Genomic DNA, 60,948 nt, shown 5'->3' with positions numbered 1-60,948 from the left:
AGGCAGCTAGTTTGGGTTTTATTTGCTCAGCCTCTGAGATCTAAGCTCCATAGCTCCACCCCAACACAGTGAAGTTGAATGGAATCAATAACTCCATGTAGCCTACAGTGTATGTGGGTAATCCACAGACCTCTTTGTGAACAGTGTTCATTAGAACTGGTCCAGAGAATAGCATTAGTGTTGACTTTGTATCATTGCATCATGTGTTTGTGTGGAGGTCGTCGGGGAGCAGCAGTACATGTCGCAGGCAGAGGCTGCAGGGAGGCGGGGAGTCGTGACTCACTGCCCGGTGCCGTGGTCCCTTTAAGGGCAGGGCGGAGAGCCGATTTCCGATGGTCCATGAAGCGGATTAGGACTTCAGTCCTGAGTCTGCTGCTACATCCTCTCAGCTGATCCGGAGAAGTTCCTGCAGGGAAACAAACAGGCCCAGCCTGTAAGCTCAGCTCAACGCGGCACCATGGATTTCAACGTGAAAAAACTGGCTTCAGGCGCGGGGGTCTTCTTCACCCGAGCAGTACAGGTAAACCGCGAATCATATCGGCGCAACGGACCGAGCAGCCTCGGGGAACATGAGGAATAATCCACCGTCATTCGTGGATGAAAAGGACCGTTATCTGTGGGTCATTGCGTGTGATTCAATCAGGACACACACGTTAGATCACGGTGTTTTAAATCACAATTATATGAATGAACTCTGTACGGTATCGTGTGTTTGGATGAGAACGGCCAGCGCTGTAAGCCGATAAAGGCTGTCCAGCCTCAATCCATTATTGATGGCTGTGATCGAGTGTAGCGGACACGTGACAGCGGCAGCCTCCCTGCTCCTCTCATCAACAGGCAGGGACGAGGAGCTCTGTTTGTACAAGATGTGTGATGTTATTCAGAAATATCTAACTCTTCCATGTAAAGGATCAAACCTGACACCAACCCCCCCTCAGAAATTATTATAATGATGCATTTTGTGTTACGACCTGCGCACAGTAGAGCCAAACCGACGTCCACCAGCTGGCTTTTCTGGAAATTTGGTTTCACATACGTGAAGTTACCAAAATAACTAATTGAGATTTTTGTCTACTTCGGTTCAAAAACTCCTTTTTAAAACTCACCGGGGGTGTATTCACATGTAGGTGCTTAATGATCCCTACATTAATTTATCTAAGTCAACCATTGGTAGGTCGAATGCATCTACACTTCCTGTGGAAAAGTGAACGCTCTGAGTCACTCTATCATTACTGTATTTCGGACGATTGTCAAGAAAGCAAGAAAGGTTTAGATTTTACAGAGAATGCTGTTTGTAGGGCTTTGTGGCACATTCCCATCACCACTTCCAGCACATAGTGTATCTGAGCCTTTATTAAATACATGTGGTGCTATTCTGACAGCTGTACTACATTGGTATAAGATTTGATAACACACCTGTACAGGTGTGCTCATATATTAAATCATTAATAACAACAGTGATTAACTTATTCCAAGAGGGGTGTGTTTAATTGGGAAAACGTTTGCTCTCAAATGAATCTCTGAGGTTTTTGTGCCAAAACCTCATACAGCACCCAAGTCAGGTCTGTAGTTTTTTTATGGGTATGTAAGGCATTAACCTTTTAGTTATTCATTTGGATCCAGAACAACCAGAAGACGTGTACGTCGAGTTTCAGTGCTGTGACCAACGGACCTGCCCCAGTGTTAACAAGTGTCTTAGCTGTTATCTGAGGTTGTCCAAGAGCTTCGTGTTAAACACAGGAAACTTCTGACTGCAGAGCGAGTTGGAGAGAAGCTGTGGGACAAAACGTTTGCATTTTTTAATGCTAGATCAGTCTGCTGAAAACAGGTCTGTTTAGAACAAGCTGAATGTTTGAACTGTGGTGTTGTTGCTTGCAGCTTTCAGGAGAATCTCTCATACGAACAAGTTTACACTTCACACTGATCTTCCTCTGGTCCTCAGCTACACACATGACATCACATGTTGAGTCACACACTCCAGTCCCGGCTCCTTACGCTCACAAACGCCAGAGAAATACACTGTGGTTCAGGAGGAAACACGAGGGACAGACTTTACTGGTAGACACGATATACAATCCGGACCTGGGTCCAGGACTAAAAGGGCCCCAAACAGCTTTAGATTTTTTACGATGTTTAGATATGACTAATATGGGATTATGTTACTATTCTAACTCATTGTTCACTGAAATAACTTACAAAAGGCTCTTAGAAATATGCAACTCAGCTGTATACTAGTTTCTGTGTGCTTCTACTGCAGAGGAAAACATTGTAGTACTATATGTACCTGACAGAGAAATGTGACTGGTTATGTTGGAGATTTGACTCACAATATATAACAATTAAAATATGATGCAATATTATTCACAAAACTATCCAGTCATATTAGCATTGAAAGCTCCACCTTGATGAGATGTTAATTTTTTTTAACCAATGTTTGGTATTGTCCATTTGAAAGGCTGTAATCTGCATCAATATTTCATCACATCAATAAAGCATGCAAACTCTCTATGCTACATGTTGTCATAGATATATGCATGTCTACAAACATTTACACTTAAAAGCTTGAAGCTGTTTTTTGTTTATTTACTCATAGATGTGTTAGCTGTGTTAGCTGTGATAGAGCACAAAATAGAGTTTTGTGCCTGCGGTGCACACTCAGGATCCTGACTTTGTCTCCTAGTTCACAGAGGAGAAACTGGGCCAAGCTGAGAAGACAGAGCTGGATCCCCACTTAGAGAACCTGATCACTCGGGCAGACTGCACCAAGAACTGGACTGAAAAAATCTTAAAACAGACCGAGGTGCTCCTGCAGCCCAACCCAAGTAAGAGATAACTTGAAAAGACATGTGACCTCCCAACTAATATTTTCATCTCCTCATATGGAGTCCCTGAAGAAACAAACGCCAAGTATGGCTGTCTTTATTAGTCAAATGAGTAATTAAATTAGCGAGAAAAAAATAAGTAATGCATTTTCCATTTTCATTCCTTAGGGACTCCATATATTGTTTGAAACATGATTCAAACAAGCCAGAGGCAAACACTTAAAATTGTATTCAATTTAAATTAGTTGAGGAAATATCTGTAGAGCTTGTTTTAAAGGTTGCTTTCTCTGCAGCACTTTAAATGACCTTAAAGCCAGGGTTGGTAATCTCTAGAAACTAGCAAGAATACTCAATAACTAGATTAAAAAATGGCCGCACCTCAAAACCAAGCCCAGTGTTAACAACTCTTTTCCTATGAAAGCAGCTTGCAGCAAAAGTTGCCTTCAGACTTCCCTTCTAAGCCCCACCCCCAAAATGTCCATTATAAACGTAAACAACCAACACAGCTACTTTTGGTACTCACTGCTGCTAAACTAGCAGCTCGTAGAGCAACGAGTGAACGGGCAGAATACCAAAGGTCTATTTCAACAAAAACACCAAAACTATTTTTGAAGAAGATTACTAACCCTACCTTTAAACTTAAATGTCAAATTGTAATTGTGTGTTTGTGTGTGTTTGTGTGTGTTTAGCTCTTTTAGTATCACATTTAGAGATTCTCATATTCCTACATTATTCTGTAATAGACTTAAAATGGACAGAATAGTAGAATGGACCTTGATATGAATGTCTAACTCTCGCTCTGTGTATTTTCTAATCCTCCATGCTCCAGTCGACCACACTGGTAAGTCATTTTCCAGGCTGCTGTTTAAGAGAGGACTGAAGAACTCATTGTACATAATGAGTACACATGATGTACAGTGTAGCACAAAGACCCACAGTATGGCTCCATGCTTTCATTCACAGTTTGATCAGGGTAGACTGTATTGTATCCCATGGTGAAACTGAATCCAGAGTGAATCTGCACTACTCAGAGACCGTCTGCTGTACAGTGCATGGACCCAATATAAACACTCTACCCTTTTCCCCAGTTGTTTTTAAGATGCCCTCCGTGAAACATTCCTACATAGTTTTCACATGAAAAGCCTTCGATACACAGGAGGGATTATAACAGTTGAGCCAATGGAAGGTTTTTATGACAAACATAATTTCAGGAAGTGAAGCTTAACAGCAATCCAAAAACAACTAAATAGAACTAATTAGTCAAAAGTCCTGCCCCTCTATTTAAGCCTGTTCCAAATAAAGGCCTGTCCCTGAGGTAAATACACAAGATTTATTAGTAAATCAATAATTCACTTTTTAGTAAGATGAGTAAATGAATTAAACCATTCCCATATCTGTCTGATGAAAATGAAGCTACAACCATCAGTCATTTAGATGATCTTAACTTAGCTTAGCATAAAGACTGGAAACGGCTAGCTCTGTCCAAAGTTAATGCTGCTGACTCTAACCTCTCCTCAGCCGCTGAAACACTCATCCTCGCCTTCATCAACTCACGGCATCATTGTGGGTTTCTTCATACATGTAAATATATCAAAACATTTAAAAAGTGCTTAGTCCATCTGGATTCCATGCTGGCCTGCAGTGACACAGAGCTGCACAGAAACCGGCACCACTCACTCTCTTCATTCACACTCTACTGCACCCCTAACCCTCTCTCTCTCTCTCTCTCTCTCTCTCTCTCTCTCTCTCTGTCTCTCTCTCACGCTGTCTCTCGCTGTCTTTCTCGCTGTATCTCTCTGTCTCTCTCTCTATCTGTCTCTCTGTCTCTACTTTAAATGAATATTTTTGTTACTCCAGCTTCTCTCCTGTTTACACATAAGGGGTAGATAAATTAACAGTACTGTCTTTACAGTGTGTTAGTTGACCAAGCAGTCATTAGGAATGCTCCTAATGTTCTGTGATAACGCACTTGTCCTCTGTTACTAATGGAATAATAATTCAGAAATCCACTCCTGTAGATCCCGCACAAGTGAGTCATATTAGAGCCACTTTAGTCTTTTTTAGGCAGGACATGGGATCTTTAGGGGGAGATGCCAGGTCATCAGTATAAGTGGTGTACATATCTGAAAAATGGGAACCTGAAGATCAGAACTGCTCAGAACTATGTGTGTCATGTGTTTCTAGTCATAAATCTGAAATAAACATTAAAAAATATATAGTGAAACTGTATAAGAGCTTAGAACATAATTATATAATTTATGATGACCTTTTCCCATGTTCTAGTATGTCTTATAAGTTTTTACAGAAATATTTAGGTTGATACTAAGACCCTAAGGAACACCAACGTGATGTTGAAATTTTAGATATTTCTGCAATAATTGCGTTTTTGCCAATAAGATGGCGAGCACTTGTGTTCTGGAGTCTGCTCTGTAGTTTGTGGTTGTACAGTTTCATTATTTCATTCATATACTGGAGGTCACCACACTCACTTAATCACTTTATACATTGATGTTTCAAAAAATGGCCTCGCTGCAAATATTTGGCTGCTATGGGGACTAACCTCATCAGACATGAATCCAATAGGGCTTATTGGATCCACAAGTTATATAATAAGTAAGAGATATTCACATATGACCTTTTTCAGAATATGGGAACCATAGAACCATTTTCATTCACGTATCTTGCCATGCCAGTCCTCCCTCGCCAGAATTTGGCCGCACTTTGGAAGGTTATACAGCCCCCTTCCCGAGATATCATGACATGATGGTTGTTACAAATGGATTCATTAGTTCATTAGGTTTTATATGGTCCTAGTATCTTCACTCTGGCTTTAAGACAGAGCCCACTACATCTTCTTAGAGACAGTAATGTTGGCTTGCAATCCTGCGGGTCTCTGAAGGAATATACATCCTATATTCAGTACTTGGTTGAATAAAATGAATTTGAGATAGCTTGTTTCAGGAAAAAAGATGGTGTGTATATATACGTTTATTTTATGATTATTACATGATTTGAATGAGGCTTCACCTTGTGTCTACAGTTTCCCTGAGATCTCATTTTATCCTGCTATCCAGGTGCTCGGATAGAGGAGTTCATCTATGACAAGCTGGATAAGAAGCTCCCCTCCAGGCTGACGAACCCAGAGCTGCTGGGCCAGTACATGCTGGAAGCTGCCAATGAATTTGGTCCAGGAACACCTTACGGTCAGTGGTGCTGTTAATGAATCCGTTGTTGGTTCAAATGAAACTGTAAACATGTTGTCTGCTTTGTACCCATGAGGTATGCTCTTTTGAAGCACCATCCTGTACATTCAGAATAATAATCAAATAATTCATATTAATAAATCAGCCATGTTTGGTGAAACAGTCTGTGAGCAAAAGAGGCCGAACTCATCGGCCGAAATGTCATTTTTTTATCAGTCTGATGGTGATAGACGGTTTTCAATAGCTAAATAATAAACCATGATGTCTAAGGAGGAAAAAAAAATCCATTTGCTTTTCAGGTTATACAGAAAAACGTACTGATTTTCTAAACTACACAACATTAGCATTGCGGACCGTTTACAACAGGGCCACCCATGGAAGAAGGACTGTCCAGAATCAACTGGCTATTCATTGGCAATATAAGAAGAAACTCCACATTAATAAATCCCTTATTAATATTTGTGAATACATGTTTTGCTTTTTGAATAAAAAATATTGCTGGTTTCAGTTAGCTTTCAAAATACATTGTAATGATTTTTGCAAGTGACAAAATACTTTAAAAAAGATTTTCAAAGATCCCACAAAATGTTGCGGTTGAAGCTTTCAGGGGATCCCAGGTGTCAATCAAGAGGACTTGAACCCCCTGAGACTAGAGGGCTAAATTGTCGTCAGACTGAAAGCTGATGGGTTTAACATAATGTGTATCACGTGTGTATTTGTAGGCAGTACCCTGATCACTGTGGGTGAGTACCAGAAGAGACTGGGCGGAGCCGAGCGCGAGCTCCTCCAAACCTCAGCCGCCGGCTTCCTCACTCCTCTACGCAACTTCCTGGAAGGAGACTGGAGGACTATATCAGTAAGACTGACTGACCGACTCATTTACTTTCTTACTCACTACTTTACTATAAGACCTTGGTGCTTTAAGACATTGTGTTCCATTTTAACTCATGCTGAGGGAGGAGAAATATTTTGCTATGGAGACTTGAACAACTGATTTTGTGCTGTTTCTGATTGGATCCCTCCTGTCCTCTGCAGAAAGAGAGGCGACTTCTAGAGAATCGGCGGCTGGATCTTGACATCTGCAAAGCACGTCTGAAAAAAGCCAAACTGGCAGAAGCCAAAGCAGCGGTGAGATGAAATTTCAAGTAGATTTGTTGCTCCTGCAGTTCTTCTTCCTCCTCCTGTCCTCTATCATGCTTTTTAAATTGCAGTAAGCATGAGACCCACAGTGGCTAGACTGTGCAGATAGACAGAACAGCTTTACTGTTCAACCTATAACCTCTCAAAGTAATATTCATTTTGAACACAATACACTGTCACATTATCACCATATAAAGTCCAGCAAACACAGAACAACATTATCATTCATTTGGAGTCATGTTAGTGTCTACCTGATGATTGTAAGTCCAATAGTCACTCTCTTTTGGCTCTCTACTAATCTGTAGGGAAATGTCTGTTTTTTAAGCTGCCAAATGTTTCACTATATAAACCAGTGTCAAACACTCTGCAGAGCTGCAGATATTTATCTTCAATAACAATGACCATCTCTCTCTTACATGTAGCCATTTAATTCTATTGTTAACTTAAAATACTTGTGTACTGCAGCTTTAGCAGCAGTCACATAAACAAAATGATCTTTTCCCAAATTTCTCTCAAGTGAATTTGTTGCTGAATTCAACTTTCAGTTGCATGTATGTTAGACTTTAGGCCATTTCAAATTTCTAAAATGAATTTGTATTAGACTGTTGATCTAGTCATCCCCAAACTGGTAGTGGTATCAAGCATTTTTTTCAATCTTTATTCAAGAGGGGAAACTTTCCTTTTGAGAGCATGTAATGCTCAAACTGAAATAGCTCTGCTTGCCCTTGGATTTGCTCTGCTTAACCGAAATCAACTTTTTGCATGTCTATGCATTCTACACTAATCAGCATCTCCCCTATATTCTTTCTGGAGCCTCAGTATAATTCAATTCAATTGAATTTATTTTGTATAGCCCAAAATCACGAATCAATTTACAATCTGTACACATCCCTATGGGAGAGCGACAGAGGAGGGATCCTTCTCCAAGGATGGACAGAAATGTGATGTTATGTGTACAGAATAAACATAGCAGAGTTACAAAATATTCAATGCATATGACATAAATTATTCATATAATAAGAGTAGTAAGCGGAGTAACAAAGGAAAAAATGAAGACTACTAATAATAACAGCAGCAATGAATGTAGTAGAATAATAATGATGATACAAGCAGTAATGGCATGGGGAATAATAATAGTAATGTGACACATATAACGCAACACAGAGCAGAGGGGAGGCCAAGTAAAGATAAGTTGTTGGTACGGGTTACAAAAAGGCTCTGTAGTAAATATTTAAGCCTAAATTCCAGTGAGAGTTTTATAGGATTGTTACAGACTTGTGTGATCCAAACATTTCAAATAACTCCAGCATTGCAAAGTCCAAAAGTTAAAATGTATTGAAAAACGATTTTTATCTTACTAAATTATTCTGCTTTAATCTATATTCGTTGTTAAGCCTTTGAAATACAACATTTTCACTGCAGTTTGTTCACCCGCTTGCCTGTCTGGCACGCTAATTGAGGCACGCACTGATGATTCATAGTTAAGCTTTACATTCATAAAAATGTAATTTATAGATGGATATGTCGAAATGAAATTTCAGCCTATTTTATACAATTCAAATTGTGGACATAAAGCGGTGTGTGTCTGCTCATCTCTCGGGGGAGGAAAATCTAAATATTTGGCTATGGCTCAGAGGTGGTTCAAACCCAGACTCCTCTAGTCTGTGTTGATGAATTCTTGGGCCCCTCCCTTAGGCTTTTCCTGCAGTGTATGAATGGGTGTGAAGGATTAGTTAGTCCTGATGGGCAGATGTCACCTTGCATGGTAGCTCCTGTCATCAGTGTATGAATGGATGTGAATGGGTGAATGATGAAATGTAGTATTAAAGTGCTTTGAGTGGTCGGAAGACTAGAAAAGCACTTTAAAAGTGAGATGAAAAGAACTTGCCAAAAACTTCCAAACACGGGAAATCTGGATGGGACCGAAATCAGCCTGAAATACCAAGGTTCAATTTTATAACAAAAGATGTTATAAAAGATGATTATTAAACATGATTATTAAACATAATAAGCCCGGTAAATGATGGAGGCTGTACATCTGCCAACTAAGTTAGTGCTGCCCTGGAGTGGCATAAAATGTATGAATAAAGTGAGAAACACTGCCTCATAGCTCTTATGTTTTATGTAAATAATCAACACTGTTGGTGACCTGCATCTTGTGCCAGCTGTTTTCTACCACATCCGTACAATATAAGACTGAAAAAGCACAAAGATGGGAAGTACAGCAATATTCATATGGTAGGTGGAATAGCAAGAAGCACACAGCTCTGATGTAGCAACTAACATTATGCATTGTTGTGTCAGTTATAAGTTGTTGATATCCTCATTTTGTTCCTCTTGTGTTGCACTGAGCTGGTTGCTTCTTCAGATGGCATGGCTGCACTAATCAAACTACCCCTTTAAAACAGAATGAAAAAGCTTCTCAGATGCTCGTCAGTGGTTCTACCTGCAGTGCCTGCTGCATGTCTGTCAACCTCAGTGAGATAAGCTTCCTAATGCTGACTATGAGATGCTTTGAAGCCAGCCCAGCTCGTTGCCAGAACAGCGGGCTCACAGGGAGATGATGGAGTAGCACAATACAAGATGCAGTAGTACAAAGTACCATTAACACTGAGGTACAGTAGAGGACTGTGACAAACATGCTAGCAGTTTGTCACAGTCCTCTATGTTAACCCTGGGGTTACAAGCCAGACTGTGTAACAGGCAGAGTTGATATATCATCAGAATCATGAGTGGAGCTGAAACGGGGATATTGACAGGGAAATTAGGTGTATATTTACCAGCACAAAATAATATGCAGTAAAGTAAAAGTTAATACAATTTAATAAGAATAAGAAGCGGTAGAAATATTAGGAATATTATCCACACAACAAAAGTAAAGCTTAAGGCTATAGGAACTTTTAAATAGCGTCAGCATTTTTCAAGGTGTTGAGTAGTCCAAAATCTATATGTAGAAAAGTCAGCATATTCATGGCAAAACACCACCAAAATTAAACAAACACCTTTAAGTAGTATTAACTAAGAAATAAGAGTTTGACACTAAGGATAGTTGTGAAAAGTAATTTTACTATCATCTTTTGTTATAAAAATTTCATCTCATCTTTCTCTCTTACTTCAGTGGTGTCAGAGCAGTTAAGGCACTCTGTGGATATCATCTCATGAGTTTAAAATGAATTAAATATGATAAAAACAATAAAGGTCTCTGCTCCATACATGGATGTGACGTTCAGAAACAGCAGGTGGCGCCCTTCAGATGGACAGAACAGAGATGGTGCATATCGACCAAATGAGCCTTTGAGCAGAGCTTAGGAAAAAAACCAAGGAAAACATGTTAAACCATGCTAAGCTTATCAAAAAGCTTCTCTTAATGGTAGCAACATCACAACAAGAGGGAGTAAATCCATCAACATAAGAATGTTATTTGTCCCCAACTATTTATTAATCTAATCAATAAATGGTTCACAGTCATGGGTCATTTCAACCACTTTGATACCACACACAACCACCAACGGCTATCTACACTTCCTTCTGCACCTTGCTGCTTCTGATCAGTTTTCTTTCTGCTGGTATGCTTTTTGTTTCTCTGCTTAATGATTGTAACTGCATGACTGTGCCAACATGTGTTTCCTCCTCCCTGCTCTTGTTTCTAGGCTGCACCTGATTTTCAGGAGACAAGGCCTCGAAATTATGTTCTCTCTGCCAGTGCATCAGCGGTAAGAGTCCCAAGTGAAACGAGTGGCACACATGCAGGGTCTATGTCACTGAGCAGGAGCTATGCTAACATGCTAAAAGGCATTGAGCTCTTGAACACCAAGTGGACTGGCTCTTATGTGCCATTCAGCCACAATGAGGATGCAAATAGACCAAAGAAATGTTAAAGCAAGACTATGTAGCTTTTGAAAAGCAAAATTACACAAAAATGAAAAGTAAAATTTGTGAGCAAAACAACTCAATGTTGCCAAATTCAGTACACTTTGCTGCTTCAACCTCACTTGATCTGGTATGAGCAGTAGCTTATTGTGGCTAATGTTAGCGAATGTTTCTTACATAGTTGTATAACTGACATTACTACTAAATACTGTTTGCAGACTTTACGACTCCTCTCTCTTGTGCTACTATTATGCTATGCCTATGCATTTGCCATTATCTTGTCGCTACAGTAACAGCTGTTCAGAGAAATTTAGATAGACATGCGGCTCTCTTCTTTGGCTTTCTCAATGGCAACAAAGTTTGATATTTTACAGGTATGGAGATTTGCTTTACAGTCAAATAAATTTGAAAATATATTGTTAGATTTTAAGAAGCCCTCTCACTCAAACCTTTGAAATAAAATTAAAGTAAGCCAACCTGGAATCTGTTTGAAACAGCAGTACTGTGGTGTGTGTTTATTTAAGCTGCATGGGATGACAGCTAATAAATAACACAACAAGATGCACGTGTTGTTCATGATGAATGATTTATTGAAAGTAAATGACATAGGGGCTGCATTTCTAATGCTTGAGCAAGCAACTGTTTATGTTTGCAACATCAATATAAGACATGAGCATGTTTATGCATGTTTTTTTTTGTTAGAAACATTAATATCCAACAGCTCCACATTGGTTTGATCTGAAATGATAAGGTGTCTCTGGAAAGACTACATTGAGTTTTCTAGTCGCACTGGTCATAAGAGAGCAAATCACAGTATATAAGATGTATAATAGAGAGCGATGGCCTTAATGAGCCAAACTGTTGACTCAAAACAAAACATTTAACACAACTAAAGACACTCCAGTGCTTTTGCTGGGTTGCTTAGCATCTGACCATCTTGGCTCTGGTTACCTGGTGGTGACTTGGGGTCTTGGAAACGGCTGTATTCATTTGTACATGAATCAGGATAGTGTCAAAATGAGAACTTGTTCAGATGGACCACTACTAAACGCACACACACAATATTTAGAAGAGAGTGCAGATTTTCCATTTCAGTCCCTGTATTTCCAACTGCTGAGGATAGAATAAAAATAAAAGAAACACTGGAACAAATTCTATAGTGTGTTTTAGTGGTCATCATCAATCAAAAGTTATCAGTCTATACTTTTAATACAAATATAATCATGTTGTAGAACGTGTTGTCCCCACATCGTTTCCATATCTACTGTAATATTAAAAACCTGTTGGATATAGTAGCTCACATTAAAACACAGTTGGTCACATTTTTTTTTTCTTTCACTGTGACTTGTAGCTCTAGGTGTTGTATAAAAAAACTTAGTCAAAAACTTACTTGAGTAAAACTACATATCCTGATAATGATAATAAGTTTTCATAAGTAAAAGTACTCATTATTCCTGTGAGTGTAATTATTGTACAATATATGAATATTATCGTGTCATCATTACTAATTAATTATTTACCTGCTGTAGCTGATGAAGGTGGACTATAACATCGTATCATATTTAACAAGTTGATGATATTTTAAAATGTAAAATCAATCTCTTCACAGTTACAAGTGATTAATAGCTGTAAAAGTAACAGAGTACAACTACTAAGTAGCAAAACTCCTCAAAATTTTTATTTTTAGGAATTATAAAATTGATTTGGTTCCAGACAACACAAGTTAAGCTAAGCTTTAGCAGGACAGAGCAACAGGCATTTCTACCTGGTCTATCAGAGAGAGAGAGACATCCAGACAGTACAATATGTTAGGTATAATAAGCTCTGTAGAGTTAGAACGTTTGAGGCTTGTTGACTTTCAGCTGGTGTTTCTTGGTGTTGACTCTCTTACTGAACCAGCTGCAGAGTGGCTGGGAGAGCTGGGATGTGGAGACGGATCCCAGTGTATCAGAGCAGAGGAAGGTTGTACACATAAATGTTTGTCAGCAACCGATAAATTAGTTGTGGTAGTCTGGGGTCAGTCTCCAGTGACCTATTGTGTGTGTTTGTTGTGTGCTAGAATTTTTTTATCGACCCCTTGCCCTACCTGTGGAAACACAGGGGTACAAATTCAATAATAACCTTGTGGTTAGGGTTAGGGCGACCCGCTCTACCCAAGATTAATTCAGGTTCCATGCCATTTCTAAAACAATACAGTAATGTTCTTGAACAAAATGTTATACAATGAGAAAGATGCTTTCTCATAATAGAACACATGTATAACACAGGAGGGCGCTATACAGCAAGCATTCATCAGTGTGCAGCTGCAGAATGTAGAGTAAAGGTCAAGTTCAGTTTAGGCTGTAGGCCAACAGCAGCCCAGGCAGACCCTGAAGTATTTCTGCTTCATTCCAGGTCACATCTGGTTCTTTCTTTATTTTTCATTTCTAATCACACACATTCTTATTTGTTAAAGACACAATATCATTTTACCAATATTACCATTTTCCAGATACCATCACATGGCAAATTATCAGTGACGGTGGACCTGGCTTTAACATTCAATGCATCCCCAACCACAGATCATATCATTTTAAAAAGAAGACAGAGAAGTAGAGATAGAGCTGTAACTGTCACGGCCACAGCAGCACCAACAAAACCTAAAGGAATGATAGGTGTATGTTGTGGGTCAGTTCTCAATAAATGGAACAGGTATGTGGCTCACTCACTTCTCTTACTTTTTCGCAGTCCAACACTGCTTTTCAGCTTTGTATTTGGTTTATTTTTGGTTCTTTTCTATAAGACATCAAAACCGAACTACAGGTCTAGAAATCACTTGTTCGATCCATTTTAACTTCTTTTTCCGATGTCCAGTGCTGCATTTCATTGTCTAACAAACCCACTGCTCATGCTGCAGCTGCACACCTGATGCTGAGAGGACATCATTAATTGAAACTGCTGTCTGAAGTTATTTCTACGACACTCGATTGCATCTGGAAGGACAGTTGTGAAACACTCTTGACTGCTGTGATATGATTGTGTGATGAGAGCAGAGCCACTGCTGTTACTTGAAAAGCTCAGTATTTAGTTAATGCTAATGCATCAGAGATTTATTATGCAAAATCCAAAATGACATAGTAACCAAGTGAAGTGAATGATATCTTAATTACTTAAATAAGCAAAAGTCATCACAATACAAGCCCGGATAATGTTATAAATTCAATGTTTGACTGTTTGATTCAAAGTTGGTGCCTGCAAACTGGCCAGATATATATTTGGTTTAGATCCCGTTCATCTGCCATCCATCTGGTGAGATTCAGGGTAGAAATTGACGAAGTAACATAAACGGACTAACTAAAGCCAGTTTCTGCAGGTTTAGATTCAGCTCCTCTCACAGTTTCAGATTGAAGCACAGACAAAGCTTATAGATCTTTATAGTGTCTACATAATTTTTTGTGTTTGAGCCTGAGAATGGTTCATGATTGCTTCTTTCTGTTCTTGTGCTGATCTCTCAGCTGCTGAGTGAGGAAGTGGACAAAGTAAGTACCTTCACTAGTGGGCATGCAGTGTCTGGCAATCTGTGTGTGTCTAAATGCAAGGCCATTAATGATTCCTTCCTGTCCCGTCATTTCCTCCTGCAGGCAGAGCACGAGCTCCGTGTAGCTCAGACAGAGTTTGACCGACAAGCTGAGGTTACCCGGCTGCTGCTGGAGGGCATCGGCAGCACGCATGTGAGTGACTGACTCAGACTCTGTTAGTTTCCAGAACATCCTGTAAACAGCAGTTATAAAGAGGAAATGAGCACCATGAACTGTTTTGTGTTGGTCTGACGTATTGCACAGATTAACTGAACACATGTGTGCTCCAAAGGATGAATGAGCTTCTCACTGGGGGAAATAAAATATGCAAATTTATTGCAAAAAGGTCAACTTGAGTAAACTATAACACACACAAAGATGTACCATTAGCTTGTTGACATCGCTGACCTTTAAGGAAAAGGAGAGAAAAAGAGCTTTCGTATTTTTAACCTCCTCTGGAGTCAAACCAGTTTGTAGTCGATGGGACAAATACATCTTTGAGTTAACTGTGTGAACTAAGTGTCCCACTGGGGACTAGCAAGCTTTAGCCAGTAAGACATTGACTGTCTGTTAGCAGGCTCTTTAGCTAGCTTAGCTATGATTGAAATGGTCTACTATGCTAGGAACAAAGTGCTTGGTGAGGCTTACAGAACAGTACAGGGGAAGTAGAAAGATGTTTGTGGAGCTGCTGAGGCTGAGTAGCGCCAGCATGATCCTTTCACCAGCCATGACAACGAAAACCACATATTTCACAAATGCATGACTACTACTAGGAAGCTACAATTTACAAAACAAGAAAAGTAACATATGCTAGGTATATTATAGGCTATTCCAGTATTTTTAGACCAGTTATTTATTTTATTTTGAACTTTTAAAAAGTAGTCCTTGACCCATTTTAAGTGGAAAGTCAATGATCTTAAATGCGGTCTTTTTATAGATTACGTTTTCTAATTAATGAGCTTTATAAGTGATGGTAGGTAGATTTTGTTACTTTTAGACAGAACCATACTAGCTGTTTCCCCTGTTTCCAGTCTTTCTGCTAGGCTAAGCTAACCAGCTTTGGCCTCATATTTAAAGGGCAGGTGTGAGAATGATAGAAATCTTCTCAGCTAGCTCTTCACCAGAAAGCGAATAGGCTTGCATTGTTTTGTGCACTCGCCTGTCAGCCACAAATAAAGTGACACATGAGAACTGGCGTGTAAAAATGAGAGAACTGGAGCTTTAAAGGACCATTTTCAATAAGTCCTTAATATGTAAGGAAGCACTCCAAGTTGTGCTGGATAATATGTGAGTTTGCAAGGATGTCACACCACCATTAAACACATTGTGAACGAAGGAGAGTCTTAGTTGCATTTATGATGAGCTTTTGACTGAAATAAGGAAAGCATTATATCTGATTATGAGCTTCATGGTGGGGTAGTAGTTAGCACTGTTGCGTTACAGCAAGAGGGGCCGGGCCCTTCCATGTGGAGTTTGTATGTTCAGCGTGGATTCTCTCCAGCTTCCTCACACAGTCCAAAGACATGCAGTTTAGGTTCATTGATGGTTATTTGATAACTCTAAATTGCTCCTAGGTGTGAATGTGAGTGTGAATGGATGTAAGCCCTGTGATAGTCTGGAGACCTGTCCAGGGTGTACGCTGCTTTTGGCCGATGTCGGCTCCAGCCCCCCCGCGACCCTGACCAGGATAAGCGGTTACAGATAATGGAATGTATTTGATTATTATCTTTAATGCATATATGTATGTACCATGTTCTGCCAGGATTCCACTCACACTGACTTCCTCTTTTTCTCTCTCCCCTCAGCTCAACCACCTGCGATGTCTGCAGGATTTTGCAGAGGCTCAGGCCACTTACTACGCCCAGTGTCATCATTACATGCAGGACCTTCAGAGGGAGCTCAACAAGTGAGATAAGGATAGCTCAGTCAATCCAATTATCCATGATCTTTTATTTCCAGACAGCAGACACTAGAGATATTCTCACAAATCATCCTAGTTCGACCACTGCTTTGAGTTACAGTGGCTGTGATGTAACACAGGAATTGTACGCCACACTGGTTCCACTGAGTTTATATAGCCCCGTCTTCATTTCTTTACTATTTTCAGTTGCTCAATGAGGTTTTCGATTTATTTCGCAAGAACAGATCTGCTCTTAGTCAAGAGGTGTCAACAAGGCTCATTCTTTGAGAGGGACACGTCCGAAAAATGCCAACATACAGTCCTAACCCATGAATGGCCACTTATCCTTATACCGAGGTATCCCACATGGGACCATGGTGAACTCACCATGGTCTTCTGTGTTACACCAGTCCAGCTGTTGGTGCATCGATTAGCCGGTGTCAGGACCTACCATGATCAAGAGATGGAAGAAGTTGAAGTCAGTGCCATGTTGGCTCAGGGCTGGCCCTGACCTCTTTGGGGCCCTAACCTAAAATACTGCTAAGAGGCACAATTATGGTATAAATGTGTTGTGTCTTTTCTGAGATGTGTGTGAAATGATGTTGACATTGATGGCATTGTGTCATTGTGACTTTGTTCAGTATAGAAGTTCTAGTTCTTATCACTGACAGACACAGATCAAATCCAGGTCTCTGTATGTAGACGATAAGATTAGAGAAGTGGACAAATCCGACTATTATCCTCTGGAAAATGTCTCACGTCAGACGACTCATTCAGGCTAATTTAGAGATAAAGCTCATTTCAGACCAGATGTTCATTGTTGCAAAAGTCCATGATGACGACGGCCAAAATTTCAAACTTGAGGCTGCAAAACTGCAGTCCACTTTTTATGTACATTCTATGCCTTTAACAGAGAGTCATGTGGAGGATAACAGAGCACCTGGGACCAGCTAGTCTCACAAAGACAGACCACAGCGCTGAGCTGACCACCTGCCTCTAAACGGATCATATATATACATATATAAATACATGCATAAAATACAAGATGAATGTATCCAAATGTAACATTAAAGGTTTTTATCTAAAAATCTACTCAAGTAAGAGTAAAAAAGTAAGCTGCATTAAAACTACTCTGTCAAGTGAAAGTTACTCCAAATAGGTACTTGTGTACATGTCACAGAGTAAATGTAACTCATCACTGCCCACCTCTGATTCATAATATACTGGATGTGTGGTGTTGTCAAACAGGTCGGGGAAGTGCTTCTCTATTTTGTGTCACTTAATAGAAAATTAAAGGGAAAGAGAGTTGGGAAAACAGTGTTGACCAGAACTGCATAAAAGCTTCCAAATCTGTTTTAAATTGACCAGGAGGAAGCACCAACAGCCAAATCAACAAACACAAACAAATTCGAATTGTATTGCCATGGAATACCATTAGTCGTCTGGATATGACCACTGTCTCGTTTTTTTATATGATTACCGTAACAGCCTATCAACTTAACTCAACTCCTTCATTTTTCTTCCAATGTTCACGCAGATGTGCTACTGTCGTCAGCACCCCCCACACTGCTGCTGCCTGCCCGGACCCTGTCTCCTCTGCTTTCCTGTCTGGACCTTCATCCCCCGGGACCACAGTCTCCTCTCTGTCTAGCCAAATGCCCAGCACACTGGCTATGGAGCAGACACAGCTCCCTGTTACAGGCACGAGAAAAGCCAAGGTCCTGTATGACTATGATGCCCATGATGTCAGCGAGCTGTCCCTCTTGGCTGATGAGGTATAGTAGGATATCTGAGTCAGCCCCCATTTAAACAGCTCTGATACACAAGGAGCAATGCTGGACCTATTCATGAACAGAAAGCAGTTAGAGGACTTTAGCTGGGAGACTGGTACAAGCATATCTAATTCCATATCTAAATCTATATACACTTTGAGCATTTCAGCTTCTCATTGCCTTTAGGTTTTAAAAGCTCCTCAGATTATCACCTGTGGATCTATCAACCCATTTACCAGACGCATCCTTAAAATGAAAAGTTTAAAGCCGCCATCAACTTATTCATTGCAAGGACGGTGGCCTTTCCCTGCATACACTCATTAAAAGATAGGTTCACATTTTTCAAGTGTGTCTCAAAACAATATTCACATGCCCATATGTATGTTTAAAGAAATATTATATGCCTGGGATGAACCTATGTGTTCCGTTGTGTGTGTATGCATGTGACTGAGTGTGCCCCCCTCTGCAGCATACTGCATCATATTCTGGGTGTCCAGTTATGGCTGCATGATCAAGGACCTCCAGTGGTTTTTACACTTTCTCAGAACTATTACCATTTTTTTACTGCCACTGACTGCCTGCTGACCCCTCACTCACTACTCTTAACGGCCCCAGGGTCAGCAGGGGCCACTAGTGAAAACACAGCTGAGTGCATCTCTGACCCCATCTGCTACTCTGTGACCAGAGACACAGGGGGAAACTTGGTGAGTTTAATTTTGTGTTTTGGCTCAACTGTACGAAGTGTATTATAGGCTGATAGTCTTTTGCTTGTATTAAGTTACATCAATACTTATTTTTGAGTTTGAATGAAGTCTGTTTGATGACACTTTACAGCACTGGTTGTATTTATTCAATCACACAAAACAGCAGTGGTCGTTTCTAGTTCCTTTCTAGTTGGTAGCTGGGATTCTTCCACCTGTCTATACCAGCCCTGAAGTGATCTCTTTTGAACTTCAATGTAAGAGATGAAAAAACTAATTCCACAGTCTTTATTCCAAGCAAAAGTGCATGCATTTCAAAGTACAGCTAAAGCTAATATCTTTAATCAAATCAATAGGAGATCTTCCAAAGTTGGAAAAGTTTGTCTAACATGAAATGATTCAGTTACAGAGGAAGAGCTGTATGAAGTTGATGTAGAGACGTATAGGATGTATGAAACTTCCTTTTGATAGTGTTGGCAGACACAGCCATGTCAAGCTATGGGAAATCTGTGTCTGTGAGTCGCTGTTTCACCAGTCTGTGGGTACTCCTGGTATTTTCCTTATTGATGGATGGTGGTGTTTGTTTATGATTCATAATTGAGTTATTATTATTGATATTAATTAATTGTTATTTATTAAAACTGCTAAAAGCAATACAATTACAATGGCCAGGGGTAGCATATGACTGATCTTCAGTCTAATGAAGAGTAGGTCAGCCAATGCCTGTAGCAACCTGAGGCTACGTGCTCCTCGCTGTGAGACAACACATGGCTGAAACCTAAACTCTTTTGAATTCAATTCAATAAAATGTATTTTATATAGCCCAAAATCACAAATGATAAATTTGCCTCAGAGAGCTTTACAATCTGTACACATACAACATCCTCTGTCCCGGAACCCTCACAGTTAGGTCACTTGTAATTTTCACCAGTGCTGTCTCTGTGCTATGATGCACTCTAAATCCTGACTGAAAATCCTCAAATAAACTATTGTTATGCAGAAAGTCACACAGCTGATTAGCGACTGCTTTCTTGAGGATCTTGGAAGGGAAGGGAAGGTTAGATATAGGTCTATAGTTAGCCACCACCTCTGGATGGATAGATAGATAGATAGATAGATAGATAGATAGATAGATAGATAGATAGATAGATAGATAGATAGATAGATAGATAGATAGATATTCCTTTATTGATCCCCATGGGGGAAATTCGGGTGTTGCAGCAGCTCAACTAGAGAGAAACAGATTAAGATAATAAATAAAACATATTATACAATACAATTAAATAAAAATGTACAGTATATCCACATGGGAGGGGGGCTGGTCAGCATAATGACAGACTGTGGTCTCCGCTGTTGTTGTACAGTCTGATGGCAGTGGGCACAAATGAGCGTCTGAAGCGCTCCGTCCTGCTCTTTGGTGGAATGAGCCGATGACTGAATGAGCTGCCCAGCTGCCACAGTTCCTCATGGAGAGGGTGAGAGGGATTGTCCAGGATGGCTCTGAGTTTGACCTTCATCCTCCTCTCACCCACTGACTCCAGACTGTCCAGCTCCAGACCCACCACAGAGCTGGCTTTCCTCACCAGCTTATTTAGTTTGTTGGCATCTCCAGTCCTGATGCCACCACCCCAGCACACCACAGCAAAGAAGAGGACGCTGGCTACCACAGACTGGTAGAATGCCTTGAGCGGTTTATTGCACACACTGAACGACCTCAGCCTCCTCAGGAAGAACAGCCTGCTCTGTCCTTTCCTGTAGAGGGCGTCAGTGTTGTGTGTCCAGTCCAGTTTATTATTGATCTGCACCCCAAGGTACTTGTAGGACTCAACCCTCTCTACTTCCCCTCCCTGAATGAAAACAGGGACAGGGGGGCTTCTGTTCCTCTGGTAGTCCACCACAAGCTCCTTGGTCTTGCTGATGTTGAGCTTCAGGTGGTTGTTGCTGCAATTCAATTCAATTCAATTCAGTTTATTTTGTATAGCCCAGAATCACAAATTACAAATTTGCCTCAGAGGGCTTTACAAACTGTACACATGCGACATCCTCTGTCCCGGAACCCTCACATCGGCACAGGAAAAACTCCCCTAAAAAAAACCTGTGATTAATAATAATAATCGAAGTAGCAGTGGGTGTCAGTCGGCTCACAGATGGAGGCACGACTACGGTCCAGGTACCACAACGATTCATGGAAACCTGCAAAGCGAGAAAGCAAAAAGGGCTTCAGGGTGGAAGTAAAGCTAATATGCGTAATGGTACAGGTAATAGTAATAGTAATGTGACTAGTAATAATAATGGTGGTAGCAGTCGGTGTCAGCAGGGCCAAAGCAGGATGCACGACCACAGTCCAGGTACAGCCACGATTTATAGAAGCCTGCGAAGCGAGAAAGCACAAAGACTCCAGGGTAGAAGCAAGTCAATAAGCGTAATAGTACAGGGAATAATAATAGTAATGTGACTAATAATGATAGTGGTAGTAGCAGTGGATGTCAGCAGGGCCTCAGCACGTGGCACGATGACATTCCAAATATAACCCTGATTCCTGGGAACCTGCGAGGCAAGTAAGCACAAGGACTCCAGGGAAGAAGCAAAATCAGTAATGTGCATGAATAGGAGATTAATACATAAAGAAGGAGTGAGAGAAGAGGAGAGAGGAGCTCAGTGTATCCTAGGTAGTCCCCCGGCTGTCTAGGCATATAGCAGCATATCTAGGGGCTGGACCAAGGCGAACCAGAACCAGCCCAAACTATAAGCGCTATCAAAAAGGAAGGTCTTAAGCCTGCTCTTAAAAGTGGTGAGTGTGTCTGCCCCCTGGACTGACACTGGAACCTGGTTCCACAGAAGAGGAGTCTGATAACTGAAGGCTCTGGCTCCCATCCTACTTTTATATACTCTAGGAACCACAAGTAACCCTGCATTGATAGAGCGCAGCTCTCTAGTTGGGTAATATGGAACTATAAGTTCCTTAAGATAAGACTGTGCCTGGCCAGTTAGAGCTTTGTAGGTAAGTAGAAGAATTTTAAATTCTATCCTTGATTTAACAGGGAGCCAGTGCAGAGAAGCTCATACTGGAGTAATATGATCTTTTTTCTTAGTTTTTGTTAGAACACGTGCTGCAGCATTCTGGATCAACTGTAGAGATTTAAGAGACTTATTAGAGCAGCCTGATAATAAGGAGTTACAGTAATCTAGTCTAGAGGTAACAACTGCATTAACTAGTTTTTCTGTGTCGCTTTGAGACAGGATTTGCCTGATTTTCGCAATGTTACGTAAATGAAAAAAGGCTGTCCTTGAGATCTGTTTTATATAAGAGTTAAAAGACAGATCCTGATCAAAGATAACTCCGAGGTTCTTAACGGTAGTGCTGGATGCCAGAGCAATGCCATCTAGAGAAACTATATCGTTAGATAATTGATTGTTTTCAAAGGTGATCTGGGCCTAGTAGAATGACTTCTGTTTTTTCAGAGTTTAACATTAAGAAGTTACAGGTCATCCAGGTTTTTATGTCCGTAAGACATGCTTGAAGTTTAGAGAACTGGTTAGTTTCGTCTGGCTTAATTGATAGATATAACTGGGTATCATCTGCATAACAATGAAAGTTTATTGAGTGTTTTCTGATAATATTCCCTAAGGGAAGCATATATAAGGTAAATAAAATTGGTCCAAGAACAGACCCCTGTGGAACTCCGTGACTAACCCTGGTTTTCATCGAGCTTTCATTGTTTACATATACAAACTGAGATCGGTCTGATAAATACGACTTAAACCAGCTAAGTGCGGTTCCTTTAATGCCTATAAAATGCTCCAATCTCTGTAATAAGATTTGATGATCAATGGTATCAAATGCAGCACTAAGGTCTAACAATACAAGTACAGAGACAAGTCCTTTGTCTGAAGCTATTAGAAGGTCATTGGTCATTTTCACCAGTGCCGTCTCTGTGCTATGATTCACTCTAAATCCTGACTGAAAATCCTCAAATAAACTATTGTAATCCATAAAGTCACACAGCTGATTTGCTCCTGCTTTCTCAAGGATCTTAGAGAGGAACGAAAGGTTAGATATAGGTCTATAGTTAGCCAACACCTCTGGATCAAGAGTAGGTTTTTTAAGAAGAGGTTTAATTACAGCTAGTTTGAAGGCCTGTGGTACATGGCCCGTTAGTAAAGACAGATTGATAATTTCTAATAAAGAATTGCTAATTAAAGGTAAAACTTCCTTAAGCAGCCTAGTCGGAATCGGGTCTAAGAGACAGGTGGAAGGTTTAGACTTAGACATAGTTTAAGTCAATTGTTGAAGGTCGATGGGAGAAAAGCCATCTAAATATATTTCAGGTTCTACAGCTATGGATCGATCGGTACTGGTTGAGGGCAGTAGATTATACATTTTTTTCTCTAATAGTTAGAATCCTATCATTAAAGAAGTTCATGAAGTCACTACTACTGAGGATTATAGGAATACACGGCTCAACAGAGCTGTGAGTCTCTGTCAGCCTGGCTACAGTGCTGAAGAGAACCCTGAGGTTGTTCTTATTTTTCTCTATTAATGCTGAATAATAGGCTGCTCTAGCATTACGGAGTGCCTTATATATTTTAAGACTGTCTCGCCAGACTAACTGCGCTTCATCCACATTGGTGGAACGCCATATCCTGCACCATGTGATGAAGCTCTCAATCAGTCCTCTGTACTCCTCCTCGTTGTCCCTGGTGATACATCCAACAATGGAGGAGTCATCTGAAAACTTCTGGAGGTGGCAGGGACCAGAGTTGAAGCGGAAGTCCGAGGTGTAGAGATTTAAGAGGAACGGTGCCAGAACAGTTCCTTGGGGTGCACCGGTGTTGCTGATCACAGACTCAGAGACACAGCCATCCACCCTGATGTACTGTGGCCGGCCTGTGAGGTAGTCAGTGATCCAGGAAGTGGTGTCGGGGTGCAGGTTCATCTCCAGCAGCTTCTCTCTCAGTAGGGAGGGCTGGATGGTGTTGAAAGCACTGGAGAAGTCAAAGAACATGACTTTCACAGTGATTCCCTGCTTCTCCAGGTGAGAGAGGGCCTTGTGCGTCAGGTAGATGATGGAGTCCTCCACCCCGTGTGGCAGATAGGCGAACTGTAGTGGGTCCAGGAAAGCTGTAAGCTGGGTCCTCAGGTGCCGCAGAACCAGTCTCTCAAAGGTCTTCATGACGTGTGATGATCAAGAGTGGGTTTCTTAAGAAGAGGTTTAATTACAGATACTATGAAGGACTGTGGTACATGGCCTGTTAGTTAAGACAGATGACAATTTCTAATAAAGAATTGTTGTATTATCTGCTGTGAGTCTATCCAGGCACGTGGTAAATTAAGAGTCTCACCAATTAGTGACCTATGGGTCGAGAGCAGTTTCTGGGAGAGGCTTATTAGTTTTTGTCATCGTTGTTATTATCACATTTTAGTTTCCATCACCTTCGTCTTTCACTACACCCTGGACTACGGCTTGGATCTTGACCAGCTTCATGTCTAGATTTGAAGTCAGTGGTTAGTGCTGCTCCACGCATTCCAAACAGACCAGTCATGTATGCTAGCAACACTGCTAATGCTAGCAGTGGAGCTCACTGCTACTACGTCTGTCTTGGCTTGTTTCCTTGACTTGGACATATTTTTTGCAGTAGTACTTCTTAAAAAGAGAAATAGGATTTAAAACGAATCCCGTTATTTCCTGACAAGGCTTTCAATTTGAAATGTGCACGTAAAGTGATCCTTGACCTCACACAGAATTTAACTGACCTAAAATTTTAGAAAAATTCTATCTTTGTTTATTCAAGTACTCAAGTAAATAATACAAAATGCAGAGCAGGAGGGAAGCTGCATAGTTGGCAGTGAATAGAAGAACAGTAACAGGAGTTAATGACAACAAAGTGTGTGGTAAAAGTTGCATACTTATCAGCATAATAATGTTGTCAGCATGCTAGCCATGCTACCTCCTGGAGTTATTGCTTGTGATCTTTATTTCCTGTCCTGTCTGCTTTTTGCCTTAGTTTTACCGCATCTTAGGGGAAGTGGAAACAGATATGGACATTGAAAAATAGTCTGAGGCTGATGGATGGAAGGAGAAGATAATGCAAATGTCACCTCGTGATGTTTCTTTTATTTTTCCCTTTGCATTGGAAACAACCTTGGTATTAGTTGTTTTGTTGTTTTTTCTTGTTCAAACAGCTTCATTTTGTTGAAATTTTTCTTAAAGTGTACTGTTTATTTGTTTCTCCAGCTCATTACCGTACACACCGTACCAGGAATGGATCCTGATTGGTTGATTGGAGAACGGGGGAACCAAAAAGGAAAAGTCCCTGTCACCTACCTCGAACTGCTGAGCTAATGGACCACACAAGAGGACGGACACACACACACACACACACACACACACACACACACACACACACACACACACACACACACACACACACACACACACACACACACACACACACACACACACACACACACACACACACACACACTTTTGCACATTTGTGCATTTAGTACATTTGTTTTTTGATCTTAAACACTTATGCAAACCATCTCTTGGGAATTTTTCTATAAATAACAATGAGTCATGGAAGGAAAAGGCTTGTAACTGTGTGAGTATAAGTCTTGTTTGATGTGGCCGCATGTGTCATTATTACAGTCTCCCTCTTATTCCAGTAATGTGTGTACGAGTGAAATGAGGCCACAGTTACAGCTCCACTTCATTATTATGTCAACAGAGCAGTTTGGGTGTTTTTGTTTAAAAACTAAAATGTAATTCTTCTCAATCTTTAATTTGTGTTTTTACCACAAAGCATTTATTAGGCATTCAAAGCGTTTGCGTCATCCATCCGATTTATTACGACTTAGGGCTTTATTTTTTAAGTTTGGGCAATCATTTGTCTCGATTTTGATAATGTTGTAATCAATAAAGTAGCTGCTGAGAATTGGGAACACAGTGACATGGCTACAACAGAGTTTGATAAGGCAAGAACAAAGGCTGTCAAGTAAATAGACAGTTATAAACAATTTCACCAGACTGTCTAAACTACTTTCTAGGGCTGAAGTACAACTTTCGGGTTCGGCTTACATTTGTTATGAAACTTATTAAAAACATGGAACTATATATATACTATACTATAGTCATAGAAGTATACCAAGCCCAGGTTAAATGTCACCTGCTTGGCCGAATGAGGTGAGTGCATTGAAGAGTTAAAGTGGGGAGTCGACCACGAGAATGGACCCAACTTGTAATAAACCAGAAGTATCCTTTGCAGGATATTGTAATGTGATGACTTATACCTGCTGGCTTTCTCTTCTCTCCGGTGCACTCTCAGCTTCATAATCTCCAACTGTGACAATCTCTGACATCATTTGTTCTTAAAACTCAGCAATACAAATACATCTATTACCTGCTGAGAAGGGCTTTCAACTGAAATGGAATGGTAAATCAGATTTTTTTTTGTTGTTGTGTATGTTGCTCTACTGTGAACCACGGAGAGCTGAAACATGGAGATTGGGAAGCTTGGCAGTTTCTGATTCTAACAGAGAAAACCATGAATCATATCTTAATCACCATCTTATCAGTGAAATTACACTTCCTGTTGGTTTGTGAAATGATTGCAGTATAGTGAAATCGTGATCATACTGAGTCATCATCATATTTTCAAGTACAACTTGACACAGCTTGTACTCATAGTGTGGTGTTGTATCACACAGGCAAAACATGAAAATTGACTGCAGACAGAGATCCTTAGCTGTGCCACATGACACTTTGTAAAATGTTAAAATAATGTGAAACAGAATAGTAGTGTGTGGTAAGTTAACAGTCATGTAAGAATCACTTATTACAACAGCGTGGTTCCCCTCACTCCCATTTGACTGGCAGCATACCATCTCCCTGATTGAGGAGATCCTCTCAACGCAAACTGCCTTATGACGTAAAAAGGGCAAGGGAGAGTTGGAGCATCCATCAGTTACTAAAAATTTTAAACCGTCTCCACAATAGTAAACCTACTTGTGTAACGCCATAACAATAAGTGTTGCAACAGAGAGTTTAAAGTTTATGATAGCAGAGTTATACAGTTTGCTCTGATTTGTGATGAGCTGATAGATCGCATGTATTTAGGAGAACAGGTCATCAGGGTCAAAGAAATGACTCATCAACTTGGAAAAGTGGAATCTTGTATGACTAATGATTCTTTATGTGAAACTAAAAACAGATGATGTAAAGTCTTTATTTGGATGGTTTATCTCACCAGTGACAGTGCAATACGTGTGACTCATAGCAATATTGTAAGTCTTTCAAAGGGAATCCCAAGGGGGATTTCCCACCACAAGTTTCTAACAACAGAAATTAGAGTATACAGTAGTTTAGTGTATCCAAGTTGACAACTGGCATGAATATTCCTGGTTTCCATAGGATGAAGCTGAATAATGTTGTGCCCCTGACTTTTTCTCTAGAGCCAAAATCTCCTCCTTTTATTTTTAAGTCGAACCGTCAGAATGTCATAACATTTGCAGAGTACTTTGATGCTTTCCTCTAGCATCACCTTTAGAACTAAATTAATAGTTGTATCTCTATTACTTATTAGACTGTAACAACCAAAATATGTTGTTTGCTAGATTTGTATTTTTTTATTAAAATGAACAATGCAGCAATGCTTTAGACACGTGGCCTTCTTTACAATTTATTGGCTGTTTTAGCATTAAAGTCTTTCTTGACCTTGGTTATAGTAATTAATCTTACCTCATTGCCCAATATCCTTCTTTTTCCATAGCTTTCCACTGAATTTCACAGTTTCCTCAGTCAGTTTCCAAACATGGATGACAACTGAGCAAACTCAATACACTCATGTAGATGACAGTGTAAAAAGTTCTAGAAAGAGCTTGACAGTGGACTAAAGAGTAATGCATATTTAGTCAAACTATTGAATATTCTCTTTCTTGTATAAACAGGCTACCTGACAAGGACTGCAGAACAGATCATTTGTAGCATGCAAATTGTCAAAACTAGTCTGTTCTGACTGGAAACACTCCATTTTATGTGTGTTTGTTTGCGTGTTTAAATGAATTCAGGATTTCTAACAACTGTTATTTATATGGAATGTGTTTCCTGTTACTTTCATGTTTTAAATTAGTGTGTTGATACATGCCTGGGGGAGGGACTATGAAAAGTCCAGATGTCACCACATACTTGTCATTTTCCAACTCATGGCGACTGGTTTGATGTGCAATAAACCTGCATGTGTTACAGCAATGCGAGTGTCAGTGTTTTGCGGAATGTTGTAGATGACATGGTAAATGGACTTGTATAGCACTTTTCTAGTCTTTTATCCACTGATGACTGTGGCAACCCTACAAGGTGCCACCTGTCCATCAGAACTAACTCACATTCACACATATTCATACACAGCAGGCACAGCATACAGGAGTTAAGTGTCTTGCCCATGGATGCATCGACATGGACTAGCAGAGTCTGATACTCTGATTGAACAGGATTTTTGAAAGATATTTTTCTTTCTAATTTTACTTTTAAAATCTATCCTAAAATGCATCATAACACAAGCATGGATAGAGAAGGTTCATTAACTCAGTGAAGTTACTGCAGTTAGTTACAGAGTGACGTCTATGTATAGTTCTCTAACATTATCCCACATGTGCTGTTAGTCAAACCAGAGAACATTAAATATCACCGTATAGTATCCCAAAAAAGTCATAGTATATCATAAAAAGTGCAATAAAAAATTCATGAACGTTGAACAGTATCGTGTGGCATAACAATATCATGAAAATGCCAGAGAAATAGTTTAAGATGCCATAAAAAAAGTAATAAAAAATTTGTAAGAGAAGTCATTAATAGTTAAAAGAAATTTGAAGATGTCAATCAATGTCAAAAAAAGTCATAGTATAGTATGTCATAAAAAGCCATAGCATAGTATGCCATGAAAATGTCATAGTGTATATGCCATTAAAATTGTTATAATTGTAACAAAAAAAACATGACAAAAATCTTAGTATGGTATGCCATGAAAATGTTATAAAAAATCATGGTGTATTATGTAAAAAAAAAAAAGTCATAATATAGTATGTTAGGAAAAGTTATAGTATATGAATTCATTCATTCATTATCCGTAACCACTTACATTACATTACATTACATTACAGTCATTTAGCAGACGCTTTTATCCAAAGCGACTTACAGGAAGTGTATTCAACATAGGTATTCAAGAGAACTACTAGTCACCAGAAGTCATAAGTGCATCTCCTTTCATAAACAAGCATCTTAAAGCATAAGCCAGAGCAAAAGTATAGTGCAGAGGAAAATTACTACGAAAACAATAATTGCAACAGACTAATACGAATATAATAAGTGCTACAAACTACTACGAATAGGATAAGTGCAGTAAACAAATACGAATTCAATAAGTGCAGCGAACTGATACGAATACAGTGAGTGCAACAACTAATACGAGTGCAATAAGTGCTACGAGGAAGGCTCAGGGTAGTACTTCTTGAAGAGGTGAGTTTTCAGCCTGCGCCTAAAGATGGGCAGCGACTCTGCTGTCCTGACGTCAGTGGGGAGTTCATTCCACCACTGAGGGGCCAGGACAGAAAAAAGCTGTGACCGGGTGGATCGGCCGCAGGGACCTCTGAGCGACGGGGCAACCAGTCGCCCCGAGGCAGCAGAGCGAAGTGGTCGGGCGGGGGTGTAGGGCTTGACCAAGGCCTGGAGATAGTTATCCTGAACTTATCCTGTTAAGGGTCTTCGGGGGCCTGGAGCTGAGCTCAGCTGTCATTGGGAGAAGGCAGGGTTCATCCTGGACAGGTCACCAGTCTATCACAGGGCTGACATATAGAGACAAACAACCATTCACACTCATATCCACACCTACGGGCAATTTAGAATTATCAATCAACCTACGCTGCGTGTCTTTGGACTGTGGGAGGAAGCCGGAAAACCCGGAGAGAACCCACGCTGACACGGGGAGAACATGAAAACTCTTGCTGTGAGGCAAGAGGGGCAGCTCTGTTATAGTATATTATGTCAAAAAAAATGATAGTATGAAATACCATACAAATAAAAAATAAATGTAAAAAAGTATGTCCTCGAAGTCATAAAAAAGCCACAGTATAGTATGTCGATGTGTATATTGAAAATAGTCCTGGAAAAGTATGTCGAAAAAAGACGATATAAAGTCACAGAACAGTTTGTATAGATATAACAAATATAGAAAGTTGTAAAAAGTCATAGTATACTAAGTCAAAAAAATGAAAATAGTGTTTTTGTGTAGATTGTCAAAAAAATTGAACAAAGCCTTGAAACTCATAATATAGTATTTTGAAAAAAGTTGAAAAGGAATCATAGTTTGTTTGAAGTAGAAAAATTCAAAGTATAGTATTTCCAAAAAAGTCAAAAGAAAGTCATAATAAAGTATGTCAAAAAACTTCACAAAAAGCCATAGTATAATATGCCAAAATAAGTCAAATGGACTTAGTATACTATGTCAAAAAGTACATTAAAACTCATAGTAAAGTATGTCATAAGAGTACTTTAATAGTCATAGTATACTATTTAGAAAAATGTTATAAAGGCATTGTATAGTATGTCAAAAAAGTACTTTAAAGTCATATGTTGAAAAAAGACATTAAACTTCATTGCATAGTTTGTCAAAAAAGTTATAAAAATCATATTGTAGGATGTTGAAAAAGTAAAACCCCTCAATTGCCATGTGTGTCTGTGAACTAGAGTGGCCTTCAGGTAAAGAGAGTTATCTTTAGGATTTTATAACTACCAGGAGCTACTTTTATCAATACTCGGTTCTTCTTCAAGACTAAATAATTATTTTAAAAACATGTAGAGAATTTTGAGCAAATAATACAGAACAGGATTAGAATTTATTTATTGTTTAGAGCTATAACACATATTATTTTTAGAGCAGCAACAATAATGTTTACAACAGCAAAGTACATACTTACACTGTATAAAGTCATAAATATCTCACTGGAAACAAATCTAAAATGTCAATAGAATAAATATAATTTCTGAGTGAAGTTTAAGAATGAAGAACACATACATGAAATACCAGTCATTCCTTCTGTCCCCAGTCCTCCTGTCCTCTGTCCTCTGACTGCTTTGTCTCAGCCAACAGAGAAGTTTACAAGAACAAACTAAGAAACAGTTAGACTACAGACAGAGTCTGTTTAAGCTTGTTTGTTAAAAATAAAATGCTTCTGGCTGAGCGTGCGTGCCGTGCTTGTGTAAACGTAGCGGTAGATGAGAGACTGCAGACAGAGCGGTTGAATAAGGATTCACTTTTGTTTACATTCTCATGCTTGTTGAACATATGTATTAATAAAGTATTTGCTAACCCTAACCTCCTCCCACGCAACCTCCCTCTGCCGAGGAACTGCTCTGCAAGAACTGTCAAATCATGTGTTCAGTCCTGTAAGTCATCTCCCAAAGTGTTAGGCCCTTTCTCCCTCAGGAAAAGGAAGTCTCCTATCTGCATTATTTCAAACTGCCCCAATAGATGCTTTTCAATTACTTTATAACTGGCTCAGTTCAAGCATATAGCAGGTCTTTGCTGGCTTCCAAAAGTGCCCCATGTCTGTGAAAACCTGTTAGCCAGAAGTAGTTGACGAGCTCCTCTCAAAAAATGAAAAAGGGATTCCTTGTGGGTCAATTGTCAGAATCCCTCCTTTTTATGTCTTCAGAGTGTGACCCGCTACCAGGAAGTATTATGACAAAAAGTCTCTCATGACTGATTTCTCAGTTGCTGATGTGATGGACATGCTGTGTAGTGTTTTCCGAAAAGGTAGAAGAAGACCTATGTTTTATTTTTAAGTCCAGTTTATTTGTATGGTCCATTATCACAATAAATATAACAATGTCCCACAGCAGCAAAAGTGTTCCCAATCACACCACAATTTCCAAGTCAAAATGGAGACACAAATGAACTGCACAAATGAAAATAAAGTTGTTAAAGTTCTTTTAAAGAGATTATATAACAATCAGTCTGTAATCCAACAGTAAAATCGACGACATTTAAAATATCCAATGAGTCCAGTACAGTTAAAAATCTTAAAAGTAGTATAGTCTCATGGCAGCATTCAATACGCTACAAATGAGTCAAAATAATAAATAACAGTCTTTCTTATCAGAGTTTTAGCGATGACACAGATTAACCCATAGGAATGCACAAAACAAACTCATGATAGAATAAGAAGCAAAATACGGTTAGCTTAAGTTATTTTTGCTAATTTATTCATAGTAGTAAATGAGTTAGTGCTTCATAATTCATAAAAGAATCCCTGAGTACACACAACATAATGCTTACATTGGTATTGGCTCTGTCATGGATTGCTGGCACGTTTTGCACATGGTTTTAAATTGATGCTGAAAATGAGCATGTCTAATGTGTTTATACACGTTGTAAATCTTGTATGAGATGATTTTTACAAATGAGCGATTTTTACCAAAAGTCATTTTTTAGCAAAACGCTAATGCTGTGCTAAACTAAGAGACACTGTAAACAACAGTATCAGTTGCTTCATTCTAAGCCACAGTCATTCAAACCTTACTTAATCCAACACAATGCTGAATTTATAACCCTACAATATACCTCAATGCAATGGAAGTGGATAGATCGTCTTCTTTACGCTGAATAAAACAATGAGAAATTAAATGTGAACAAGTCAACTGTATGTCTTTCCTAAAGCAATGTCCCAGTACATTGACAGAGAATAGCTTACAATGAAAACTGATGACAGTTTCAGTCAAAATTTGAATTATTCTGAATAAATTTGTTTAGAGTTTTTTTATTTTCAGTCCCATGCTTGAAACACAACAAATTATATTCCCCTCTGTTGTTTTGGGGTGACAGTAAAAGTCTCAGCAGTGGATAGCATCCAGTCTTTTTTAGGTAAAAAACCTTAGCAATAAAAACATAACTCTAAAACTATGCCTTGATACTACTGGAGGTAAATCTTTTTTTGTAATTTAGGTAATGGAAATGTTTGTTGTGTCAATTTTACGCAGACCGGTAGGTAACATGTTAAGGAAGAAACTCATTGAATGAGTGGAGATATTTACTCACACCCATTGGAGAATTTTGAGACACCACCATCATCAAAACCACCACATGAATGAATATCTTTTCAGGTGGAAGAATGCTGTTCATCCCTCTAGTAGAATCTCTGTCAAGGAGCATGAAAGCTGTTCTGGAGAACAACAAGACAGTTCTTGTAATTTCTTCAACCATCTGAATATACTATATATCTTTCAATCATGAATACTCAATTATTTTGAGTTATGATTGATGACCTTAAATTTACTTTTTAATAAGGAAATATTTCACAGATACATTATTTAGACTGAGACAATGAAAACATACACCAAAGACGACTTACAGTATTTTCATCTAGGTATATTCTCTAAGCAAGATAAGCACCAAAGGTTGATTTCGTGATCAGTTTGTAACCCCGGTTGATCCAAACACTCACATGATCTCCTTTCCACAATTCAAAAAGCTGCCCTACAAACACGCTTCTTTTCCCGTCTGGAGTGCATGTAATGCCATCCCAGGCCTCAATCAATGTCACATTACAGTTGTAACCTTCAGTCCATTTGTGCAGCGCTACCTTGAATTCCTTGAAGTTTGAAGCTCTGTCAACCTGGTGGCAGCCTAAAGCAACCCACACATAGACAAAATAAAAGCCGTCCTCAGGAATCACAATGGCACGTTTCTTGTTGTCGTAGTTGTTTTCACCAAAATCTACATCCCATCGGATCAATCGTGGATCAGTTTTGTTGTCTTCAGACACAGACCCTGTAGGAAGAGGGACATACAGTGAGTCAAATATTTCATTGAAACAAATCCCTTTTGTAATGTTGTCAATGGCAGCTGTGGCTTATTGATAGAGCGGGTTGTCCTTCAATCAGAGGAACGGATTTTCGATCCCCCGCTCTGCTTGTCCATGTCGATATTACCAAGACACTTAACCCCAAACTGCTCTCTGTACCTGTGCCTGTGTAGCCTGTGGTGTATGATTGGGTATGAATGCTTACATAGTCTTGATGCCCTGCCATCAGTGTATGAATGGGTGTGAATGGGTGAATGATGACATGTAGTATAAGAGTGTCTTGAGTGCTCGGAAGACTAAAAAAGCGCAACACAAGTACAGTCCATTTACCATTTATTTTGTATTGTCTTAAATTATAAAATTTTCACTATGTTGAAAAATCTTAAGATACTGTACGCGTTGTTTAAACAGATCTCCTGATCAAAGAAAAGGAGTTATTTTAAAATAAAATCATTCTGGCAGCCTGTTTCTCATCTTGCCTTCACGTGCACTCCAACAGTTTCAGCTGAGTGTGCTGCTGTTATTCATTATATTATCATCATATTATATGGCCACTGATGTATGTACACGTAGATTCACCCTCTGTTGAGGTGAAACCATCGCTGTCGTGTTGTATAAACAAAAATGCAACTTACAACTTTAAGGTTTCCTACCTCTGGGGATGTGTTTGGGTTTAGACACATTGAGAAAACACAGTTGGCATTGCAACATTTGGAATGTTCATTTTTTGAATGGGATTTTTTAACGATTGGTCTATTTCGTTTTGGAGACTTTGTAAACCATTCGGGCTGCACTCACTGTTTGCTCATCTTTGGACAAATATTTAGGTCCATACACAATATTATTATTACTTTACCACACATGATTATCATAGATGAAACTTCAATAAGATCTAAAAATATGGAATTCCATAAACATTTGTGTTTCAGTCCCTATCAGCCAAAACACAAGGCATGCACAAATACTGGAATCTCATTAAAAAGAACACTTACTTAGATGAATGCGCAGTCTTTTGAAGTTTGTTTGACTATCTGTAGATAGAAAGAGAAAGAGAGGAGAGGGGTTCAACACAGTGCTTCTGGATCGCTCATATTTCAGGGAAAAACCCTGATCTTTGTCATACAACACCAGCATGACATCGCTGTCTGTTTTAGAAATTAGGACACCAAATGAGATACCATGGTGCTTTGGGAGTAGAGAGCAGTAAAGAAATGTTTTACTTGGAATTTGAAATCTTCTTACTTTCAAATACTACATTCCAGCTTATTAAACATAAAGTTAATGACACAGCATACCTGCTGGGGAAACTCTCACTTGCTTGGAGTGGGATGGACCCCGCTCAGCTGCACTCTGGGAATAACAGAAAACACATTTTCAGTTTCATCGTGACACGCAACACTTTAGTCTGATAACTTATTTATGGCCATCTTGTTGTGATCTTGTCTTAACAATGATACCAGCAGGAAATGTCAAAGAAAAGAGCTAATCATCCATATCAACTGTGTCCATTGAGATATATACTGTGTAGCTGGACTGAAGGTTGTTCTCTATGTTGGGAAGCGGTGAATTAAAGCAGCACTCATAACAATGTGGACACAACCCCCTATGTAAAAGTAAACCTTCAAGTTGCACCCCATCTCCAATCACTGTATGCATCTGTACAGATGCAGCATATTGTGCCAGACTTAAATTAATCCAGGAATCATGTAGTAGAGGTAGTTTTAAATTCCACTACACTCCTCACTTCATGGGTATGGTGGAGAACTGTGAAGCGTGAAGTATTCCTACTACAGCCAAATATTACATAAAAGACGAAAATGAGGTTAACATGCTCTCATGATTGATGTCCAGACCAAGAAGGCAAGGAAACGTTAGCCGGCGAAGAATACTTACCCCTTGTCCACTGGATACAGAGTTTTCATGGGGCCTTAAATCAACACAGATGGTAAAAATGAACAGTGCTGTACAGCCGAGCAGCAGGAGCAGAGTGATGATTCTGAGGCGCGTCTCCTGTTGCTTCATGTCCCGGCAGTGTTTGAGGAGGATGAGCAAAGACCTGTCCGGGCCCATATCAATCATTGCATTCCCACAGGCAGCGTCAGCTGGCAGTGTGTGCCCAATCAGACTTTGTCCCATGGTGGCAAGTCTGCTCCGCAAACTGTCTGCTCCACAAAAACCCTGATCACTGGTGTTACATGCAGAGTCTTATATTAGCAGTTGAGCAGTGAGACTGTATCCGACCGCCTACACAGACATCCTGGGATTACCTCATTTGTAAATACAGAGGGGGAGGGCAAAGAGACAGAGGAGGAGCACAGACCAGAGACCCAAGTTATGTACAGTGTCCAAAACATGGATAAATCCTAAATCCTTCAACAATACTTCATCTCCATAATCCTCAAAGACTTGTCAAAAATAGTCTGTTTGCTGCATAGTTTTAAATTTCATCTAGGTTCTTGCAAAAAATGTTTGATACAGTAATAACATTTTATTATGTATGAGAATGTAAAATAACATTAAAAGATAAATTAATTTGATAAAACGTATGTTAATGTTGTTGATGTACAGTACAAATCGAGTACATTACATTACATTACAGTCATTTAGCAGACGCTTTTATCCAAAGCGACTTACAATCAGTAGCTCAAAGCTTATATTACATATCATTACATATTATTCACCCATTCACACACTGATGACAGGGGCTACAATGCAAGACTAGATAAATATTGTAGTCTGCGCTGCTGACAGAATATCTTCAGGGCGGCTGTGGCTCAGTGGAGAGCAGGGTCGTCCCCCAATCAGAGGATCGGCGGTTCGATCCCTGGCTCCGGCAGTCCATGTCGATGTGTCCTTGGGCAAGACACTTAACCCCAAATTGCTCCCGCAGGCTGTTCCTGCGGTGTATGTATGTGTATGAATGTTAGTTAGGGTCCTGATGGTCAGGTGGCACCTTGCATGGTAGCCCCTGTCATCAGTGTATGAATGGGTGTGATTGGGTGAATGATTAGTAATGTAAAAAGCGCTTTGAGTGGTCGGAAGACTAGAAAAGCGCTATACAAGTACAGTCCATTTACCATTTAGATTGTTAAATGAGTTGTTGGAAACGTTGTCAAGTGATGTCGAAGCAGTTTTTGGGGGGGTCAGAAACGTAATCATTCATTATTCCCTTATTCCCTTATCATTTATGTGTTTGGTCGTGTGCTTGCACGTGCCAACACATTCCCGTTTGTGTCTCTGAACTTCTAACTATACCGCTCAAGGTTTCCCCTCTTCTGTTGGATGTGTCATGGACGGTGTGTCAGAATCTGCTTGTTTTCATGCATCATGTCTTTCAAAATACACGAAATCTACATGCATACAGTCTTTCTGCAAAATAAACTTTGTTTTAAGGTTAACTTACACAACAAAAGTACATGGTTAGATTTAGGAAAAGACTTATGGTTGGGGTTCAATAAGTACGTTTGTTATGTAAATTAAGTAGGCTATACTTCTTATGTAACTGGCGTTAGAAAAGTTTGTACGCCCTCTGGTGTTTCGGAAAATACTGTAACAAACCACTTGTTGAGCTTAAATGCCTTTGCTCAAGCTCGGAGCTCACACACCATCTGTGGAGTAAAGCTTCAGACGCTGAGGGACTGATCTAGCTGCTGTTTGGAGTAAGACCGGGTTGTAAGTTATAATGAGACTGCATTTAGTCATTTGTAAGCCAAGTTGCAACTTACCTAGGAGTCTGCACTCCTTGTTAAGTTGCAAACCAAGTCTGCGATCCAGTAGTATTCCTGATCGATTTTTCTATCAACATTGATGCATATGATCATGTTTCTATATGGCAGTGATGGAGTGTGAGCAGAGCCAGTGGGAGGTTGATAGAGATAGCGTGAGAGAGAGAGAGACGGTGGATGTGCTTAGGAGGAGGTGTTGGCCCTCAGAGCAGAGGGAACGGTTAGCAGTGAAGTTGTTTAGTGGCAGTAAACGCACAGTGAAGGTTAGTTTGCCTATTAATAAACAATGCAAAATACGCCTCAATACTCATGAAGTCCATGTTTCCTGCCTCCTAGCTGCTGGGCTAATGTGAAGGGAGAGTCTGTGGGATTACAAACTGGAGCAAGCACACTCCAAAATGTTCTTGGGTATCAACCTCCTGTTACTCGCATATTCGCATATTATGTTAGTGATAGCGTCCACCGAAAGAATGTAAGACCAATATTCTCTCTCTTGTAGCTGTTTTTGTCTCCAACAAACAAAATATTTGTCTCTTTAACCGGTAAATGCCCCACTATGTTCACCAATCAGAGGATCGGCGGTTCGATCCCCGGCTCCGGCAGTTCATTTCGATGTGTCCTTGGGCAAACACTTAACCCCAAGTTGCTCCCGAAGGCTGTGCCATCGGTGTGTGTATGTGTGTGAATGTTAGTTAGAGTCCTGATGGGCAGGTGGTACCTTGCATAGTAGCCCCTGTCATCAGTGTATGAATGGTTGTGAATGTGTTAATGATGACATGCAGTGTAAAAGAGCTTTGAGTGGTCAGACTAGAAAAGCGTTATACAAGTACAGTCCATTTACCATTTACCTGCCAGTCTCTAACAGTGTCCGACAGCTGTTGCTGCTGGAAACCAGGCTGATGAGAGCAGTGGGAGTTGTCATTTGACCACAGCTGTATTGGGCTTAAATAAATGTTTTTTTTAGCAGGCAAGTAAAAGTGCAAATTTCTAGAAGCTTATTCCACTGATTTGGATAGCTGGTACCTGTATTAAAAGGCCAGTCAGAAAAGGTCCCTACATGATACAAAACATAGGACAAAGGATGACATAACATCAACAGAGGAGACTTCAAGTAGAAGTATTCATCATGCAAACCATGGTATAATTGTCTCAAACAGTAGAAACCCACCAGATACAAAATGTGTAAATCAAGTTAAAAACAACTCTTCTTTATCAACAGTGGAACATGGTGCCCCATTCATGTGTCTTCAGTTGTGTTATGTCTTCCTGTGGTGTGCCGCCTGCCTGATTCATGAGAATGTGTTTGAGGAGACACATTTCACCTTTCTCTTTATGATTCAAAACATCCTTTCACTTTCTTTATCCTGTTTACATACATGCATGCTCAATACATAATTATATTTCAGGCGATGTTTTTCAGTTTGACCTCTTCATCATTTACACAGCTAATATTTTAGCCGAGTAGTTAAGTTCCATCATAGCTATATAATATTGTTATGTTAAAAACAATGGGATTTATCTGTGTAATTTCTTTCTGTTGCTGAGGTCAGCCAGTCTACAGGGGAAACTCTGTCTGGCAAGTCTGTCTGGTTAAAATATGATTTAATACTAAAGAAACAAACAGTTACCTGAGTCAGAAAAACTTAGAGAGAGAGTGAGACAGTCCTAAAATATATATATTTTTATTTATATCATCTTATTCAAGCAGCATTCTTTTTTGGGCCACTGGCAGCAGAGAAGCTCCACAACAAGCTGATATATATACAATGAGTAGTTGCCTATTTACACATCCAGCAGGCAATGAAACAAAAATTAGCATTCATTTAGAGTTGTGTTTCCAGAACCTGAGGTACAACAAACGGTGAGGTGTGCACACTCATCTGCGTTCAACAGTTAAATGTCTGTTCACCTCTCATTCTATTTCTATGACTGTGACTATGAGTGTAAAGTCAAAAATATTGTCATCAGTAGAGCTGCGTAGCGCTCCTGGGACTCCCTGCGCTGGGGTTTGTGCTGGCTGAATTTCAGGACAAGATGAAGCTTCGTGAAGGTTCACATTACTTCTACTTGAATTTGCTCCAGAACGTATGCTGACGGTACAGCTCCCCGTTAGTGTCACAGTGAACATACAGATAAAGGCTGACACGTGAAGATCATAAGATAGCAGTAGAATTTCAAGCGGCTGTCACACTTTCAGCAGTTTAGTTGAGTCTTACGTATTCTTGCCCTGCTGTTAGTTAGTAGTTGGGCTTTTTTTTTTTTATATAACTGATGGCTGTTAGTTAAGATCATATGGACCCAGTAGTAGAGGTGAAATGTTTTTTGTTTTTTGTACTTCGTAGATTAAAACATGGGCACAGACATCAAAGCAAACAAAACATTTATAATAATAAAGTTTGTGTTTCTAAACACTATGGGTAATGAATAGTACATATTCTGAAAAGACACTACTAAATTTCAGGGGATAATGGAAGAATGCATTTTTAACCTTTGACCATGTCAAATAGATTTTTTCTAAATAAAGTAAAAGCACACGTCTTCACAGTTTTATCCAATTAGTATATAATCAACACACAAAAGGTTAAAATCCAGAAAAACTAAGAGAATAAAAGCTAAACTGGAGATTTCTGGCAATAAAACACATGCTACCAGAAAACTTACTGCTATAACATCTATATTGGTGACATGTTTCACACAGTCATCTTTTGTTTCATCCTACACAGTCACAAAAGAAAAGGCAGCCAATGCTGCCAAAACTTTTGCTTTGCTCTTTGCTTGCAAAAAAAGAAAGTACAATATTTATTAAACCCCTTAATGACCATGAAATGGGGTTAGGAAGCACATGATAGCATACATTTGCATGTTAAACCTCTGAAACCTATTTCATGTTTGTTTTTTAATGCTTTTCTTCGCGTAGACACATCAGTGGCATTATTTCGTTTTTAATGCAAGAGCTTCCTATCCTTTTTATGATGCACCACACTGGGCATGTTCGGAAGCCCTTTATCCAACTGGTAATTAGTTATGTCTGAGTACAAATGGAACATTTAAAACAGAGAAAATTCTTTACAAAATTATATATTGTAGAGAAATTACAACCATGCAAATATCCATTTGATTTGAGCAAACAAAAATGTCTTCTGTGCATAAAAAGTGTAATTGCACGTTTGCGATTATCAAAATAAAGTCACAATAATGATCTTGCTCACTTAGTTTATACTCATTTTTTTATTTCTATTTCCCTGCTCTCAAACACTCGTAGTGGCTTTCTTGATATCTCAACAGAGTTTTAAATGTTAAAATGTGTTGCGATTTCCGCCAAATGGAGAATCTGAGTTTGTGATTTTTGTCTGTTTTTTCTCAGATCTTATTATTGGTCACTGGTAGAATTGTAACTCTCTCTTCTTTTTAAGTCTTTCATTTATTCTCCATTTCAATCAGTGTGAATGCTGTGTTTTATGCTGTGAGAGAGAGACAAAAAGATCCAGTGTGGCTACACTTTACTTCAGTAGATGCTGATAACTCTTGTTGGTACAAATGCAATAACATCCTTACAAGTATGGGAGGTAATAGCAGCAATTTATCAAAACATAAGCAGATCATTAGTCGTCCAGCAGCCATCCGTCCTCGTCCACTGCATGTAAAGTTAGCGATACTGTACGGAGTTTGCAAAAAGGGAAATGGCTAATAAATGAAAGTTAATTGCTTAACTAATTGTTTAGCTGGAATGTATTCTAAAGATTTAGGAACTTCTTGTATTGCTGCTTAAGAAATACTTTTTGTTTACATACAAAATTAATAAAGTAATGTTAATTATTTTCTTAATGAATTGTCTTTTTTTCTCTTAATAGAATCAAAGAGAACCAATACGAGTATGGCTAAGGAACCGAACTGATAAGCAGAATCAGTAAGAGTACTAGTACTGTTAAAATCTTATGATACCCATCACTACCTGTGTGTTTGTGTAGACTGTCCTCTTTACAGGTCACAGGTGGTTCTGAGGCTTGTGTGGTCGTGTAGTTCGGCCTCTAACTGTTTGACGACACCTGGAAGCTGCTTGACACATCTTTTTCATATATGTTCACATTCTATGTATTTTTTTGTGATATGGATTGTCTATGTTGCATTTTTATTATGTTGGTCTGTTCTGTACACATTACATCTATTGCCCAACTGTCTGGCCTGGTAAAGGGGTCCCTCCTCTGTTGCTATTCCTGAGATTTTTCCTGAACTTTTTCCTTGTTAAAGTGTTATGTTTGGGGAGTGTTTCCTTATCCAAAGTGGCGGTTTAAAATGGCAGCGATGAAAGCCCTCTGAGGCAGACTTTTGTGATAATTGGTCTATGTAAATTAGATTGACTGGACTTTATTGAAAGTTGGATACAAATTGGGTTTTAACATGGTCATGTATTTATTTTATTTCCTTAGTGTTAAATTAGTTGGAATACATTTTCTGCACATTGGGTGGCAGTCACCTATAATGGAACTGCATTTATTCAGGAAAGGAATGCAGCCTTTCGTGTTGCATGCTCGGGAGGCATACAGTTTTTGACCGTTGCTATGGTGTCTGCAGGGAAAATAGCGATAACAATAATTTGGTTAAGCTAACTAAATGTTTTTTTGATTGTAACTTGGATGCAAAAATTGTGCTTTAAGAAATAAAAGAATGGCAAACAGTTATTGTAAAGTCTGTCCATTGTTGGGTTGTGCATTAAGCCCACAGCGTGCGTCAGCTAAAGTTAGCCGACATAGCAGCAACTAAGTGAGGGGAAGCTACTATAAACACAATTGCAGTGTGTCTTGTTTATTTAGCTGTTTCAAAAAGGGTATTTAGTATATGTCTGTTCCACCATGGAAAACATACCAATACATTTTGTGAGAACAGAATCGTTTTTTATTTGCACTGTCTCAATGTATTGTGTGATCATAATTCCTCTACAAAATAAAATTTAGGTGCCTGGAGAAAATATTTTTCAGTTCTCAAAATGTCGACATGAGATACAAATAAGCAATGGCCTTTTAAAAATAATGTTCCCATACAACTAAACTCGTTAAAAATTCCGTTTCGAGGGAAAGATATTTTCTCCCTCATTACGGTCGCAGTTTATAACACTTGGTTAAAGCTTTGAAAAAAATAGACAACATTACATGGTTAGTTTAAGTAAAAGATCATGGTTTGGCTAAAATAAGTATTACATTACATGTGTGACGTTAAATGCTAACTTTTCATTTTGCATGGGACATGGGCAGCGGCCTCCTGGGTGAAAGTCCCGTGTTTTTGGACCCATCCGTTGTTTCCCACAAAATGTAAATTACATTTAATTTTGTTTGTATGAAAACGTAGTTTTTAGGAGTCCAGGCTGAAAAAAATACTATAGATGTGTGTTTGAGCATTTTGCGACTTTGGTTGATTGGACTTTGGTTGATTGGACTTTGGTTGATTGGACTTGGATTGGACTTGGACTTTGGTTGATTGGACTTTGGTTAATTGGACATGCTCAGTGAGAGTTGGTAGTAAGTCTCTACCACTCATACAAGGTCTACTTGGTATGGTCCTGTACCCAGTGACATAGTCTGAGGCAGTAAGTTTGTGGACTAACGGTGGAGAAGGACCGGCCTGGATGTCTCAGCCTCTTCCACAAATGCTCCAACCTCTTTTTAAAACTGTAAACTGTGAAAATGTCAATGATGCCGATGAAGTAGCGCTGCTCAGGCCCATCAACGACGTGCAGAGGATTCTTTAGGTTGGGCAGTAAACGTCTGTTTTGGGCCTTGAAGTCTGGAAGCTCAGCTGCGTCACTGCCTGGCCCTGAATGCTCTGGGCACGTTTGAATAGTTCCAACACTTGATGCAACTCTTGCTTGTAATTGCTCCAAAAAGCTGCAATCTGTTTCAGACAAATTTAAGGTGGAGTCATCTTCTAAGACTGTCCCAGGGACAGGAGTTATGCCTGCTTGGATAGGGCTGGAGCCTGGATTCATAGATCTAAAATGAGAAAGTCACAGGGGAGATAAAAGGTGTGAGTGACAGCAATTACTCTATGTAGTAATACATATGTGTTATAAAGGAATCTAAACATGTGTATAACCAGTTAGATGTCATAATGTCAGTAGGAGTAAGAAAAAGTAACTAGCATGTACTTAATCTGATGTGATTTGGCAAATCAAATTACAACAGATAAGATGTAGTATGATTTCCAAAGCAAAGGCACACATTTTCAAAAGAAGAAACGTGGTTTTGCTTCTCTTCCCTTGAGGAGGGATTTAAATTATCTGTAAACTCATATCTTATGGACTACTTTATAGCCTTTGTAAAAGCCCTGTAAAGAAATTAGTCAAGTATTACATGCATTATAAAGAAACAACGGTTAAATATCCTGTAAACAACTTGATTTGGCAAAATATATACTCAAATGAGGTGAAAACCACAAATTTGTGATTTGGTGAGAGTTTAACTGCCATAATTTATACAACTCGTTTTCATGAATATTGATTTTGTTTGGATTAACACTAAATAGGAACTATGTTAACGTCCTATGTTTTGCTGAAACACATGTAGTCATAAAGTTACAGAAGTGAAGGAGAGAATTCAATGGAGCCGTTTCATGCAGCTCAGGAGCAGTGAAGGGTAACTCCTTTTAGGCGTGGACTTCAGGTTTTACACTCTACGGACCTTTTACATGTACAAAACAATATGTATAACACACTAAAGAAGAGGGAAAATGTGGAAAAGCATAATAGGGCCACTTTAATAGAAAGTAACATTATTTTTCAATTGCTTACACTAAAATGACACATAAAGAACAATTCTTAAGACTGACACTTGGAGAGCAAAACCTCAGCTCAAGTCTCTTTTCTGATTTGCACCCAATTTGCAATTAATCATGACACTTTTTGCAACAAAGTTCTCTACATAAGACACAGGAATCTTACATAAAGTCACTTGTTTTCTAAAAGTAATTTTAAAACACTGCCATTTAAAATGCCACACCCATGGACCAATTGATCAATACAAGTTCCACCTGGCCAAACACCTGATTGCTTCATTGTCAACTCATCAATCAGGATCAAAGCACTATAAAATGACCACAGGTGAGAATAGAAATTGCTTTCTCTGTTGTCTCCATAAATTATTTTTCTGTGTTTATATTCCATTAAGAATATGCTGTGTTCTGATTTTCAGTGAAAATCCAACCTTTGGAAATGCATTGATACTGATTGAGTTTACAATGTGAAAAATCAAACCCAGACTATGTCATTGGAAAGGTATAAATGTGTTTAGATTGAGCACAGCAGTGTGTAACTGGTTTAAACAGAATCGGATCGTATTGACATGTATGGGCAGATTTAGAATAATTTGTTGCAAAATGTTGCAAATTCAGCCCAGGTCGGCCTTGAACTGCGATTGGTCAGAAAGACGCAACAGCTAATGACAACATTGAACTCTCATGCAGGCTCGAACAGAGACACACAAACACACACACACACACACACACACACACACACACACACACACACACACACACACACACACACACACACACACACATAGTTTTTCACCCACTCCGTATCCAGCTTCTTCCACGCTTAAAGCACCCAGGCTACTATGCGGCGAGCTGGGGCTCTCATGGTCTCCCCTTCGATGTATTCCTTGCTCGCATCCAGTTGTCATACGATTCATGCAGACTGGTTTTGAACGGCTGATTCCACCTACTTTGCGTGTGCCGTGTTTTCCCTCGATGTGGCGAAGCTGTATGGTTATGCTGTTGAGAGCTTAAATAAATGCACTATATAAGTTGACTATGAATAATTATTGAAGTTTAACAATTTGTTCAGCAAATTTGACAACTGACAGATGCAATATTGTAGCCAGTGAAAATCGCAAAATTCGGACTTGTACATTAATGGGCAAATTTAGAATCGCATTGCAATTCTCCGCCCGATCGATCTTATATGTTGACAACAAAATATTTGTAAATAGTTTTGTAAATAAACTTCCAAAGCTTTAAAAATCCTATTTGGTATTTTATTGGTCCTGTGCAAAGTAAACAACGTACAAAGTAAATAAGGTCCAAAGTCAAACCGAGTAGTGTTTCCGGAAATGATTTTGTTAGAGGACCAATCACAGCCCTTACCGTCTCTGTTGCGTCGACTGATATATTGGATGCGCACGTAAACTACGGAAAGGTTCTCCGACAGGCTCTCCGTGTCTAGAGTAAAGCACTTTACGGAGGACTATAAACTGGCCGGCCTCTGAACCTACCCCCCCCCCCAAATATTTTTTCATCGAATCTACACGATTCACGGAGGTCACCTATTTTGGTTTCAAAACGGCGAATTTCGCCGAAAGGTGAGTGATTTTCATGCCTGTGAGTGAGTCTGCGCCATACAGTGACAAAATTACGGTTTTATTTCATCCTTACTGACCGCCAGAGGCAGTGCTTACCACTGAACCGTATGTTTTCTGTTCGGACCATCAAGCCCTTTAACGGCAAACACTCCTATCTTCAGTCATCACCAATGTGATATGGACCATCTTTACTTGTGAACATCAATCGCTCAGGCTAACTAATGGGACACCAATATTTCAAGCGACTGTGCTAATGAAGAGAGTGTCATTGCCCCCATCAGAGGCTTCAGGGGGATCCCTCCAAGAGGGCTAAGTCAGGCATGCTTTCTACTAGAGTGAATCTGCTGTCTGCTGACCTAGCCCAGATGATGTTGCTTCTCCTGACCCTCCTACCCAGTGCAGGTACAGGGAAGGCTACCCCTGGTGTTTGACACCCTATGCTTGCTTCCCTTTGAACCCTTGGCACGGGCAGAGCCAAGGGTTCAAAGAGCCGGTATGTGAGCTGCATTCCCGGTATGTGAGCTACATGCCCTGTAGGTAAGTGAGTCATATCTGAGGTGGAGCTCAGATGGCTCGGGTTTCACTTTGTGGCCTAATTTAGGGTTTCTCCCAAAGGTGCTGGCTGGCTCATATCTCAATCTGCCTATCCAGCTTGCCCAGCTTGACCCCGATTAGTAGAGGGAGAGGAGAGGTCAAGGTTTATGTGCCCGTTGCGGGCCATCAGAGCTTATGTAGAAGCCGTGTGCATACGGCCGACGGAGCAGACGGGGTTGAGTTCATTCTACTAGGAGTGTCTCCACGTCATGGGCGACACTAAGAGGTGTGCCCGTGGAAGATATATGTGCTGCGGCCTCATGGGCATCACCGAGCACATGTACCAGATACTACAGAGTGAATGTTGATCATCCAGGATTTATTTCTTCATTTTTAAATGAAGTGCTCTGTTTTTGCAAAAGATATTAGGAGTATGAATCCTATGTGTGTGGTTGTGTCGATTGTGTGTAGTGTTTTGACAAAATGAGCCCTGTTTGAAAAACATGCTTAAGCAATCATACAAAACTGTGAGGGATCACCAAAGGTTTTACAATTCATCCTGAGGGGAACATGAATAATTCATCGAATAAATGTCGAGACAGTTCACTCTTACTCAAAACTTTCACCAAAGTTCTGCTGAACATGAATGTCTGCATAAAGTTTCATCCAAAGATGTTTCAGTCCAGACCAAAATGGTGGACCAGGTGACATTCTATCCCAGAACCATAATGGGGCTAGAAATTAATATCCATTTGCTGATGACTTACAGCTATTGGGAAACATTTATCTGTGAGAGGCACTAATCACTAATTGAGTGAGTTTTTGGGCCGTGAGTTGAGACAAATTCTGTAATTAAGACCAAATGCATCATGATAAGTTAGAAAATTACAAATGACTCAATGTCTACTCTGTAGTATTTATCATATCCAGTGTTTGTTAAGAACATTATCGTGAACTTTTCCAAAACGTCAGTAGACTACAGATGAGTCAGTTGTGTTTGTAAGCAGTTTGGTTTCCTGCATAATGTTGTTTGTCAGGGTCAAGGCTTCCACAGCACATCAGACACAGACGCACTAGTCCAGGCAGCCAGCCAAGTTCTCAGTGTGTGTGGTTTTGGGGTGCATGAGTCATACTTGATTGACTCATGCAACGAAATTAGACAAAATCATCTCATTAATAGGAATGTGAAGACGAGAGTTATGTGACATCAGGCTACAGACTGTATTTGTGTAGTAGGATCTAATCCAATCAAACCTCTTTGTGTCTAACACTTTAAGTTGTGTACGACCCTTTAATTGATACCGCTGTCACAGGCAGTGGCGGTTTTAGACACGGGCCACCAGGGCGGTGGCCCGGGGCGGCACTTTTTCAAGCCACGTGGGGGGGCGGAACGACCAAGTAAATAAATAAATAATAATCTGGGCTGCGAAGCGGTTTTCTATTATCTATCATATCACTGTAACAGGCTGGCTTCCGCAAGGATAGATCATGTATAGATCAGATTGCAACCCTGCGCATCATCCTAGAGCAGTCACTGGAGTGGAACTCACCTCTGTATGTGAACTTTATTGATTATGAGAAGGCCTTTGACAGCTTAGATAGAAAAACACTCTGGAAGCTGCTCAGACATCATGGAGTTCCAGAGAAGCTCACCAACATCATCCAAAAGTCCTACGGAGGGATGGTCTGCAGGGTGATCCACAGAGGGCAACTCACGGACGCCTTCCAAGTACACACAGGAGTAAGGCAGGGATGCCTGATGTCACCATTTCTCTTCCTTCTGGCGATAGATTGGGTAATGAAGCAATCCACAGAAGATAAGAGAAATGGCATACAGTGGATGATGTGGACACAGCTAGACGACCTTGATTTTGCAGATGACCTGGCCCTTCTCTCCCATACCCAACAGCAGATGCAGGATAAGACCAACACCATCGCAACCAACTCAGCTCGCCTCGGTTTAAGCATCCACAGGGGGAAGAGCAAGATTTTAAGGGTGAATGCTGCCGATACTTCGCCCATCAATCTGGAAGGTGAAGCACTTGAGGAGGTAGAAGAGTTCACCTACCTAGGCAGCATTGTTGACAAACAGGGCGGAACTGATGCCGATGTACGCGTTAGGACTGGCAAGGCCAGAGGAGCATTCATCCAACTTAAGAACATCTGGAGTTCAAGGGACCTGGCCATCACAACAAAGATCCGGATCTTCAACACCAATGTAAAGTCAGTTCTGCTGTACGGAGTCGAAACATGGAGAACCACTGTGCGCACCATAAACAAAATCCAAACCTTCATCAATAACTGCCTTAGACAAATACTCCGTATCCACTGGCCCGACACCATCAGTAACAAAGATCTGTGGCAAAGAACCAACCAGCGACCTGCTGAGGAAGAGATCATCAAAAGACGTTGGAGATGGATAGGACATACTCTCCGCAAACCCGCCTCAAATGTAACAAGGCAATCTTTGAAGTGGAACCCCCAAGGAAAAAGGAAGAGAGGACGACCAAGAAGTTCCTGGCGCAGAGAGGTGGAGGCAGACACCAAGCGGATGGGCTACACGTGGGGACAGCTGGAGAAGTTATCGCAGGACCGGGATGCTTGGAGAACCCTTGTTGACGGCCTAAGCCCCAGTAGGGGTAAAAGGCGATGATGATGATGATGATGATCACTGTGGGGAATTGGCGAATTGGCGCCCCCTGCGGCTGCAGGCGCTCCTGCTTGCGCCCCTGCTTGCTAAGAAGGTGACATCTATGTGTGAAAACGGGGAAGGGGAGGGAGGGCGGGGGAAAAGTTCACCTTGGAACAGACAAGTGGGGGGACGGGGGGATCCACTGTAGGCTATAGAGCAATACTATAATACAATAAGTGGGCGCAAGTCAGTCACACCTCGACTTTCTTGCAAAAAACGCACATTCATAATATTATAATTACAGGCCTATAATTCCTGCACGTTTTTTGCAGAGAGGAGCTTTTCAAAGCTAAAGTTGATTAAGACCTACCTTAGGTCAACCATGTCTCAGGAACGGCTGACTGGCCTTGCTGTCATCAGTATTAATCACTCAATAGGGGAGCAAATTTCATACGATGACATTATTGAGGATTTTGCATCAAGGAAGGCCAGAAAGGTTAAGTTTTAGTTTCTTAGTGTTTCTTAGTTTGTGTTTTCTGTTCTTAGTGCAATAGTGTAATAATTAGATTTTCTTAAGTGTGTTTTTACATGTGTGTTTATTTATTCTATTTTGTATTTGTATATTATCCTTAATATTTTATATTATTGTATCTCTGCTCTTTTTTGTATAGTATTCTTAATGTTCTCTGCTCTTCTTCATTTTTTTCTATATCTGATATTTTTTCCACTTGTATGTTGTAACTTATACTGTGTTGTGCATAATTGTGCACATTGATTCCCTATTTAAAGTTCTATAAAAGGTTTTTTGCAATTGTGCACAGTTTGTCTTTCATTTATTTAGTAAAAAAAAAAAAAAACGCGGGGGGGCGGACTCGGAGGGGTCTCGCCCGGGGTGTAATTCCATGTAGAACCGCCACTGGTCACAGGTTAATCACTGGTTGTCAGCATTTACATAAACCCCAAGCCCATTGGAGACTTAAAGAACAAGCCTAGGTAGTTTTAATTTCTCTCTTAAATAGTTTCAGTGACCCTGGACTGCACCAGCAGAGAGTAAATAAGGTGGTTGAATGGAGTGATAACAACGCTCTCATCATAAACACAAAAAAGACAGAAGAGATTGTTTTTGGTGCACCACTGGAGATATGCAAATCTCCTATTACTATTCATAGTGAACAGATCGATCAGGTATGTTCATACACATACCTAGGAGTAGCAATAGACCATCTTCTTTCATGGAAAGATCAGATTGAATCAGTGTGTAAGAAAACAAAGCAAAGAATCTATTTCCTTCGCCGTTTAAGATCTTTTGGTGCCAGTAGAAGGATTCTTCTTTTGTTTTTCACTTCTGTCATTATGAGTGTTCTTCAGTACTGCAGTACCACCTGGTATGGATGTCTGTCTGTAGCCCTAAAGTCACAAATGTTACAACAACTAAACATTTGTTCAAAGATTGTTGGACAACCACTTCAGGAGCTGTATGCTTCCATGTATGACAACAGCATGCTGAGGTTGGCAAAAAACATCACCTCAAACACTAATCATGTTTTGTATAGTGAATACAGGTTATTGCCCTCAGGAAGGAGATACGAGGTACCACTTTTCAAGAAGGTTAGACTAAAAAAGTATTTTGTCCATCAATCGACTTTGATGCTAAACCGGAGATAGGCGAAGTGGTGGACAATGTGCTCTCGACTATCTGTACCCATGTATGTAAATTTGTTGTGTTTCAATGTGTCATGTCAATGTGTGTAATTCATGTTTTCTGTTTAAACATGCAACGGCTGCTGGGTCGCAAGACAAATTTCAGCACCAGCTGACGAATAAAGTTCATATCATATCATATCATATCATTTTCACTCAAACTCAAACATTTCTCTAACAGGAGGAAACACTGCGTTGGTGGCCTCGGGACTTTTTGGCAAAACACTCAAAAAAATGCCAAATTAGCTGTTAGCTAACCTTCCTCCTTGTAACCATTTATATAGAGATAACAAATCAAGACCATTTAGACCCAGACCAAGTCTCTACCAAAACCAGCGTGTATCGAGACTGAGATAAGCCCATCGAAAACAAATGAAGGTTCCTCTTCTTTCACCCTTTTCATTGCAAAAATACTGTATATGTTTGTGTCTGTATAAAGGTACCCTGAGAAATGTGTTGATAAAATATTCAAAAGGAAATGCAGAGTTAACATATGTGCGCGGATTTTCACTTGTTTTCTATGTAAAATCACAGTAGTTGTGTTAATAAATAAATCAGAAAATGTACAGATAGTTTAGTAATTTCCCTGCGGGGGTCTTGAAATAAAATCCAGAGTCCCTTTTGTCTAAGAGCATGACAAGACCGAGTAAAAACGTGGTCAATCTGAGTCGAGACCGAGACCTTCAAAAAATGGTCTTAAGACCAAGACCCATCTTAAGTATTACAATACTGCAACTATCAAAGGGTTACTTCGACTACTTTTTGTGACATACATAAGAGATACTGATATCCACTGCAAGCCATGCTGAATGATATCAATATGACATCAGGATTTCACTGAGTGATTGAGTTTTTTCACTCAAATTCACCCCACTCAGTATCTTTGCCTCACATCTTTCCCACAAAGGCTTCCCTTCATTGCCTCCCTGGGGAGGCTTTTGTCCTTTTTTTGGTCTTTGTCTCGCTGAATAATAATAATTAAGCCAATATTAGTCCCACAATGGGGAAATTATTTCTCTGCATTTAACCCATCCCGGAGGAGCAGCGGGCTGCAATGAAGCGCCCGGGGAGCAACTTGGCTTGTCTTGCTTGGCAACTTGTCTTGCTCAAGGACACCTCGGCATGTTGCTGGTAGAGGGGTTTGAACCACCAACCTTGTGGTTACGGGACAAGCGCTCTACCTCATGTGCCACAGCCGCCCCCGAATGTACTGTACATGTCTGTTACAGACCACTTCCTGTAATTTCAACATGGTCACAATGTCGTCCAGAACGATTAGTTCAATTACTAAGGAGAACAGGGAATATTTCATTTCCCACATCCCCCTGTAATGTTAATCCCTCCGGACCACCAAACCACAAAAGCTGGGTGACAAAATGTTGAAGAACCCTGTCATGAAATGTAAAAAAAAATGACTAAATGACACTAACTTTTTGGTTCTCATGATGAGAGTAGCAAAGGAGAGACTCTGGTGGCGTTCATCGTGATGTAAGGGCTGATGGGCCAGGAGGAGACTGTAGTCCAACACATTGAGCCTCCGGAGGAAGTGCGTGTCGATTTCCACCTGCTGCAGAAGCCAGGGACGCTGTCGGTCTGCACACAGACACACACTCCATAACACTACAACTCAAACATGGCTACATAGAAATACATAGCAAACTTGTGCAGTATGTTTAATATATTGATATTACCACCACTGGTATTAACACATACCATTGGCATTGTTGTGTTTTTTTTATTTTTTTATTAGACTTTTTAAATGTTTACACACGGTTAATTTAAGATAGATGCATTTTGTTGTTGGAAACGATACACTGATTGACATGAAGGGGATATAGTTATGCTCCCCGTACTGCTACACATTTTCTTATGACTCCCGGCACATAAACATCCCATCGTCTTTCCTTACCCAGAATGACGTACTGGCCTTCAAAGTTGAGGTCTTTGAGAACCACAATTATCTGGCTTCCCTCTGGTGCTGGCTCTGTCCAACGACTCACCTCACAGCCCTTAATGTCGTACCTGCAACACAAAACACACATCAAACCACAAAAGGAGGATGCACTGTCTGTGTCTGAGCTTTTAACACAGGAATACAATGCATGCTTTGTATTTCTATGGGCAAGCAGATCAAGATTACCTGGCATTGATTCGTTCATCAGGATAAAACACACTTTGCATAACTATAAAGTATTTCTGCAAAGGACATGTGAAAAAAGGAAATATGCTTTATTACGCTTTGTAACATCCATTAATTTTAATGCTTTAACTAAAACATGAATACATTATGATCTGTACCTTCCGTCTGTGTGGGATTTTGATCCTGTGAACACCTTGAAAAAAGCAGTGAGAAATATCTCAGTCCAATGCAACATATTATCTGAAATATTGTTAAATTCTAACATTGTTATACTTATACAGCCAGCAGAAATAGAGTAACCTTAGTATTTATTAGATTCATGTTTCTGGCTGCTCGATGAATCCAATGTTCTCCCTCTTTTAGCTCTGGTTTGGTCTCCACCAACTCCTCAAAAAAACATCTGTTTCATATATTGTTAAATGCTCCACTATGTTCACTATCTAGCCTCCAACTGTGTCTGGCATGGGAGGGTAGTGTTCAATTTGATCACTGTAAACTGCTGCCTGTTGCTTCTGGAAATGATGTTGCAATAACGGTCAGAGTGAACCAAAATACTAAATGTGTCTTTAAGCTCAGTGAGTTTAAAGAGGCTAAAAGGCTCTAGAAGTGCTAAAGAGGGCAGCAGCTCACCACCAAAACCCCAGAAATCCAGAGATATATAGAATCTGGATCAACATCAGTATTACTGTAGAATTTATATTACCAAAACTGCTTAACTGTTTTACAGTTCAATGAGATGTATTGATGTCTATGGTGAGGGGGCTCAATTTAGCACTTACTGAACTGCCAAAGCCTTGGTTAAACAGTGGAGTAAACTTGAAGTAATACTTGAGTAAACAGTATCCATGTATACATAAACATGCTCTGTTACAAGTACAATATCAGCATTCAAAATCTTACTATTACAAATGCATTATCATCAAAATGTACTTAAAGTATCGGAAGTAAAAGTACTCACTGTTCAGCAGAATGGCCCCTATCAGAATTGTATTATTAAATGTTATATCGCTGGATTAAATACTGATGTTGTATTTGGTTGAGGTGGAGTAATTTGTAATTACGCTATAGACTGTTTGGCAGTTTAATCTGTAAAAATGCACATTTATATTCACCATATGTTCTTTATGATACATTTAAAGCTGTCAACTAAATAATTTATGGAGAAAAAAGAACAGAATTTCCCACTGAGACGTAGTGGAGTATTAAGGAGTAGAAAATGGGGTTACTCAAGTAAAGTACAATTACCACAGAATGAGTCAAAACTTGAGTAAATGATCCTAGTTTCTTTCACCCACTGACAAAGTAACACTACTACTACCACTTGGCCACTACTACAGAACAGCAAGTAGACTGGAATTTTCAGTCAGTGTAGATATGTACAGAGATTCATGTTCTCACAAGTCAACACGCGTCATTTGGGAAAGCTGGGAATTGGAAGGAAAGACATTTTAACCTTTAAAGTTATCAGCCAGGGGGAAATCCCATATTCAAGAGTTGGACAAGCATCAAATCATTTAATCCTGTCTGGCAGAGATCACACTGTCCCATTTACAGTATGAAACCTTTGTTTGTCCACTTCACTGTCTTTGTTCAACTTTATTTTTGTAACAAGGGAATACGATAGTGGTGCATGTATGAACTTATCAATGTTTCTGTCACTAGCAAGTTTATTTTTGTTTTCACTATTTTGGAAACCCCTGGATAATCTGAAATGTAATGTACTTAACTACCCAGATGACTCAAAGGTAAAACATAAAAAATACCTGTCACTGCAGGAAAAAACTTTTTATGTAATCCAACACCTCATGAGGTGAAGACAGACCTGGAGCATTCAGTATCTTCAGTAGGTGTGTACAGCACTGACACAGTGTGGGAGGGTTAAGGTAGGGCAGTGGTGTTTCAAGCAACATTATCCTTATTATTTATTAGTTTATACTTCTATTGATTGAGTTTAATTGTTGCCTTTAGGGTCTCCATGCTGCGAGTATGGCTCTTGTGATCATATGTAGTTCGTCACTAAAAGCGAGTCCTCTCATATTTCACATCATCTTTTGATTGAAAATGTATGTAAAGTGGGGAATATTCTGTACAAAAGGAAATCAACATCATAATTTCTACCTGAGTGGGCAAGTCTTAAACCCAAAATACTTTTTGTTTTTAAAATAGTTGAACTCACTCTCTTTACAAACATTTAAATACTGCAAATGTATTTAAGGAATTTTTAAACAGGCCCTATTATGCTATTTTCCGGGTGCATATTTTTATCTCAAGTTACAGTTACAACATGTTTACATGCGTTAATGCTCATAATCCTCCTTGTTTTTCTCATCCTGGCTGTCCTGCAGCACCTCTTCTCACCCTCTCTCTGAAATGCTCTGTTGTAGCGCATGCTCCTCCCTCCAGAAAGCAAAGTCTGCCCAGATTGGTCAGCTAGCCCGCTCTGTTGTGATTGGTCAACGTTTCACATTTCAAAAAACTCTCCCTCCAGAGAATGACAAATGAATAACAGGTCACAACAGGATTCAAACACCAGCCTCCTGGATAAAATACTGCTGTCTTATCCACTACACCATGGTAGATATGAGCTGCATTACCATCTTTCTGTTTTGTTGTCTGAGGGCGGGCCTAACTAGCCGGAGAGTTTTACGTGATTTCCGTTACATTGTGACATCATAAAGTTACGGAAGTGAAGGATAGAATTATGAAAAAGAAAAATATGTATAACACACTAAAGAAGAGGGAAAAAGTGGAAAAGCATAATAGGGCCACTTTAAATATATATTTCAAAAAAATGTTTTTTTCTTTATTGCAAGACAAGACACAATAAATAAACAGAAAAACAAGAGCACAACAAGAACCCAGTGTGGTTGTGTGTGAGCTATGTCTAATGATAGGAAAGCAAATAAGTACGTAACTAAATATAAGCAAATACCATAAATGATAAAATAATAAAATCAATAATCATGCACTCATGTTTACACAGTCAGGGCACCTGGAGGGAGCTCCAGAACTGGTCAGCAGGATCAGGCAGGTGGGTTCAACTGGATAATTGTTTCATTTTGTAGTTATTGACAAGAAATGTAATTCATTCATGTATTCATGTGTAACCTAGTGAGAAAAATAATGTCGCCACTAAAGCCATTAGAGGACACTGTACTCTAGAGAAAGCTAGCGGTACGTGAAGATCGGCATGAAGTGAAATCCTTCTTTACAAGCGACTAACCTCTGGCCCTGTGGAGTGTTTTTTGTTTTCCTTGTGGGTAAATATGTTCAAAATGTTATTTCTGTACAAAACGATCGTAAGATGTACAATAATATGAGTGTATATAAGTCAGGAAGTGTATTATTAGCGCTAAATGCACCGATGGTCATTTGAATTGGTCCTATGTTTACCGATTTTATTAATGCTGAGCATTCATGAGAGGAATGCAAGGCTAATAACGTTTAGAATTTTAAGACCATCCAACAGTGCTGAATGGGATTGGTGTCCGTCGCCGCCACATGTGCACTTGAGCTAGCACAAAGATAAAATGTAAAGAGCTAGAACTACAGTTATTTATGCACTGAAAGCTTGCACTAGATTAATGCTCTGTTGTTTTTAATGAGCTACACAGTTCCAAGGTACATTAAGTTAGCTTAATTATCAAGTCACTTTATCAGATCGGTTGATGCACTTCATAGGTTAGTGACCAAGATTTGTGAAACATTAGGATGTTTAATAGTGAGGCATATTTTGAAGTGAGATTTTGTGTTTACAGCGTAACTTTGACTGTGCAGGTAAATCACATAAATCACGTAAAACACATATTGAACATTCCAAATTAATTTAACACTACTCTATTCTTCTAAGAGTAGTTGAAGAATAAAGATCCATGAATATAGTTTTGTTTCTGGTGTCATATCAAATTTCACCTGCCTAGACATGTAATTATTGTTTCAGCTTTAGGTCGGCCCCGGACCCCTAAAGGAAGGGGCTGACCCGTTGTGGCCTTGACCCCTTAAAAAAAAACAGCTCCCGTCACTGAGGCGAGTCATGAACCGTCAGATTGTCCCGTAATGAGCTTGAGACGCCAGAGACAGGACAGAGTACTGACCCATCCAAACAATGTTATGGAGGCGGGGGAGTTTTTGAACCGAAAAGATAAATAAATAATTAAATATATAATAAATATATAATAAATAAGTAAAATAATGACAACGAGAATAATGAGTGTGGGAAGGGCTGATTACAAAAAATAGATAAATAAAGTGGAAGTGCTTTTATAATAATAATAATTATAAAAAATATAATATGAATTACTACAGTAATAACTACAGTTATAATAACACTGAGAAGATAAAAACAGATAAAAATATATATAGAAGAAAGCAGTAATATACAAAATAATTTAATAATTTAGATTATATAGTATCATCAGTGGTATTATCAAAGACCAAACGGGAAAAAGTAATATGAGCACAGAAGAAAATATAATAATAAGCTATGATATAGATAAATAGTATATAATTAAAAAGACAGGGCCAGAATCAACATTAATATATATTATATATCAAATTGTATATGTATGTATGTATACATGTATTTATGTATCTATACAAATGTATGTATCTGGAGGACGACCCCTGCTCTACCACTGAGCCACAGTCACCCGGTTGCTGCACTGAAAAAAGTGTGCTCCTGCGTTGAAGAAACGGATGTTCCTGATTATGGAATCTCCAACTATCAGTGTGGTCGGGGAGAAGTAGGGCCGAGAACATTTTGAGTGTGGGCAAGGAGACACCACTGTGTGCGTAATGAGCGTGGATGGAGGAGGGTGAACCAGTGGTTACGAAGTGAATCGGGAAGGACAGAGAGAACAGGGGACAGGAGTGGCTCAGTGGCTCAGTGGTAGGGCAGGGTCGTCCACCAATCGGACGATCAGTGGTTCGATCCCCGGCTCCTGCAGTCCATGACCAAGTGTTCTTGGGCAAGACACTTAACCCCAAATTGCTCCCGCAGGCTGTTTCTGCGATGTATGTATGTGTATCAATCTTAGTAAGAGTCCTGATGTGCATGGTATGCATGTGCATGGGAAGCATGTCCCCTGCTATCAGTGTATGAATGGGTAGATGATGATATGTAGTGACAAAAGGACTTTGAGACCTCCACTGGCTCCCCACTCAGCAAATCTCAGTTTTTATTTTCAATTTCAATTATAATGTTGTTTATCTGCATTATTAATATTTTGATTTGCTTTTACTGTTTATGTTTTTACAGTGCCTTTGAGTACATTTTAAAACACTATACAAAATAAAAGTATAATTATTATTCTGCCCATAAGTGATAGATTTATCTTTACACTTTTTTTAGTTAAGTGTATAATTCATTAATTATACATTCCTAAATAGGTGAAGTGACCTGTCCATAAAGGGATAGGTGGTGTACGGGCTTCCATATCCCAACTGATACTATCTAATGGAAGGATGGTTAATAGGTTCCTGTAGTGATGAGTAGGGATTTGTAAGGAACAGCAATATCTATATAAAGACTGATCTTATGATGTATGTTGTTAAGGGGTTTGGGTTCCTTTAATAAAGATGTTCTGAAGAATGGCTGCAGCTAATGGAGGTAATAGATCTCAACAGGGAAGCCATCGGGTCTTGGTGCTTTGTTATTGGGCATAAGATTGAGGGAAGTAGGTTGGAAACAACTTGACTAAACTATCTACCTGTATCTAAAGTAACTGGCTCCACCTCCAGCAGTTACTACAGTAAAATGCTGTTTACACACCGATGCACTAACATTCACAATCTAATACATTTCTGTGCTTTAAGTTAAATAGGAGATGAATGAAGGAATTTTACTTCCCTGTACTGGCACTTAATAATTCTTCCACCACAGAACATGGATAATGTCAATTTGTCATTTTTTGGCAGTATAAGCGTTTAATGAAGTCGATGTTTGCAACTGCATTACAAGATTGATATTTATGGTAAGTATAAATGAAAAGCTCAAGTCTCAGCAAGCTGATTTAAATTAACCTAAAGATCTACAATATGGTGCACTGCTGACTTTTGTTTGTGATAGTGTAATGTTAAATTATGACACTATCAAACACCTTGTCTCAAAATATTGAAATCTATGATAAAATATGACTTATAAATCAGTTTTAATACATGGTGCTAAAAAGTAGTGGTAGTGTACTCACTCTGCTTGTGCGTATGTCTGTTTGTGGTGTGTGTGTACCTAGAAACTTGACCAGCAACGAATGGGGGAACTTCCTCAGATGTTCGATGTAGATATTCAGGTTGGCCAGAAGGAATTTGATTTCCCTTTTGTTCTGGGTCTTCAAGAAGAAGCGCTTATCATTTCTAGAAATTCAAAATCACAGAGGAAATGTATTTATATCCTCTCAGTAACACAAGAAGCCACACTTGGACCCTTAAAAAAAGGATTTTTTATTTTGATTCTATATTTTATCTTAGCTGTACCAATTCCAAACAAAAAATACTTGAGGTAGTAATTACATTGGTTGCAACAACAACGTGCTTTCTTAAACTGTGGGATAATAGGTTCCGGGACAGAGGATGTCGCATGTGTACAGATTGTAAAGCCCTCTGAGGCAAATTTGTAATTTGTGATTCTGGGCTATACAAAATAAACTGAATTGAATTGAATTGAATTGTCATTGAGCTTGTGTACATTTATTTACCTGTGCAAGGTGTTAGGTTTAGGGCTCAGGTTAAGAGTTATGGTTAGAGATACATTCAGGGCTTGAGGCTAGGTAAAAAAGGATTTAAATCCAAAATAAACTTAATTTCTTAAGAAAACAGAGGAACAATCATGTGTGCTAGTAAGTTGACAGCTGGTGTGTGATGACTCACGTCAGGAAGAAGTCGGCCTTGCTCTTGGAGTTGCTGATGAATTGGAGGTAGCAGTTTTCAGAGCAGAGGGACTGCTGATACTCCTGCTCCGTCATTCCTAAAGAGCCACGCAGGCTGGCAAACACTGGGCCTGCAAATGTCTCCATTGTAAAGTCCTATAGACACACACACACACACACACACACACACACACACACACACACACACACACACACACACACACACACACACACACACACACACACACACACACACACACACATATAAATGCAGCTAAATATGCAGGGGAAAACATTCAACACAATAATAAAATTAAGTCACGTTAGATATTGAGACACATCAACCTACCTTATGAATCTGAGTGACCTCTAATCTGTAATCATCATCTGCAAGTTCATTCTAAAGTGGGAGAAAGAGGAAAGATGAAATTGAGAATAAAAAGACCCTAATTATTTATTAACTAAGCTTAACAATATTATATAAAAATACATAGTGTATTCTGATAAAAAAATCTACTACAAAAAGCTATGCAACAACAATCAACCTTGAACAATAATTGTTGGCAAACTTAACCAGAATCATAAACAAATTTAACAAATTGCCATTATTATTACTACCGTTTAGACTATTATGGTGTACCGCAGATCTGCATGTGGTTTGTCAAAGTGATGTTGCCGTACCCCAGCAGAAGCCATTGCTCGACGATGCAAAGGAGACTACAGGGCAGGTAGATTTTTTAAATCTTAGGACTTTATTCTCATTAAAAAATGTCTTTGCCATTAGACGAATGCCATTGAAAATGCTCTGACCACTTTCTTTTGCCGCAGATACTGTTTGCAGATTGTTTATGACAAATCTGCCGATAGCTGCCTCAAACACATAATATATTTACTGAATTCAACCTTCAATTACGGTAGCTGTGAGCTATTTAGCCAAGCAGGACTAGCTGCCTATTCTATCTATATATTTCCCGCCTCCAGGGTCTCAATAGTCTACTTAAACATCATGTGTTGACCAGTGGCGAGGGTATGGGGAGGGTCAATTTGCGTTTGTTACAGCCCTGTGCTTGCAGGACAACATTAGTGCGCACAAAGCAGAAAAGCTCCCTCTCGAGGATGCTCTTCTGCTCACTCTGTGCGCTTCTATATTCTGTTTTTCTGTTGTTCTATCCACTGCACACAC

The 60,948-nt window shown here is 39.5% G+C and overlaps 3 protein-coding genes across 5 annotated transcripts in view; 1 reads left to right on the top strand and 2 right to left on the bottom strand.

Annotated features, from left to right (window-relative positions):
- Positions 1-327: 327 nt before the first annotated feature.
- Positions 328-25,447, top strand: LOC129102031 (endophilin-B2-like). Of its 3 annotated transcripts, XM_054611958.1 has the most exons (11): positions 328-520; positions 2,681-2,822; positions 5,897-6,025; positions 6,748-6,881; positions 7,061-7,153; positions 10,816-10,878; positions 14,530-14,553; positions 14,656-14,745; positions 16,398-16,498; positions 18,030-18,267; positions 25,202-25,447. In XM_054611958.1, the coding sequence occupies exons 1-11, from the start codon at positions 458-460 to the stop codon at positions 25,307-25,309; spliced, it is 1,185 nt and encodes a 394-aa protein (XP_054467933.1). In that variant the 5' UTR covers positions 328-457; the 3' UTR covers positions 25,310-25,447. The 3 variants fall into 3 exon arrangements, with proteins under 3 accessions (XP_054467933.1, XP_054467934.1, XP_054467936.1); XM_054611959.1 differs by lacking the exon at positions 14,530-14,553; XM_054611961.1 differs by lacking the exons at positions 10,816-10,878; positions 14,530-14,553.
- A 6,368-nt stretch (positions 25,448-31,815) lies between these two features.
- Positions 31,816-36,047, bottom strand: LOC129102690 (uncharacterized). Its single transcript, XM_054612937.1, has 4 exons — positions 35,716-36,047; positions 35,118-35,172; positions 34,815-34,853; positions 31,816-33,788 (listed from the first exon to the last, which is right to left on the bottom strand). Exons 1-4 carry the CDS (start codon positions 35,956-35,958, stop codon positions 33,394-33,396), a joined length of 732 nt encoding a protein of 243 aa, XP_054468912.1. The 5' UTR covers positions 35,959-36,047; the 3' UTR covers positions 31,816-33,393.
- A 6,302-nt stretch (positions 36,048-42,349) lies between these two features.
- Positions 42,350-60,948, bottom strand: part of pip5kl1 (phosphatidylinositol-4-phosphate 5-kinase-like 1) — a 26,566-nt gene continuing 7,967 nt past the window's right edge. The window contains exons 2-9 of the mRNA XM_054612826.1: positions 60,115-60,165; positions 59,767-59,921; positions 59,129-59,253; positions 53,061-53,095; positions 52,903-52,958; positions 52,672-52,784; positions 52,193-52,355; positions 42,350-43,531 (exon numbers count right to left, since the gene is read on the bottom strand). Of these exons, the coding sequence (XP_054468801.1) occupies positions 43,087-43,531; positions 52,193-52,355; positions 52,672-52,784; positions 52,903-52,958; positions 53,061-53,095; positions 59,129-59,253; positions 59,767-59,921; positions 60,115-60,165 (1,143 nt within the window). The 3' untranslated portion in view covers positions 42,350-43,086. The remainder of the gene's footprint in view (positions 43,532-52,192; positions 52,356-52,671; positions 52,785-52,902; positions 52,959-53,060; positions 53,096-59,128; positions 59,254-59,766; positions 59,922-60,114; positions 60,166-60,948) is intronic.

This window comes from Anoplopoma fimbria, chromosome 14, assembly GCF_027596085.1.
Source record: "Anoplopoma fimbria isolate UVic2021 breed Golden Eagle Sablefish chromosome 14, Afim_UVic_2022, whole genome shotgun sequence".
Classification (NCBI taxonomy): Eukaryota; Metazoa; Chordata; class Actinopteri; order Perciformes; family Anoplopomatidae; genus Anoplopoma; species Anoplopoma fimbria.
This window is presented reverse-complemented; position numbering and strand designations above follow the sequence as displayed.

Bases quoted from the DNA above. Each gene is read 5' to 3' on its own strand.
- LOC129102690 (XM_054612937.1), bottom strand. From the start codon at position 35,958: ATGGGACAAAGTCTGATTGGGCACACACTGCCAGCTGACGCTGCCTGT. The intron at 34,854-35,117 runs GTATGCTGTGTC...TTCTATCTACAG, and splicing joins AGTGAGAGTTTCCCCAGCAG to ATAGTCAAACAAACTTCAAA. The intron at 33,789-34,814 runs GTAAGTGTTCTT...CTCTTCCTACAG, and splicing joins AAGACTGCGCATTCATCTAA to GGTCTGTGTCTGAAGACAAC.
- LOC129102031 (XM_054611958.1), top strand. From the start codon at position 458: ATGGATTTCAACGTGAAAAAACTGGCTTCAGGCGCGGGGGTCTTCTTC. The intron at 521-2,680 runs GTAAACCGCGAA...TTTGTCTCCTAG, and splicing joins TCTTCACCCGAGCAGTACAG to TTCACAGAGGAGAAACTGGG. The intron at 16,499-18,029 runs GTGAGATAAGGA...ATGTTCACGCAG, and splicing joins CTTCAGAGGGAGCTCAACAA to ATGTGCTACTGTCGTCAGCA.